The sequence below is a fragment of the Leptodactylus fuscus genome, chromosome 4, assembly GCF_031893055.1.
Source record: "Leptodactylus fuscus isolate aLepFus1 chromosome 4, aLepFus1.hap2, whole genome shotgun sequence".
Taxonomy (NCBI): domain Eukaryota; kingdom Metazoa; phylum Chordata; class Amphibia; order Anura; family Leptodactylidae; genus Leptodactylus; species Leptodactylus fuscus.
Genome location: NC_134268.1, coordinates 147,986,265 through 148,058,353, shown reverse-complemented (window position 1 = coordinate 148,058,353; position 72,089 = coordinate 147,986,265). Strand labels below are relative to the sequence as shown.

Sequence of the window (72,089 nt, the reverse complement as noted above, 5' to 3'; positions counted from 1 at the left end):
CAGCGCGATAGAGGCCGCGAGGCAGAAGGACGTTCCTGGCTGTCAGAAACGCCCTACTGACACTAAAGCGCTACGGTACCGGGACCGATAGCGCTTTACACCGGGCACAGATTGGGAAAGCCGACAGTGCGCTGAATTCAGCGCACTGTCAGCTTTCCAGCAGTATATAAAACTGCATGTGCCCGATCTGATGAAAGGTCCTCTTTAAGAGCGGCCGCTCTCCTGCATTAGGCAAAAAAAAGTTTTTAAAAATTGCCGCGGCTGCCATCCCCGGAGCGTTGCTGCCCGGGCGTTTCAGGTGCCTGAAGCTTGCTTCACTTACGGAGGAGCAAGATCTGAGAGGCAGAGAAGGAGGTATGGTACCAGTAATAAGCTTGAAGGGCGGGCCAGAGGGATGTGATACCACTCTGATAGTCTTGGAGACAGGGAGAGCTGGGCAGGCAGGGAGAGCTGGGCAATCCAAGCAGGATTTGTATTCAACAACCAGCCAATCGCCGTTAAGGTACATCGCTTGCCATAATTGTCTAGTTGTATACTGGGTACCACACTACAGTATATCACCAGTATCTTCACCTGTTCATACAGTATGACATCAGTACATACAGTACAGTATACACATTCCTACAGTCAAAACCCCATCATGGCTCAACCAGCAAGAAAAAAGAAATATGAAGCCAGTTTCAAACTTAAAGCCAGTTTTAAACATTAATATGGAACATAATAACTGCGCTGCTGCAAGACAATATGGAGTAACAAAAAACATGGTTTAAGACTGGAAAACAAATAAAAAAGCATTAAAGAGTATGCCAAGGGGTAAGTGGGCATTAAGAAGAGGCACCCCAAATTGGCCAGAACTCGAAAAACATGTAGCAGATATGGTCAATGATCATTGCCAAAACGGTTATGTAGTGACATGAAATAAAATACGTTTGTTGGCACTTCAGTGGGCCAAATCTAACCCAGATCATGGCAACAGATTTAAGGCCACTGTATCCTGGTGTACTAGATTCATGGCAAGGCATAGTATGGTACTGAGGGAAAAGACGAAAATTGCCCCAAAATTACCTGCAGGTCTTGATAGCAAAGTAAATAGTTTCCATCGCTATGTAATACAACAGCGCACTAAACATGGCTATCTGTTAAGAAGTATTGGAAATATGGATAAAACTCCAATGAATTTCGATATGGTTGGAAATAAAACTGTCCATCAAGAAGGAGAAAAAACAATTTTTAATAAAACAACAGGGCATGAGAAGCCAGTTTTACAGTGGTATTAGGGTGCACAGCTGATGGCACCAATCTTAGACCAATGATTTTTAAGTTCCCTGCTGGTGGTTTTGTACATGTGAATGAAAAAAGACTGGATGGATGAAGAAGGGGTAAAGCTATGGCTTGATAATGTATGGAGAAGGCGACCAGGTGGACTTATTCACAAATGTAGTCTACTGGTGTGGGATATGTTCAGGGCTCATTTGAGAGGGCATTCACATGGAGTAAAGTGGTAGTCAGTGATAACTTGTGGCAGAATCAGCGCTGATAAAAAGACTCCCATTGACTTCAATGTGTTCCACGCGGAAGACGGAACCCATTGAACTCAATGGGAGTCTTTTTCTTAGAGCTGATTCTGCCACGAGTTATTGTGGCAGAATAAGCGCAACTTTTCTCTGTGTGAATACCCCCTAACTCCCACCACCAAGCAAAGGCTAGCAAGATTAAACACACATGCAGCAGTTATTCCTTCAGGATTAACATTGTTGGTACAGCCACTGGATGTGTGCCTAAACAAGACATTTAAAGATCGCATTCGAGAACAGTGGAATGAATGGATGGTTAGCGGCGAAAAGTAGGAAACATGTATGCTCCACAGCCAGGGGTGAACCATGGCTTTCTGCCGCCTGAAGCGGACGTCAGAAAGCCGAGTGGAAGGGGGCAGGACGGGTGTAGCGGAGGGGGCGGGACCGAACGGGGGGCGTGCCTGAGCGGAGCGATCGTCTTTAGCAGGCAGAGATCAGGCACGGAGAGGACCAGCGACCTCCCCAATCCACTGCTCAGTGACTGGCTTAGGTCAGCAAAAATGTCGCCCTCCCCGGGGCCCTGGCATAGCGCCGCCTGAAGCGGTCGCTTCAGGTCGTCTGATGGGAGGTGCGGCACTGATCACAGCTGGATGCTTTGTGCAAGTTTGTCATAAAAGCCTGGAATGATATTGATGCAGAAACAGTAATCAAGTCTTTCAAGAAGTGTGCTATATCAAATTCATTAGATGGTGTGGATGACGACTACTTGTGGCAAGATGAAGAAGAAGCCGAAGCTGAGACCACACCATATGATACGGAATTTGATCCATACAATGACTGCCTTACAAATGTATCACAAGATGTCATTGATGTACTTATGATATCAGATATCAGACGAACAGGAGGATTTTGAAGGCTTTTAAAGGAAAACTGTCACACCGGCAAAACCTGTAAAAATATTGTAGCTTGCAGTTATGATGGGTGTTGCTAATTCGCCAGGGAATTGCCCGACACTTGCTCGCTCTCTATTGTTTATCTTCCTCCTATCATCATCAGTTCCAGTTTGGTTCACAGATTAGAAAACAAACAGTATGGCAGCTCCCATGGGTTTATTGTCTTATTCTTCCTTTCAGCTTTAGAGTGTATTAAGAAAAGATTAATCCACTTGTACTGTTTTATGTTTACATGTTTGATGACAAACAGCCTTATTTTTATAAGTGACAGTTTTCCTGCTAAGTACCTGCATATCATAAGCATTTGAATTATTATTATTATTATTATTATTATTATTAATAAAATAGTTTTAAAAAAAGCTTTAAAAATATATAATAAAAAAAATGAAATAAATAAAAGTTCTAAATCACCTCCTTTCCCTAGAATACATATAAAAGTAGAAAATCATATGTCAAACACATACACATTAGGTATCCCTGTGTCCGAAAATGCCCAGTCTACTAATAGTTTTCCTGTACGGTGAACGTCAAAATCAAAAGTGCCAAACCGCCAGTTTTTTTTCACCGTTTTGCCTATGATTTAAATAAAAGGTGATCTAAGCAATAGGCATTCCCCAAAATGGTTTAACTAAAAAGTACACCTGACCCCGCAAAAAAAACCCTCTATGCGTCCCTGTACAGCTGCAGGTTCACCTGTCAATGTGGCCTTGCAGCTGTTGCAAAACTACAACTCCCATATATTAAATATTTTACCATTTTTTGCTTCAAAATTTTTCCCCCCTATTTTCCTCTAAAATCTAGTTGCGTCTTATAGTCCAGTGCGTCTTATAGTCCGAAAAGTTTGCCTGGGGTTATAAATGACGCTCTATGAGTGTTGCTATTTGCTTGGAGACGGCATATATGGTCGTGTCTTGGGATTGGGTGTAGCTCCGTCATCAGTATGGGCGGTGATGATAGATTAGACATGCCCCAAAAGCAGCTCATTCATTTATATGGGGAGCGCACGTATGCCGGCTCCCATAGAAAGCAATGGGATCTGCTTTAAACGCCGCTGATCTGGAACGTTTACACATTCAGAATCAGCCAGCATATACTCCGTGTGAAGGGGCCCTGATTTGTGTTTTTCTAATACACACAAAGTTAAATTAAATTGAATTAACCACTTCAGTACCGGGCCAATTTATGGTCCATGATCAGACACATTTTTGGGTTTTTTTGTATGTGCGGTTTTGAGGGCTGTAACATTTTTCTCGTATGTCTCATTCAACTAATTTTTGTGTCTTTTTTCGGGGACACATAAAAATAAAGCCCTATGTTGTTTTTATTTTCGAATGTGTTTAAAAAATAATTATATCCGGGAAAATATAAACATAATAGGAGGGAAATTGTGTCTGGTTTTCACTTTTTTAAAATTTTATTTAATAACACAAAGTGCAACTGAAAAATTTTATAAAATAGTTTTTCCTCTCTGTTACGGTAATTTTTATTTTGTATGGTGTCATCGGGGGTGAGGCTATAACCTTTAATAACAGCGTTTTATTAGCGTATTATTTTATTTATTTTTTTAAATTATTTTATTTACTTTTTAAACTTTTTTATTATATTTTTATTTTATTTTTTCAGATTGTGTCCCCATAAGGTCATAAGAGACCTTTGGGGACATCTGATCACTTTTTTTTAGTTAGGGAGGCTGATTTCCCCTGCAACTGAGGCTGGTACATTTTGCCTCAGTTGCAGGAGGAATCCAGCCTCCTGCACACTGTTCTTTACACTTACAGAGCTGATCTGGGTCCTGTAGGACCCAGCAGCTCTTGTAAGACACAGAGCCCGGCAGATCACGTGACCGCCAGGTCAGAGGGCGGCCCCATCATGGCGGCGCCCATAGCCGTGTATACAGCGCTCATTATGCACTGTATACATAGTGATTGATAAGGCAGGGAAGGGAATAAACCTTCCCTGCCATCTCTCTGAGAGCTCTGGCTGAATTTACAGCCGGCTCCCAGCTTCAGCAGCTGCACGATTTTGTGCAGCTGTTGTGTTCTGACTGGACGTATCAGCACGTCCTGTCAGAACTAGGCAACCACTTCCCGGACGTTTATAGTCTATGGTCCATGTCTAAAACAAAAAAATGTGTAATTTCAATAATTTTCATGAGAGAAATACTTTGTATAATTGTCTGGGAAAATTCCAATTGAGAGGTGTATAATGCTTGTTGATGGTTATAGAAAGCAATTGATTTCAGCTATTTTTTCCAAAGGGTGTGCAACTAAATATTAAGTTGAGGGCAGCGGTAATTTTATCCGGCCCATTTGTGGAGTTTTGCCTTTTTTGGCTCCATTCCCATGGAGTATCGTGCATTCAGACACGTATACACGTGTCAGAGTGTGAGCGCTCAAAACAGATCCCATTCACTTCAATGTGTGCTGGCTCACGCACGCTACACATTGAAATCAATGGGTTAAAAAGCCTCCCATTGATTTCAATGTGTAGCGCCCGTCAGCCAGCACACATTGAAGTGAATGGGATCTGTTCTGAGCGCTCACACTCTCACACGTGTATACGTATCTGAATGCGCGCCACGTTACTCAGTGGGAACGGAGCCTTTCTCTGTTTTTTACATTGTTCCAATACACACATAGGAAATGAATGAAACATGTGTAATTGCAATAATTTTCTGGGAGAAATACTTAATTTTCTGGAAAAATTTAGGTGTTCCAACACTTACAGTAATGACTGTATAGGTATGCAGTTATAGGACTTAGGGATATGAATGCACATATTTAACTCTTATTTTTAGGTGGTGTGGTACATATACCTCTTGGTTTGTTTTCCACTATTAGCAACTAATATAAATTAATTCTCTTTTTTTTTTTTTTGTTTATAAAACATGTACTTTAAGTAAAAATTGCATGGAGGTTGCAAGTGTCAACAGAAAAAAATATATATATATATGTAAATGTAGCAAGTTACGGTTTATTTTTCCATTTCAAAACTGAAAATTGCCCTGGCAGCCAGAGGTGCAATATATATATATATATATATATATATATATATATATATATATATATATATATATATATATATATAAAGCCCTGGCAGTGAAAGGGTTACATGGCATATTTTGCATTTTGTAGCAGTTTTAGCTTCAGTAGGCTCCATTTTCAGTTGTCTCAAAGATGGTGGGTGGTGACTGATCTAATAAAAGGAGCACATAGGAAGTCAATCATTTCACTCTCACTCTCAAGCATCAACAGCATCATATACAGTAGGATATAATAGAGATCTACTGATTAGAGATGAGAGAACACTATTCAAAACAGCCGTTTCGAATCGCACGCTCTCATAGAAATGAATGGAAGCGGATGGCACGCAGACTTAGCCGGTGGCCGGCCGCTTAACCCCCGCTATGTCCATTCATTTCTATGGGAGCGTGCTATTCAAAACGGCTGTTTCGAATAGTGTTCTTCATCTCTACTACTCACCTTTATTTATGTGAATAAAGCCCTTGTAGTGAGATGCAAAGTTTATCTGTAGTTGTGTCTTTCTCTATTCTCTCTCACTTGACTTCTCAATCCTCCCCCTCCCCTCTCCATAACTACTATTGGGAGCTGTAGTTTGACACCCCTGCAAAGCTTCCCCATTTCAAACATAAATACAAAAAATAGAAATAAATATATTAGGTATCACAGTATTTATTACAGTGTATTAGTCTATGTCTTCCGCCGTGTGAATTCTCCATGCGGCTACCTGCGACAGGATGCCAATGTAGTGCATCGGCATCCCGTCGCAGCATCCCGTTCCTGATTAGGCCCGAATGAATAGGCCTAATCGGGAGCGAGTCTCGCTAGAATCCGTGAGAAGAAAGGGCCTTAAAGTGCAAATAAGGCATGGTGAACAGAATATAAAAAAAAATGCTGCAGTGAAACAAATTAATGTGTTTTTGGTCACCTAGCCCACCCCCTATAAAAAAAAGAAATAAAAAGTGATCAATAATTATCGGAGTCAAGGAAACAACTTAGCACGGTAAGCTACACTGTTTCCATAACACCTGAGGTATGGAGACAGCTATCTCAGTGTGCAATGCTGTTTCTGTATCTCCTATTTACTTCTATGGGGGTTATGGAAACAGTGTAGAACAGCTGTGTTCGACTGTTTCCGAAAATCCTGGCCTGGTAGTCAGCCCATCAAGTTCCGCATTCCCATTGTAGAGCTTATTCACATGTAATGCTCATTTTGCGAACAGCCGTTTTATACACAATGACAATGAATGTTTCTATTCTCAAGTCCATTTTCTGACTGACCATTTTTACGGACAAAAAAACCCAGATATGTTTATTTTTTGTCGATTTTGATAGCCTTGCGGTCCTCAAAGAAGTCAATGCATTCATGTGTAAGCGCATCTGAGTGACAGATGTTAAAAATGGTTCAGTCAGTTGGGTCAAACAAAAAGACTTATAAAATTCATCAACTTTTTTAAACGCCCATTAAAAGCAGATGCAAAACACACGGCTGTTAAAAGCGGACAATCACGGAACGGTTGCAAAACAGATGCGCAACCACTGTCAAAAACAGACCTATTCATTTTTCATGGCTGAGAATCAGACACAGTGGTGTGTACATAGTGTGACAGTTTAACCGCAAAAAATCCCAATCTTTTGGTGACAGCAAACATTGTATTTTTAGTTTTTATTCAGAATTGTTACTGAACCTATGCATAATGACACTACAAAATTAAAAATTGTATGATTTTTCAATATTGGAGTACAATTACACATAGGGTTGAGCGATCGTGTTCTTTTTAGGTGGGATCGAGATCGGTACTATTTCCCACAATGCTTTGCTTAGCCTTCACACTGAGTATATGCTCCGCTCATTCTGAGCAGAGTGTATACTCAGTGTGAAGGCTCCGCTGCGGTTCCATAGGAATGAATGGAAGCAGCCGACACACAGCCTTAACCCCCTGCGCGCCGGCTGCCTCCATTCATTCTAATGGGAGACTAAACTAACATCTCTAGTAGCTACTTACCTCCATAGATGGCTGGTCTGCAGTGCCTGGTGTTCTTCTTTGCCTCGCTGCCGCTCCCCCTGCTCTTCTCGCCTCGCTGCCGCCGCCTCCCAGGTTAGTGTTTAAAGAGCTAGGAAGGCAGGGCTTGTGGCTTAGGAGAGTGTGGGCGGGTACAGGGCGGGGAGACGTGACATCTCCCCTCCCAGTACCCGCTCACACTCTCCTAACCTGGGAGGCTGGGGGCAGCGAAGGGAGAAGAGCAGCGTGGAGCAGCAGCGAGGTGAAGAAGAACACCGAGCACCGGAGCAGCCATCTCTGCAGGTAAGTGGACTCCAGGGGGGACTAAGTAGCCAGAGGATTAACCACATGAGGACCGCCGTACGTAAATTTACGGCCTCATGTGCTGGTACCTAAAGACCGGACTATTGCCGAAATACGTCCGGCCTTTAGGTACCTTTCTGGCGGGGGGAGGGGTGCGGGGGGGACAGGGGTTAGGTGTTACTAACACCTAACCCCTTCCTCCATAACGTCCAGTCGGAACTCAGTCCGACTGGACGTGTTAACCCTTTCGATCGCGCCGTGAAACATCACGGCGCGATCGAAAGGGATCCGCCGATAATTTAAAGTGATCGGCACCCCCCGCGGCGAGATCGAGGGGTGCCGATGTCAGTAACAGGTAGTCTGGGGTCTGGCCAGTGACCCCAGACTACCGGAGCCCCCACATACCTGGTGATCCTGCCAGGCGGTGGAGGAAGTGAGCGATGTGTCTCACTTCCTCTGCAGCTTACAGGACACGAGCAGGCTCATGTCCTGCTCGTGTCCTGTCAGCTACTGTGTAGAATCAGTTGGTGCTTTCATCAAAGCATCAACTGATTCAAGTGTCCTAAAGGGCCACATGAAAAAGTAAAAAAAAAGTTAAAAAAAAAATAATAAAGTGTATGAAAAAAGTAATAAAGTTCTAAAGTCCAAAAATCCCTTTTTTTCTATACAAAATGAATTATATAAAAAAAAGCACTAAAAATTAAAAAAAGCAATGCATATTTGGTATCGCCGCGTCCGTAACAACCTGTACAATAAAACTGAAATAATATTTAATGTACACGGTGAACGTCGGAAAAAAAAAACGGAAAAAACTCGCCGGAAATAATGATTTTTTGCCATCTCATCCTACAAAATATGCTATAAAAAGTGATCAAAAAGTCATATTCACCCCACAACAGTGCCAATAAAAAGCGCACATTTTCCCGCAAAAAATAAGCCCTCAACCAACACTGTCAACCGAAAAATAAAAATGTTACGTCTCAGAAGATGGCGATGCAAAAAACATTGATTTATGTCCCCATATGTGTTTTTGTTCTGCAGACTTAGTATCGCATAAAAAAATAACATAAATGAGGTATCGCCGTAACCGTACCGACCCGCAGAATAAAGGACACATGTTACTTATGCTGTACGCTGCATGGCGAAAAATTTAAAATGTAAAACTCAATGCAGGATTGATTTTTTTTTTTTTTAATCCAGCAAGAAAGAGTTAATAAAATGTAATCAGTAAGTTGTAGGCACCCAAAGATGGTGTCATTACAAAATGCATCTCATCCCGCAAACAACAAGCCCTTATATGGCTGCATCACCAGAAAAATAAAGAAAATATAGCATCTAGCAATGTCAAGGCAAAACCCCCCAAAAATCGCCAAATTATTAGAACACAACTGGCTGCGGCAGATAGGGAATATATAAGCTGTGCGAGCGAATATCAGGGGACACCCCAGATTTACAGCTTATGAGCGAAAAAACACCAGAAGTGACCCCCAAAGTGACCCCCAGAGTGACTCCCCCAATCATAGGAGCTACTGGGACATAGTAGGGAATTTGGTGTCTGCAATGTTCTCCGCACAGCTTATACATTCCCTCTTCGCCATCCGCTGTGCAGTCACGTCTGGGATACTAATACTCACTACACCCCCTGAGAAATTCTTTGAGGGGTGCAGTTTTCAAAATGGGGTCACTCCTTTGGGGAATCCACTTTTCTGGTACCTTACAGGCTCTACAAACATGACATGGCGTCCAGATACCAAACATCAAAATCTGTACTCCAAAAGCCGCATCGCGCTCCATCGCTTCTGCGCCCTGCTGTGTGCCCAAACTGCAGTTTATGACACATGTATGACACTGGTGTACCCAGGATAACGGACGTAATGTCATATGTGGGTATAAACTGATATTAGGGCACAGCTGGACGCAAAAGGGAAGAAGGGTTATTGGGTTTTTGGAGCACAGACGGTTTGGTTTTTGGATGCCATGACACTTTTGTAGATCTGAAACGCCAGTAAAGTGGAATCCCCTGATATGTGACCTTATTTTGGAAACTACACCCCTGAAGGATTTCTCCAGGGGTACAGAGAGCATTTTTAACCCCCAAGTGTTGCTATAACTTATTATCCATAAATGAATACGAAGCTGATTGTGAGAGGTGAAAATGACAATTTTTCCAGGAATACGTCATTTCAGTGCGTAATATGTTGTGCCCGCCTTGTATCAAAGATGAACGCTCTAAAAGCTGTTGTGCCCGGGATACCCGCTTACCAGTTTTTGGAGTGTCTCTGCTGACATAAGTTGGGCACAACATATCGGGCACTAAAATGGCGAATCTCTGGAAATTTTTCATTTTTAACTTCTCATTATCAGCTGTGATTTCATTTCTGGAAACTAAATAAATGCAACACTCAAGGGTTAAAAACGCTCGTTACAACACTTCATAAATCCCATCAGTGGGCTAGTGTCCAAAATGGGGTGACATGTCTGCGGATTCCACTTTATTGGCAATTCAGGGGCTTTGCAAAAGTGGCATGGTGTCCTAAAACCAAACTGTGCTCCAAAAACCAAAATAGCGCTCCTTCCCTTCTGTGCCCGGCTGTGCCCAAACAGCCATTTATACCCACATATGGCATTAAGTCCGTTATCCGGGGTACACCAGTGTCATACATGTGGGCATACACCGCTATTTGGGTACACAGCAGGGCGCAGATGTGAAGGAGCGATATGTGCTTTTGGAGTGCAGATTTAGATTCTTTGTTTTTGGACACCACGTCACATTTGCAGAGGCCCTAAAATTGTCCCTACAAAATGGGGTCACTTCTTGGTGAATTCCAGTTTACTGTCACCTGTGTAGTTTCTAAAATGGGGTCACAATGGGGGGTTTCCATTGTATTGATACTTTAGGGGCTCAGCTAATGCGACATGACACCTGAGAACTATTCCAGCCACTTCTGCTTTCTAAAAGCCAAATAGCGCTCTTTCCATTCTGAGCCCCACCGTATACCCATACAGCAGATTATGGCCACATATGGGGTATTGCCGTGTTAAGAAGAAATTGTGTAACAAACTCTGGGGGGCTTTTAATTCTTCAGCTACTTGCAAAATTAAAAATATGGCGCTAAATGGACGATTAATTGGAAAAAAAAAGTAATTTTTCATTTTTACGTCCCATTGTTAATAAAATCTGTGAATCAGCTGTGAGGCCAAAATGCTCACCAAACCCCTAGATAAATTCTATGAGGGGTGTAGTTTCCAAAATGGGGTCACTTTTAGGGGGTTTCCACTTTATTGGTACACTAGGGGCTCTGCAAATTCGACATGGCACCTGAAAAATATTCCAGCAAAATCTGCCCTTCAAAAGCCAAATAGCGCTCTTTCCATTCTGAGCCCCACCATGTTCCCATACAGTAGATTATGACCACATATGGGGCATTTCTGTGTTCAGGAGAAATTGTGTAACGAACTTTAGGGAGCTTTTTTTCCTTTATCCTCTTGTGAAAATGAAAAATTTGGGGCTAAATTGACAGTTTGTTGGAAAAAAAGTAAATTTTCATTTTCATGTCCCAATGTTAATAAAATCTGTGAAACAGCTGTAGGGTCAAAATGCTCACTCTACCCTTTGATATGTTTTGTGGGGGGTGTAGTTTCCAAAATGGGGTCACTTTTAGGGGGTTTCCACTGTATTGGTTCTCTAGGGGCTCTGCAAATCAGACATGGCACCTAAAATTATTCCAGCAAAATCTGCCATCCAAAAGCCAAATAGCGCTCCTTCCATTCTGAGCCCCGCCATGTTCCCATACAGCAGAATATGGCCACATATGGGGTATTGCCGTGTTCAGGATAAATTGTTTAACAAACTTTGGGGGGCTTTTACTCCTTTAACCCCTTGTGAAAATGAAAACTTTGGGGATAAAGTGACATTTTAGTAATTTTTCTTTTACACATTCCAATGTTAGTAAAATCTGTGGAACAACTGTAGGGTCAAAATGCTGACTATACCCCTTGATGAATTCTGTGAGGGGTGTAGATTCTAAAATGGGGTCATTTTTGGGGGGTTTCCATTGTTTTGGTACGCTAAGGGCTCTGCAAATGTGACATGGTGCCTGAAAATTATTCCAGCAAAATATGCTGTTCAAACACCCAGTGTCACTCCTTCCCTTTCGTGCACTGCCGTGTGCCCAAAAATCAGTTTACACCCACATGTGGGGTATTTCTGTGCACGGGAGAAATTGTATAACAAAATGTGAGATGCATTTTCTCCTTTAACCCTTTGTGAATGTGTTAATTTTAGGTCTAAATGAATGTATTAGTGAAAAAAAATGAAATGTCTAAATTTGACCTCCATATTATTTTTATTCTTATGAAATGCTTAAAGGGTTAACAAACATCCCAAATGCTGTTTTGAATAATTTGAGGGGTGTAGTTTTGAAAATGGGGTGATTTATGGGGGTTTCTATTATATAGGCCTTTATAATTCCTTTCAGAACTGAAGTGTTCCCTAAAAAATTAGTTTGAGGAATTTTCTTGTAAATCTGGAAAATCGCTGTTACACTTGTAAGCCTTGTAACGTCCAAAATGAATTAAAAGACGATCAAAAGATGATGCCGATATAAAGCAGAGATATGGGAGATAATATTTATTCATGTATTTGGATGGTATGACTATCTGCCTGAAAAGCAGAGAATTTCACATTTTGAAAATTGCAATTTTTTCCAAATTTCCATCAAATTTGCTAGTTTTTTTATAAATAAATACAAAAATATTGATTAGTGTTTACCACTAACGTGAAGTATAATGTGTTACGAAAAAACAATTTCAAAATCACTTGTGTAAGTTAAAGCGTCTCAAAGTTATTGCCATTTAAAGTGACACATGTCAGTTTTGAAAAAAGAGGCCCGGTCCTTAATGTACTTCTGGGCCTGGTCCTTAACCGGTTAAAAAAAAATCCTCTGGCTACTTAGTGATTCACTACACAGCGTGGATTCTAACAATTAAAGTGTTCAGATTCTATGCTGTATAGTGAATAGGATTGCTTTTAAAATCCAATCTCCGATTAATAAAAAAAATCCCATTGACTTGCATTGGGATCGGAATTGGGATCGAGATCGGGTTAGAATGAAAAATGAGCGGAAATCGGATTTTAAAATCGATCCTGAAAAGTCAAGATCGGCTCAACCCTAATTACACATTTTTGATCATGAGATATAAAAATTCAATGGCAATGACTACATGACATCTGTGAATTATTTTAGGATTTTTTGTCATAGTTCATGGCCCTCCTTGCAGTGTACAATAACTTATACAATTCTGAGTTGCATTGTTAGTTGAATAAAAACTTTAAATTCTTGTTCTTCTAGTAGAAAATATGAATCCAATTTAGCCTGGAGATTGAAAAATCTTGGCAAAACTGACATCTTTCCATCTCATGTTGGTAGGCAATGTGATGTAATCCATGAATAGGCAACAGAGGCCTTTGTCCTATGCACTTTAGCTATTAATTTAGCTAGATGATCCATTTATACTACATAAAGCTTTAAGTGCAAAGTGGTGTCCAGAACTTCCAGTAGACACTCTTAGATATAGACAGATTTGTTCCTATAATATTCATATTTAACTAGAAAATATTATACAAAACCAATATAATAAAAAGCTTTTCCTTTCCGCAAAGGCTCTTTTTTTGACTTAAACCAATTTCCTTACTCACTTAGAGACCTTTAAACGAAATGAAATCTTAATGATGTGGATGCCATGCATAATTAATTGCACTTGTACTATCTTGCACACAAAATCTATCCTCATTAGATTAAAGAGGTTGTTTCCCCCAGGATGCCGCAGTTTATTGTAAACATTCTCAACCTCTTCCTAAGTTCTTACTGTGAATGTCCCTTTCCCAAACAATGTTGATTTCGTAAGACGAGAACCGAAGAAATAAAACTAACATGGAAGAAAGTGAAAACATTAATATTTTAATAGAGATGGTTTCTGACCAGCATAGAAATACTTAAAAGAACAATAAGCCTAGGGCTTTATGATATTTTTGTCCAAATGTATACAGGATAGACTAGGGAACAGCTCCTCCCCTTGTCAGTTTTCTTACAGACAAGCACAAGACAGTGAGTAGGAGAAGGCGTACGCAAAGAGAAGATTTAGGACATGTCATTAATATCAAATCAGCAGAGGTCCAACAGCCAGGACTCTTGCTTAGAGGTGTAACTAAAGTCTTGTGGGCCCCGCTGCAAACTTTTTTCTGGGGCCCCTTACCCCTTCCCTAGAGTAAATTCTTGATAGTGGTGGTTACGAGCACTGCAGCAATATCTCAGATACTTGAAAGGGATGTAGCTTTAGTACCCACAACAGTAGTTATCTAGAATACAGTGAGTGAGCTGCGCAGCACCCTGCATGTAAATAATACTGGGACAGTGGCACCCACACAGTATTATGTGCTCCACAATGGTCCCCACACAGTATTACGTGCTCCACAGTGGCACCCACACAGTATTACACGCTCCACAGTGGTGCCAACACAGTATTACACGCTCCACAGTGGCCCACACACAGTATTATGTGCTCTACAGTGGCCCCCAAACAGTTTTATACGCTCCACAGTGGCCCCCAAACAGTTTTATATACTCCACATTGGCCCCCACAGTATTATATGCTCACAGTGTCAAGGCCAGTTTTATACAAAGTACAGCCCTGGGCAAAATTAAAAATGGGACCCCAAATGTTGAAATATTGTACCTACTACATAGTTATGCACTGTTAATTCAATGCACTTTGCTGCACTTCCTACTGATATTTACAGAGTTGCTCCTAAGGTCTTTAAGGCTGAGTCCCATGTTGCGAAAACGCAGCATTTTGACTGCAGCGGCAAAAAAACGCTGCATTCTACAGTGGTGGGGATTCTGGCTAATCCCAACCACACATCATGGTAAAAAAATCTGCAGCAGAAAAGCAAAAATGTGAGCATATTTTAAAATGTCAATTATGCCTACGGAAACGCAGGCGTTTTCCGTATACGTATAATAGGTGCAGAGAGTCCACAGAAGAAAACTGAGATCACAATGAAACATGCTCTAGAAAAAACGAGATGCAGTTCCACCGCAGTTCTTTTCTGCAGTATGGGGCCTTAGCCTAACGTTTTTTTTTTTCATTTGTATGTAAATTTTTTTGCATAGCCAAACTAGTTGCTTGTACTCTTTAAAAATGAGTTGCACAAGCAACAAGGCCTATGTCTATCAATGTACATAATAAAATATTTATATATATGCAGAATTATCAAATAGTACCGATATCCCAGGACTAAATACTGTCACGTCACCCACTGACCACTATACCAGGACTAAATACTGTCACATAGTACATTATATAGTATGTGACGGAGGGTACTGCAGCATTACTTGAACCTTTGTTAGTGGCTACCAAGGGTTGGTGTTTCACAATGAGATTCAACAAGGCAGCTTGTAGAGAGAATATATTAGCGACCAGCCGACATGTCTGTACCTAGTCTTCTGTACAGATTGTAGATACTTTCACATAGGTTGTGTCTACTGCCGATATCCTATCTCAGGAAACCAGCAGAGGATTTTTCTGATCTATAACAAACAGTGCTCAGAATTACCTGCAGCATAAGCAGACATGAGGCTGCGAGACATTCTATACCTTGAGTCAGATTATATTGAGGGTTTGAAGTCACACAGTAGCTCAGTGGTTAGCACTGCAGCCTTGCAGTATTGGAGTCCTTGGTTCAAATCCTACCAAGGGCAGAAAAACCATCTGCAAGGAGTTTGTATGTTCTCCCTGTGTTTGTGTGGATTTCTATCCCATACTACAAAAAAGACATACTGGTAGGGAAAAATGTACATTGTGGGGCTCACAATCTACATTTTTTAAAAAAAAGATTATATTGAGGGATTTATTTACATCTCAACCACTTTGCTGCTACAGTACAATTTGGTAAATAAGCCACCAAGTCTCCCCTTCTTCCATCAGTTCTGTAAAGGATCACACCTTACTAAAACCGCTTGACACAATCGTTATCACCTTTCTTACCTTCCATTCACATGCCATGAGTGTCTGGTATCATATAGGATAATACAAAACGAGCTTTATAAATGTTATATATTTATTAACCCGAGTGGGTTGGTAATAGCCTCAAACATATACAGAAATATACGTCAGTGGATTACAAGCAAATACAGTTACAGTACAATACAATAAATAAAATAAAATGGGGACTAAAAGATAGAAAAGATGTAACATCAAACAAAGTGATGGCTTGATTCGCTGGGGCCTCACTCCTAGGCCACAGGGTGATTTTTTAAATCAGTCCAAACAATATATGTCCTTTACATGCTGTTCCAGAGTCATTGCCCTTATTGCTTGCAGAGTTGTTGCTGAGTGACCAAGAATCTAGATCTCCCAGTCAGCATATGGCCAGTGCCCGACTACATCTCCCTCCCAGGTATCCCCCATCCTCCTTCTCTCCTTGCAGAATCCGGAGAAAAAGGGATGTTTTCCTGTATTGGGTAAAGCTGTGTGTCTTTGGTTTAACTGAGCGTCATTAGCCCTCCCTCCGTGGACATCCGTCTAGGGGCCATAAACTGGCTGGGTAGAAAGGGCCATCTCCTATGGTATATACATAAAGCCACTGACGCAAATTGACCTCAAGGTAAACAAATCTTAAACACAATATTCCTAGAGATATGTGTAGGACTGATATGACCCATTAAAATCACCTTTCAAAGAAAGAAACATGGCTGAGGGTCTGTTCATTACACCTCCCCCATTTAGAGTGTGCGGGGAGGGAGGGGAGAAAGATCCTACGTTCCTCTTCCTCGCGCACCTCTGCAACCTTACCCCGCAAAGACAGGCCTTGGTACCAGAACCGCTTTCAGGCTCACTGATACCCTCCTCCCCTCCAGCCTGAGTGGAAGCACTTCTACAGCTCATGCTGTGTGCTGTACATACCTGTCTACGTCCTGCCGACTCTGGGTCCTCTTCCTGAGTGCGGGTATCCTTCAGATCCACACTTACAAGCCCAGGTCCTTGAGGTACTGGTTCAGAGACCCCATCCTGGTAGTCTCTCAGAGTCTCTTCCACGCCATCCGCTAGCTGAAAGAGTTGAGCCCTGCACACCTGGCTACTTCTGGCCTTCTCTGGGTAATCTTCCTGAGTGCTGGCAACTTGCAGATCCACACATACAACCTCAGGTCTTTGAGGTACCCTTTCAGAGACCCCATCTCGGCAGTCTCTCAGAGTTTCTCCTGCACTAGCCGCTAGCTGGGAGAGTTCTAGGGGGCTCCTCACCTCCCCCTTTGCTTACTTACATGAAGACACCTCTGGTTTTTGCACAAGTTTAACCGCCACCTGTCCTCCCTCCCAGACACTCCGTCCCCTCGACCCTATGCCCATTATATCATATACTCTTGTGGCTGATGGTGATACATCAGGCAAATGACAGATCATATTCCCCCAAACCATTCCCCAACAATACATTGAGATGTAATGCATTTGATACACCCCCTTCTTGGATCCTACCCCTGTACCCCAGGCAATATGAACCTTGGCCATGGGTACTCTTGGACTGGAACTTGACATGTGTGTCTCATACCTGCGGGACTCCTCTGGCTCCAGTGCAGGCAGGCTAGTCACGGCACTCGTAGTACCATCACTGGGTGGGGGGGGAACGACTCAGGGGTCGGAACGCCTTCCATCCCTTTTGCATTGTAGCTGCGGGTGACCACCGCAATACCAGCAGTCCATCCCTTCCCTGTTTTGGCGCTGAGTACTCTTTAAGCTACTTGATCCCCTGGCACATAGTCAACGGTTGGGTGCTGATCTGAGGTACTGGATGATGTGGACAGGTTTGGTCCCGTTATCTCAGAGGAGCTACCCAGTACATTTCCACAGCCAGCATTAGCCATTACAATGACAGTGCATTCAATAGTAATTGTTGATTCACAGCAAGCTACAGTGCTGTCTGCTGGAGGCACGGTCACACCAAGGGGGCTGGAGGTGCCCGCAGATGTGGGCATGTTTCCGGGCAAGGCAGCATTACCCTCTGTGGACACATCAGAGGGGGTTAGCATGCAGCTGACCTCCCACACTGCCTGTGTGACAGGCTTGAGCACTATATTAGAATCAACATCATTAACAGACAATTTATCACAGAAAGTTGGGGTTCCTCCCACCCCATATTGGGACACCAGGGATCCCAAATCCATTCCAAACAGTACATTAGCAGGTAAATCAGACATCAGCCCCACCTCTCACATTGCTTTTGCCGCACTCCAGTCCAGATGGACACAAGCCATGGGCACAGTTACGTGTTCTTGTCCAATACCCCTCAGGGTCAGAGTTGTTCCCTGGATAATCCTGTCCAGAGGGACCAAATCATGTTGCACCAGAGTAAAACCCATGCTAGTGTCCCGAAATCCCATGACCACCTTATCCCCCCACAGTGAGCAGTTGATGGTTGGCCTTGGATTCAGCCCCCACCCTTGCAACCCAATACACTGATGAGTCTGCTGCTGGGGCCTTCGAAGCAGGAGGGGGCTGAGAAAGAAACCCATACGGTCCTCACTCTCCCCGGCTGATTTCAAGATTTTAACTACTGCCTCAATCCCTTTATTATGTGGGATGCGAGAGTATAAACTCTCAACATCAATGGACATAAGCCTATAACTCTCATCCCAGTCAATATCTTTTATTAGATTTAAAAAATCTTTAGTATCTTTAGGTCTAAATGATAGGGTAGATATGAGTGTATTCCTCTAAACCCTTGTTTACACTAGTGCATTTTTTTTGTTTGTTTTTTAAATCCTTGTTTACACCTGTGCGTTTTTTGTTGCGTTTTTGCAGCATTTTTTTTTTTTTTTTTTATTCCCCCGTAAAGAATCTAAACAGCCTGTGCTATGATTGGTTAGGAGATATAATGTACTGTTTTCCTTCAGGTCCATAAAATAAAGGCCAGGACTAACTCAACTGGGTCATATTATAATATAGGTGTACTCTAGCGGGGGTTTTGAATTATAAATGCTCACAATGCATATATACTATTGAAAGATTAAGATTCTCAAGCTTGTTTCTTTCTTTTTCACTTTTTTTTGTAACTAATTCATTGTTTTAACCTTTTTTTAAAAATGAACTGTTTCTTTGTTAATAAAGAGTACTTTGTTTGAACAGATCACCTGAAGGTAAGGTGGTCAATACACCTGTATAAATCAGAGGTACAGAGGCAATGTGATAGCAAGCCTGATGAAATGCTTACTGCATGAAACGATCGTCGCTTGATCTGTTTGTTATACCATCTACTCTATCCCTATGCACTGGATGTTTTTAAAAAGATTAAATAAAGTCTTCTGCTTTTAAATGAAAAGTTCTCTTTAACTGCACGGTGGCTCAGTGGTTAGCACTGCAGCCTTGCAGCGCTGGGGTCCTGGGTTCGAATCCTGCCAACGACAACATCTGCAAGGAGTTTGTATGTTCTCCACGTGTTTGCGTTGGTTTTCCTCTGGGTACTCCGGTTTCCTCCCACACACCAAAGACATACTGATAGGGAATTTAGATTGTGAGTCCTATATGGGACAGTGACTGTCAATGTCTATAAAGCGCTGCGGAATATGATGGCGCTATATAGGCATAATAAATAAATAATAAACTGCAGCTGTTGTATTCTGCTATACTATGAGTGAGGGTGATTTATGTCTGCTGCACTGTGGTAGTATTTGTTTGCTGCTGAGATGCCACCATCAGAAAAGATAGACTGTCCCAATTTACAGTTACATAGTAGATATGGTTGGATGAAGACACAGGTCTATCAAGTCTAACCTATAACCTTACAGTGTTGATCCAGAGGAGGGCTAAAAAACCCATGACGCTTGTGCCAATTGCCCCAGGTAAAAAAAAAAACTGTCAGGGGAAAAATTTGGCTATCAATATAAAACCCTGGATCAACTTGTGCTTAACAAAATCTAGAACCCCTAACCCAGGGGTAGGGAACGTATGGCTCTCCAGCTGTTCCAAAACTACAACTCCCAGCATGCATACTGGCTCTGCTGTTCTGGGAACTCCCATGGAAGTGAATGGAGCATGCTGGGAGTTGTAGTTTCACAGCAGCTGGAGAGCCAAAGGTTCCCTAGCCCTGCCCTAACCTGTAATACTTTTCTGTTTGAGAAAGGCATCCTGGCCCTCTTTGAACTTGCTCAATGAGTCCACATCACCATTTCGTGGGGCAGAGATTTCCAGAGCCTTGCTGTTCTTATAGAAAAAAAAAATCCCTATATTGTAGGTGAAACTTTCTCTTCTCCAGACGTAGAGGATGTCCCCTTGGAGTAAAAAGATCATTAGAAAGTTCTTTGTTCTGTCCCTTCTTGTATTTGTAAATTGTTTTTAGATCTCCCTGTAGACATCTCTTTTTCTAAACTGAATAATCCCATGTTTAGGAATCTATCATTGTACTCCAATCACCCATTCCTCTAATAATATTGGTCATCCTACTATGCACCCTCTCTAGTTCAATTACATCCTTCTTGTGAGCCCAAAATTGCATGCAAAGCTTTGCAAAGCCCTGATTTAAATAACCATGAACATTTCTCCAATGAAGCCGAGGTCATTATACCTAGGCTTCACAGTGTATGTGCTCGATTTGCAGCGCACTAAGGGTCCACTCACAAGGAGGAAAATGGTAAGGAATTTGATGTGGAATTTCAGCGCTGAAACAAAAGCCTCCCATTGACTTGAAGTCAATGAGAGGCTGTATTTTGGCAAAATACACGTGTAAAAAATACACGTGTAAAAATAAGACTCCCGTTGACTTCAATGACATTTTTTGACACGGGTAAAAAAAACACATCAAAATACACATCAAAATACACGTGTAAAATATCATTGAAGTCAATGGGAGTCTTATTTTTACACGTGTATTTTGCCAAAATACACGCGGGTTTACACCGTGTGAAAGGGCCCTAACAGCGAATATAGGTGTACTTACCTTGTATTCATCTAAAAAAACACACGTGTCAGGACCAACAGAGATGAGCAATTATGCTCTTCTCAGTGAAGAGGAGAAGGAAGTTGATAATATGAACAGAAGTTCATCTTACACCTTCCCCTGGTGTCATTTGTAGTTATGCTACATTCACATGTAAGAATGTGGAAGCCTAAAGGACAATCTATGCTTTTTTTCCCTGTCTCTGAATCCTGTCAGCTCACGTGCTGACCCTCCCAAATTCCCAATCCTCCTAAGAAGTAGTGTGTTTAGATTTTGTCAGATCTGATAAGGATGAGAGCAACATGGCAGATAAGTATACACGACTAAATATAGGGCAAAAATTGGCAAAGCAATATAAATAGAACACTATGCTAAAAAAGCGCACTGCCACAGAAAATGTTTAGCAAAAAATATATAAAGCTTTATTTAAATACATTTTAAAACATATATGACAGAAATAATGAATGGGGTGATACAACCAAACAGAACAATGAAGGCCCAAGATGGAATACTAATGGTTAATGATGAATAAATGACACTTACATTACATATATATAAGGATATGTGAAACATCCATAGTTTCTAAAGTGCATATATAACATACATAGTTTTTTAAAGTGCAAATATTCTGTGAAATAACATGATACCAAGTAGTAAATTACCTATGGGTGGACCTTCATGTAGTGATCATCTTTTTTCCCCCTGACGAAGCCACGGTAGTGGCGAAACGCGCGTCGGGGCGCGTTCACTATATGAAGGTCCACCCATAGGTAATTTACTACTTGGTATCATGTTATTTCACAGAATATTTGCACTTTAAAAAACTATGTATGTTATATATGCACTTTAGAAACTATGGATGTTTCACATATCCTTATATATATGTAATGCAAGTGTCATTTATTCATCATCAACCATTAGTATTCCATCTTGGGCCTTCATTGTTCTGTTTGGTTGTATCACCCCATTCATTATTTCTGTCTTATATATGTTTTAAAATGTATTTAAATAAAGCTTTATATATTTTTTGCTAAACATTTTCTGTGGCAGTGCGCTTTTTTAGCATAGTGTTCTATTAAATGGCAGATGCAGATGGAGCCCCTAAATTACCGTATTTTTCGGACTATAAGACGCACTTTTTTTCCTCCCAATATGGGAGGAAAATGTGTGTGCGTCTTATAGTCCGAATGCAGCGTGCGCAGCGTTTGTGTCCCGTCTGTGCGAATCAAAAGGAGAGCAGCACGGTGCCTGCCTGGTCTGCCCCTCCTTCCCTGTCTGTGTCGCGTCATTGCAGGAGCGAGATATGAGAGGCAGGGAAGTAGGGGCGGGCCAGACAGGTGAAGGAGGCGTGGTTTCAAGCTTGCCAAGAAAACCACGCCTCCTTCTCCCGTCTGGCCCGCCCCTCCTTCACTGCCTCTCAGATCTGGCTCCTGCAATGAAGCCACACAGACAGGGAAGGAGGGGCGGGCCAGACGGGAGGAGGCGTGGTTTTCTCGGCAAGCTTGAAACCACGCCTCCTTCACCCATCTGGCCCGCCCCTACTTCCATGCCTGTGTGGCTTCATTGCAGGAGCAAGATCTGAGAGGCAGTGAAGGAGGGACGAGCCAGACGGGTGAAAGAGACGTGTTTTCAAGTTTGCTTAGAAAACCACACCTCCTTCACCCGTCTGGCCCGCCCCTTTTTCTCTTCTTGCATAGCTTCACTGCAGGGTGTCTCTTTCCATCCATGGATGCCAAACCTGTGCACAAAGTGCATAAAACAATTTTAACTAAAACATATATATACGTATATATATACATATATATATATATATATATATATATATATATACATATATATATATGTTCAAATCACCCCCATATCCCTAGAATACATATAAAACAAAAACATTACTGTTGAAACACATACACATTTGGTATCCCTGTGTCCGAAAACCCCCGGTTCTATTTACATTGGTGAAATATTATATTATTAGATTAAATATTTTACCAATTTTTTTCCCCTATTTTCCTCCTCTAAAACCTTAGTGCGTCTTATGGTCGAAAAATACGGTATATGTTCGACTGCATTCACCCGAGAATAAAAAAGACTGTTTTCAAGTTGTGCATGTAGAACTTTTTCTTCAATTACAAAAGTAAACAATCATAACAGAAGACAGTATCTGTCATGTTGTTTACATTAGAGTTTATGGAATGGACACAGGCAAACGCCGCCTCCATCTGCTCACACAGCTCGTCCATAGACGAGTATTATCAGGAGAGGGAGGGGGGAGTTCCTCCCCGCTCCACAGCACAGCGCGATAGGCGCTGCGAGGCAGAAGGACGTTCCTGGCTAATGGTCAGAAACGCCCTTCTGACCATAGAGCACTACGGTACCGGCACCGTAAGCTCTTTACACCGGGCACGGATCGGGAAAGCCGACAGTGCACTGAATTCAGCGCACTGTCAGCTTTCCAGCAGTATATAAAACTGCCTGTGCCCAAAAGTGGTGAAAGGTCCTCTTTAAATATCCATTAAACAAATGAAGAATTATAAATTCAAGAAACTTCAAAACTGCTGACACCAACAGACACTTAAACTATAACAGTGCCTCCTATAGGAAATGGAAACTGAATGTCCCCTTTAGTCAATTCAAATGAATAAAGAGAAATTGCACAGAGAAGAAAATTTCTAGGAATGATTAAAAATATTACACTCTATTATTATCCTTATTAAGAGAGAAAGGGTATTCCAAACCCTGATTAAAGGGGCCTTTCATAGAGCAGACAGGCTGGATCAGGAAGAATGCCTCTTTAAAACCAGGAATATTGCAGACAGTGGCAGAATCTACTTTATTACCACATAAAAGAAAATCATTCGGAAACATTGGTACATCTAGGACACACTGCTTATGTCCATTTTACCAGCCCAACCAATAATAACATTCTACCAAGACCCAACTGTTAACAACATCCTGGCACCAACACTGACAGGCAAAAAGGCTTCTACATTAGGGTTGAGCTGATCTTGAGATTTCATGATCATTTTTAAAATCCGATTTCCGATCATTTTCCATTCGAACCTGATCCCAATCCCAATTCCGATCCTAATCCAAGTCAATGGGATTTTTAAAATAAAGATTGGATTTTAAAAACGATCCTATTCACTACACAGCATGGACTCCAAAAATTGAACGCTTTCATTTTTAGACTCCACGCTGTGTAGTGATTAAAAAAACTCCTCTGGCTACTTAGTCCCCCCTGGTATCCACTTACCTGCACAGATCGCTGCCGCTCCACGTTCTTCTCGCTCCTCTTCTCTCTCATTTACAGGCCTTCAGAGCGCCGTGCGCGCCCCCGCCTCCCTAGGCTAGTGTTAGAGATGCTGGGAGTAGGCGGGGCTTGTTGTGGCTTAGGAGAGTGTGGGCAGGTACAGGGCGGGGAGACGTAAATGCATCACTCACGTCTCCCCTCCCAGTACCCGCCCACACTCTCCTAAGCCACAAGCCCCACCTTCTTCCTAGGTCTCTAACACTAACCTGAGAGGCAGGGGCGTGCACGGCACTCTGAAGGCCTGTAAATGAGAAGAGGAGCGAGAAGAACAGGGAGCGGCAGCGGATCTGTGCAGGTAAGTGGACTACTTTGTTTCTAGTGGACTATACTATTCTGTTTCCTCCCTGCTGTGCCGTATACTGGACTCTGCTACATCTGCATTACTGTACATTGACTTGTCTATCTACTCTTCTGTCCATCTACTCTATTGTACATTGACTTTATCTACTCTTATTTTGCAGATGTAGATCTCAGATGTAGCAGAGCTGAGTATATGGTAAAGTAGGGATGAAGCAGAAGAGTAGATAGACAAGTCAATGTACAGTAATGCAGATGTAGCAGAGTCCAGTATACGGCACAGCAGAGAGGACTGTACATTGTAGTAGTAGTAGCTAAATAGAGATGAGCAAGTACTATTTGAAACTGCTATTCGAATAGCACGCTCCCATAGGAATGAATGGACCCAGCCAGCGTGCAGGGGGTTAAGCGGCCGGACACCGGCACAGGCTGTGTGCTGGCTGCATCCATTCATTCCTATGGGAGTGTGCTATTCGAAACGGCAGTTTCGAATAGTACTCGCTCATCTCTAGACTAGCTAGCATTGTTAGCTTTTCCCACAATGCTTGGCCAGTAGCAAAGCATTTTGGGAAATAACCTCTGACCTCGATCCCGCCTAAAAAGATCGGGATGGGAATTCCGATCGCAAAATTTACTCAATCGCTGATCGGAATCCAGTCTTTTCCAATCCCGATTGCTCAACCTTATTCTACATCAATAGTTAAGAAAGAAATTCAGTGCAAATCACCCCTAAGTCAGTGCCTTGAGTTTTACCCCATATATTCCACTCCATGACCATGTCTGACTACTTATTTGATTTATACATATAGTAGTAATTGTATTCTACTTTATGTGGGACAATGTGTGATGCATCATTTTCATGTTTAAGGTATTTCCTAAACTTCCTAATGCTTCTCTCGGCCTGCATATCTTCCTATCCATTGCAGTAGTGACAACAGACATCATGCAGCACAACTACATACCTGACCTAACAAGTGAATATAGAAGTTCAGGTCCTTACACTGGAATGCTCTCTTTCCCACTGATAGAATGCCTGCAAGTGATTCTGGGGATTTCCCTTCAGTGAAATCTAAAGTAGGGAAACAGATGCCACCTAGTGGCAGGATACAAAACTGTGTTAGGTATTTTCATTGACTAAAGCTCCATGTTGGCATATGCTTTGGAAGTGTGCTAGCCATGTTTTTTCCTGCTAGCACAGTATTTTCTATGGCCCTGTAAACATATACATGTATTATTATTGACCCTTATATGGGCCATGCAGAAAATGATCTGAGGCACTCCGATGCAAGGATATTACACATAAGGTGAATTTCCCTGATTCGTTTTCAAGTCAAACAAGTTTGATATGAACCACAAGTGAAACTATTATACTCTGGGGTCTCTTCAGAAGATTAATTTATTTATGGATGTATCTACTACTATATCTACTATACATGTATATAGGTAAGCCATTACCCCTATGAAAGCAAAGAGGCCCCAAAGATTATAATGGGGTCTGTGTGTTTTCCGCATGGTGGCCACATGAGTCATGTGGAGAGCAAAGTAGTTCATGAAGTACTTTTCTCTCCGCATGTTCCATGCAGACACCGCGCAGACAACACACGGACCCCATTATAACCTTTGGGGTCTATGTGCTTTCATAAGTTCACCGCTTGTCAATGCGTTCGGTATTCTGTACGGGGGGGGTCCCCAAGCGGATTCCCTGAACGAAATACCGAATGCAGATGTGAACAAGGCCTCAGTAAGACTCCCCAAGCAGAATAAATGTGAACCAGGCCTGCCCTATTTATTTATCCTATGTACTATATACATATGTGATCCACTGTATACTCCTTTTCCCCTTTATTCATTTATTTTTATATTGTATATATTGTATATACCCATTTCATTTTTAGTATTTCATATAGTCATATGATCTTTCACAGTCATGTCCACATTAGGATTTTTCCAAATGAGCTTGTGGTGGTGCTGCTTCATGTACAGAGACAAAAATGTAGTGGCAACCTGGGGGTGAGGGGACACAAAACTGTGGGGGTGAGGACATAATACTGTGGGAGCCAACTGAGGGTGCATTTCAGTATGGGGGTAACTGGGGGGTTTGACATGGTAGGGGCAACCAAGAAGTGGGGAGACTATAGGAATTTTTAGTATTTCATATAGTCATATGATCTTTCACAGTCACGTCCACATTATGATTTTTCCAAATGAGCTTGTGGTGGTGCTGGTGGTTATGGAAAAATCATAATGTGGACATGACTGTGAAAGGAAAGTCATAGTAGTACAGTGGCTTGTAAAAGTATGCATACCCTTTGAACTTTTTCTCATTTTGTCACTTTAAAACCAAACTTAAATGTATTTTGTTAAGATTTTAAGTGATAGACCAACACAAAGTAGCAGATAATTGTGAAGTGGAAAGAAAATGATACATGGTTTTCAAAATTTTAATTAAATAAAAATCTGAAAGTGGGACATGCAAAAGTATTCAGCCTTTTGTACCCTGATAACCCTAAATAAAATCCATGGCAAATAATTGTCTTCAGAAGTCACTTATTGAGTTAATAGAGTTCAGCTGTGTGCAATTTAGTAGAAATACACCTGTTCTGTGAAGGCCTCAGTGGTTTGTTAGATAACAATAGTGAACAAACAGCATCATGAAGACCAAGGAACTCACCAGACAGGTCAGAGATAAAGTTGTAGAGAAGTTTAAAGCAGGGTTAGGTTATAAAACCATATCCCAAGCTTTGAGCATCCCAAGTAGCACTGTTCAATCCATCATCCAAAAAAATAGAAAAGTATTCTATACCTGCAAACCTACTAAGTCATGGCCATCCACGTAAACTGAAATCCACAGCTCATGTGGGTGAATCTGTGCACAGGACAACAATAAGTTGTGCACTGCACAAATCTGGCCATTTTGGAAGGGTGGCAAAAAGAAAACCATTGTTAAAAGACGTAAGAAGTACAGTTTGACACAAGCCATATAGAGGACATAGTAAACATGTGGAAGCAGGTGCCCTGGACAGATGAGACCAAAGTTGAACTTTTTGGCCTAAATGCAAAGCACTGTGTGTGGTGGAAAAATAACCCTGCTCATAACCCCTGAACACACCATCCCCATTGTGAAACATGGTGATGGCAGCATCATGCTGTGGGGAGGCTTTTCTTCAGCAGGGACAGGGGAACTGGTCAGAGTTTATTGGAAGATGGATGGAGATAAATACAAGGCAATCCTGGAAGAAAACCTGTTGGAGGCTGCAAAAGACTTGAGACTGGGAAGGAGATTCACCTTCCAATAAGTCAATGACCCTAAACATACAGCCAGAGCTACAGTGGAAGGGTTTAGATCAAAGAATATTCATGTGTTAGAATGGCTAAGTCAAAGTCCAGACCTAAATCCCATTGAGCATCTGTGGCAAGACATGAAATTTGCTGTTCCCAGACGCTCTCCATCCAATCTGGCTGAGCTTGAGCTATTTTGCAAAAAAGAATGGGCATAAATCTGTCTCTAGATGTGCAAAGCTGGTAGAGACATACCCCAAAAGACCTGCAGCTGTAATTGCAGCAAAAAGTGGCTGTGCTAGTTTTGATATAGGGGGGCTGAATACTTTTGCACATCACACTTTTATTTGATTAAAATTTTGAAAACCATGTATCATTATCCTTCCACTTTACAATTATCTGCTACTTTGTGTTAGTCTATCACATAAAATCTCAATAAAGTACATTTATTCCACTCTTTTGTTATCTAAGAAAAGTACAGTCTTTTAAAAATTAAGTATACCCTTATGGTAAGTTCACAGAGAGATTTTTGGTCAGGATTTTGAGGCCGTATCTGCTTCAAAATCCTGACCAAAAAGATGTCCGTTTCTTCCAGCTCCCGGAAAAAAAGAAGCAGCGAGATGCTTATTCTTCAGGCCACTTTCCCTCTCGATTTGGCCTGAAGACACTCCCTCCTCCAGACTTGGCCCATTCATTGGGCCTAATCCGGAGTGGAGTACACGGCTGGATGGCGGTGCAGTGCACTGTCTTTCAGCCGCGGCTGCCCGGTTTTTGGACCGTATGAACTTACCCTTATTGGTTCCATAAAAATTAAGAGTGTAAGTAGCAGTCAGGTGCTATCAAATACCCTTAATTAAAGGGGAGACGAGACAAAGAGATAAGAGACCATCTACAGAATTAAAATGAGAATGGAAGTCCGGTGGAGATGTGAAAAGAGCCTAAGATTTGCTAGTAAACAGCATTCCCTTGTAAGCTGCTTAAAATTTGCATGCAAGCTGCATAATAATAATAATAATAAAAAAAAAATTTAAATAAAATTCTAATACAAAGCAAAAATATATTTCAAGCCAAAATAAAAACAAATTAGGAAAAAAAAGTTTTTACAATAAAAGCACCCATAACCAATAGTGTACCTTTAAATCTTAAAAACTGCCCCAGCCCCAACATGAAATGTACATATATACATAAAAATATTTTTTTTTTTCAAAAAGTATGCTTTGCTGGTCACATTTTACTGATTTTTATTAAACTTTTGAGCATAGCCTTTACAGATAGCTGAGGGAAACTGTAGACACTAGTGAGAAAGCTTCGTAAACAATTTTAATAAATGCAAACAAGGCAAAAAAAAAACAAAACTTTGCATAAGCTGCAATGGCAAATTTTATAGAAATTTGATGGAAAAAATAGTTAATTAAATAATGTTTGCATTTTTGCTGGATGTTGAAAAGTTGTTGTTAAAGATGTTGAAAAGCATTAAAACTGGATTTCATAAAAGGTGAATACATCACACCATTTCCCAAAACAGAAAGATTCTGTTTGAAGAGTGAGTTTATGACTACACTTGCCAAATAAAAGACTTCAGCAGATCTCCTCTATCTTCTAGGGCAAGGGTCCTCAAACTTTTCAAACAGGGGGCCAGTTCACAGTCCCTCAGACCATTGGAAGGCCGGAATATAGTTTAAAAAAAAAAAAAAATGTAGGATTATATGCTCCACAGTAGCTCCCCCCCCCCCACAGTATTATATGCTCCACAGTACGCCTCCCCACACAAAATATTATATGCTCCTCGGTACAACTTCCCACACTGTATTATATGCTTTTCATTATACCCCACACACAGTATTATATGCCCCTCAGTACACTCCCCCATACTGTATTATATGCTCCTCATACGTACGTACGTCCCCTCACACAGTATTATATGCTCCTCAGTACTCCCCTCCCCCTCCACACACAGTATTATATGCTTTTTCTGCACACACACATTCTGCAGTCAGTGTATGCCGTGGTCGCGTGCACCGCTGCCGACACAGACAGCATTCACTTGTACGTGCATTTGCACATACAATTAAAAGCAGAAAAAAATCTTTCCGGGCGATGGCACAACGGCCACATGCAGAGGGCCGGATCAATGTCCTCGGCGGGCCGCATGTGGCTGTAGTTTGAGGATCCCTGCCCTAGGGACACCTTGATTAAAAAATACACAAGCCATATGCAGAAACACCTTCTCAGGACTGTCCAACACCTAACCACTTTATTCTCTTCTCAATCCAGTCTGCAGTTCAGAGTCAGATAGAACTAATGCTTTATTAGATAATTGATTTTCTTTTTTAATTTTAAACCAATTGCTTTGTATTATGTCAAACTATGAAATAGCTAAATCAGCCATTCCCGTTTATCAGCTTTAATTTTTTTTTCTTTTTAACGTTAAAGTGCCTAATGTCATTGGCCACTTGAAGAATGAGAGCTAATTTGGTTTTTATTACAAAAATGCCAAACTGACTAATGGCACAGCTGCAATCAAACAAAGTTAGGCGCGGTTAGCATCTGTGTTCGACAAATCCAGTATTTGAAATCTTCTAAAAACTGATTTTAAACTGTCTTGATTAAAAACCCATTGATTTCAATATGTTTTAAAAGTAATCTGTATCAGTTTGCACGTTTTCTGTCTGATTTCCGCTTTTTTTGTGCAGAGAGAAAAGTAGAACTTGCTGGACTTTGTCTCTGTACTAACAATAAGGATTCCAGACGAACAGCAAGCATGCAAGGTTGTTTCTTTTTTTTTTTTTTTTTTTTTTTGGAGCGGACAACCATTAATTTAAATCGGTCTCTAAAAAATTTTTTAAAACCCCCCCACAAAGATCTGATTCGGGTATCCGCTGTGTAACGGTTTAGAATTATTTTGTACAAAACAGTTTTTCTTTTAAAATGATTTGCAAGGTAACGGATACCAGACACAGATGTGAACCCAGCCTTAGGCATTTAGTGTTTTTTTTTACCTGGTGTAACTAGTTTTTTTGGGGGGTTTTAGTGCGTAAAAACAAAAAGGGTACTTTGTGCATTAAGGCTCAACTTTTTTTTTTTTTCTTATTTTCCATCTCCACCTTCCAAAATTCATAACTTTATCTGTCAATGAGGGCTTCTTCTTTACACAAGTAGTACTTTTAATTGAGTAATTTCATGGTACATAAAATGTGTCGATTAGCTTATAACATTTTTGTGGTGTCTGCATGAAAACAACGTACAATTCTTTAAGTACCGTATATACTCGAATCCCCCTCGGCTCATACTCGAGTCAAGCAAAAAAAATAATAATTTTTCTAATTTTTTTTTTATTTGGGGGGGGGGGGGGGAATCTATGACCAGCCACAATAATAATGTATAGAATCTCCCACTTGATATCTTTAGATCCCCTGTTCCATATAATGGTGCAAGATGCTTACCTACAAAAAGCTGTGCCTGTAAATCTAGGTGCAACTAAAATAACATCTTTTTTCAACACCTATGAAATTTTGTACCTTTACAAAGGTACATCCAATGATGATAAATCACCGGTCTCATTTGTAATCTCCAAAGAGAAATAGTAAAATTGCCACAGGGGCAACAAGAGTCTCTCTAAGGGTCCATTCACACGGAGGAAAATGGTAAAGAATATGATGTGGCATTTCAGTGTATATATATATATATATATATATATATATATATATATATATATATATATATATATATATATATATATATATATATATATATATATATGCCTCCTATTAACTTCAATGGGGTTTTTTTTGCTAGCAGAAAAAGGAACCCATTGAAGTCAATGGGAGGCTTTTTTTCAGCACTGAAACACCAAATTCCTCACCATTTTCCTCTGTGTGAATTGACCCTAAAACCGGGTTCACACGGGGTTTCTTGGGCTGGATTTTGACACAGAGGCCGCCTCAGAATCCGGTCCAAAAACCGGCTAGCCGCGACTGGATGCACCTATGAGGGACTGTTACCTTTGGGGGGGGAGATAATTGGGATACTATTACCAAAGCATATTAACAATATGTTAACACCAGCCTTATGGTTGCCTTCAACAAGCTATAAATGTAGTTACACCTAACTGGAATAGCTACATTTATACAGTTGCAAAATTACTCACAGCCCTTTGAAGAAAACCATAAGGCTCCGTTCCCACGGAGTGACGCACCGCACATTCAGACACGTATACACTTGTCAGAGTGTGAGCGCTCAAAACAGATCCCATTCACTTCAATGTGTGCCGGCTTACGGGCGCTACACATTGAAATCAATGGCAGGCTTTTTAACCTATTGATTTCAAAGTGTAGCGCGCGTGATCCGGCACACATTGAAGTGAATGGGATCTGTTTTGAGTGCTCACACTCTGACATGTGTATACGTGTCTGAATGCGCGGTGAGTTACTACGTGGGAACGGAGCCTAAGGCTGATATAGCCCTTGGTGAAAAAGTGTTTGAAACCCCAGCTTTAAGGCAAGGAAAAAAAACAAAACCCTAAACAGAGGTATAGTGCCTTGTTTTGTATCTATATGCATAAAACACGAAACAATTTGTTCATACAATTAGAGTTTATGAAACTGATAATTGTAGAAAAAAGTAATACTGAATTTCAAGATGCTATTACATATTCTTTGTTAACTATAAAACAGTCAAAATATTGCATTATAATCTGATTTATATTGTTCTCGAGCAGTACAGTATACCAAATAAAAAGTAGCGACGGCCTATTTTACATGTCTGGAAATCCACAGGGGACATGATAATATAACATTAAATGTACATACAGTATCTGCTGGAATAAGATGAATTTTTATGAAACTGATTTAAATGTCAAACGACTCATGAAACTTAAAATGTCATTTTCTACCTTCTGAGAGGCAATGATAATAAATGGGGGATTATACTGTCTAAATGCACTCAACAACAGCAGTTGTTAAAACATGGCTGTATACATATTTGGTAGAAAATTATTAATAAAAATTAAGCATATGAAAAGAGAAAACAAAAAAACTAACAAGCCAAATGTAAAGTGGAGGAAACATTACATTTAGTAGAAATTAACACCAAGTTGTAATGGCAGTTCACATTATACTTTTATTTGCCTAGCCCATGAGCTACTGTCACTTTAAAAGGGGTTGTCCCCCTGTTTCTCAATGCAAACCACCTGACAAACTCATTTTCATTGGCCAGATGCTGTAACCGTGGGCAGGCATGCAAAAACGGTGCAAACATGTTACACATGGGTCATGTGAAGTCCTCCACAATGCTCTCCGCTAGTCATAAAAGAGGAGAGGCCCAAACAGTTTAAATGTCTCTATGAAGGCCATGCGCTCCAATGGGGCACATGACCTATGGTTGCCGGGTTGGTACAACCTCTGTAAATGTCAATACGCTTAATTATACAACATATGTAAAATTACTGGTCTGTGCAAACTGAAGCCTGATCAAGTGTGCCCTGAAATTATATTGGAAGTGATCAAAAATTAGTGAAGGCATTAAAAGCCTAAAATAAACAAGTAAATCTGCACTTGCAAGGTTGTGTCATATTGTTGCATGCACCATCACTCAAAACTTTCAAATTGATCATCTTAGCTACTCATAATAGCCGTTATAAATAATTCCACTAATTAAATGAAAGAATGGAAGACATGATTATTTTCCTTAAGAAAAAAAGAAAAAAAAAAAAAAAAGGAAAAGATGATTGTGCTTAAAATACCAAGAATGGCGATTCATAATGGTTCAGGGACACAGATGTTTAGGATGAAAGAAAAACAGAAGTAGTTTTTGAGACGCACTATTGTTCATTTTCCCCTTTCCTGCGTTTACGTCTAGATGGCAGTTAGTAGAAGATTTAGTTAACAACTTGTGGTGGGCCCTCAGGTATGAGGGATGTGAAGAATGTAGTTATGAATGACCAAGCTGATGCCAAAAGTCCAGGGGGTGCAACTGCTGGGACTTCATCCCCTCTCTCTTCTGCTCCATCCTCTTGAATACCTTCATCCATACGACGCTCCTTTAGTTTGAAAAACCAAAAAAAGTTAGGACATATTTTAGATTAATGGAATCACTTATAAATGCAAAAAGTCGGCTTTCAAAAATTAATGTCTCACCATAAGGCTTACGCTGGGTTCACACCAGTGTTCGATCTCCATTCTGAGGTTTCCGTCTTCTGCATGCAGAAGACGGAAACCTGTCAGACCGGGTCCGGCCGTGAGTGCCAGTGAGTGTTTTATGCTCTCCGTGGCGAAACTGTTTTTTTAAAAACCAGACACAAAGTCCTGCATGTCCGGTTAAAAAAAAAAACAGTTTTGCGGCGGCGACCATAAAACGCTCACCAGCGCTCACGGCCACACACTTTTCAAACCCATTCAAATGAATGGGTTTGAAAAGTGACTGCAGGTTTCCGTCTCCTGCCCAGTTTCAGACAGGAAATGGAAGCCTGCAGAACAGAGACCAGGCGCTGGTGTGAACGAGCCCTTAAGAGTATTCTTCTCACAAGTCATTGGAAGCCTATACAAATACTCCTATACTTCCTAAGCGCATCACCATTTTTTTTTTTATTTATTAAAACCAGAAACATATCACTTTTGTTCTAACCTAATTTTCTTTCTAATTCCATTTTCTGTACAATATTTTGGGGGTTGCCACCTTGTCTGAGCTTTCCACTGCACAGCATTTAGTGACACGTATTGCAACAATCTCTAAGCTACAGACATCATAAGACTGAAGCTGACTCACTGACAGACATGCTCTGTGCAGAAACAGAGCAGATAAGCTGCGACACCATCTAGTGTTAGTTGTGGATGCAATACGGAGTCAGTGTTGTAATTAATAGCAGTTTTATATTTATTGTCTGTGATGTAAAGGAAATGGCTGCTGGAAAACAAGCCTTTTAAAAAACAAAACACACAACTTTACTCCCTTAGGGCTAGTTCACACGGGTTTCTTGGGACGGATTTTGATGCGGAATTGGGAGACGGTCATTTCCTTTTTCCAAGAGTGGTTTGTTCCTGCTTGCGGAAAAACCCTTTCTTCAGGTGGATTCCACAGCTGATTCAGGACTCTGCCTCGCAACACCTCCCTCCAGACTAGGTCCACTCATTTGGGCCCAATTCAGAGTGGAATGCTGTGACTGAATGCCGATGTACTGCACCAGCATCCAGTCACAGTCGCTTTTTGGACTGCAAACTGAGGCGGCCTCCACGTCAAATTCCAGTCCGAAAAACTCACGTGTGAACTAACGCTTAGAGGTGAAATGGAGCTACGGAAACTGCATAGTACATTAATGTACATAGTTTCTGTAACTTGCAGCTACAGAGACACTGAAGCTCCAGTTTGCCTTTATGGAAATTACAAAGGAATAGTAGAGCAACACTGATTGGCTAGTTCCATAAGTCCAGTGTGCCAAGATGGGAATATCCTTCAAGCACCAGTTCTTTTTGGACCTTCATGACAAAGGTTTTTTTTTTGTCTCATTATTTTTTAGCTGACAAAACTGTAGTTTTGTTTTTTTTATAGGAAAAAGTATTTATATAAGTACTGTTCTGCAGTACATATAATTAAAGTCAGGGGCGAAACACGTGTAGGGGCTCATGGTGGAGTTCCCATCCATTCCTTGGTATTGTATTTTGTTTTCATTGCATGGTAACGGTTATTGTATCTTTGTGTTCTGTGTATATTCACAGGCACATAAGTAGGATTTGGAGACTTGCTATTTGCGCCATAATTTGGAGTCCGATTGTTACCATCCACTCCAGTCTTTATTTTGTTTGTGCAGTGACACAATAGTGTGTAAAGTCTCTTTACATGTGTGGCATCATACTTAACAAAACTTTACTTGTAAACATTTGATATACATCTTATACTTTGCACTATTTAATTTTGTGACTATTATATACTCTAATAGTATGCTATCATGCAATGTTATGTGTAGTGGTTTTCTGCATACACGCATGTGTGTATATTGGAGACTCCATTTTCACAATTTGGAGTCTATTTTTACCTTCTCCAGTCTACTTGTCTGTGCAATGACACAATAGTGTGGAATCATACCTAATAAACTGTATTGTGGTATACTCTAATAATATGTTATTATGCTATATGTGTAGTGGTTTGATGCACACACACACACACATGTACATTGGGAACCTTTTGTCAACTGCGCCATTTCTTTGTGAGGCTATTTACTGTTATTTATAAGTATGGCGCTATAGTAAATATTTGAATAGCATTACATTCTGTGAGTTATATATTGTCATGCTGCGATTATGATATCTATATCTCTAATTTTGTGCCGGGTATTGGATGGGACCTCTATCATGAATGTGATTTTATCATTAGTTTTTAGTGCTTAAAGTTTGTTAATAAAATATTTATATATTTTTCAGTTCTGTTTTGTGTATGATTTCTTCCGTATATTCATATAGCTTGGCTATGTATATTTGTGGGATATACCCATTTTCTTTTAAATATATTTTTCTGGTGGATCTTTGTAGGTTAACAATATATTAGATAATGATTTAAAATTACTATTTATGTTTGTTCACTTTTTCCACTAGGCAACTAGAATCTGAAATTATTTGATCAGTTCTAAACTTTGGAATAAAATGGTCAGTATTGTATATTGGCAGTCTCATGTCTAATAGACTTTCATCCATATCAGGCATAGGAGCCTTTCACAGGGCCCCAGGCAGCCATGGTAACTTATCAGTGGTCCACAATTGCAAAAGCGAGCACAATTGGCCCTCTTTCATCAAACACCTTAGCTGCTATGGTCATTATGGACTGCAGTATCTAAGGGGTTAAAATGCTAGGACTATAATTATCTGCAACCTCGACAATTGGAGCAAACCAATGTAATACAGCCCCACTCATGCAGAGACCACCACAAAAAAAAAAAAAAAAAAAAAAAAAAAAAAAAAAAAAAATCACATTTCTTTGCTTTGAATATTAAAAGGTAAATCTCAAAAATTGGTATCGCGTGCCAGAATATGATAAATAAGGGAATATAGTATTAAACTTACCCAATTGGACGTATTAAAACTAAATCTTTATTATTTTGATTAAAAGATGTAGTAGTTAAAAATTCCACCCAAAATACACCCAAGTGATAACCCAAAAACAAAGGATAATGGGATGTCATATCTACGTAAATTATTGCGCATAAACCATGCCACTAACTATAGCCTTCTGTAATCTGCCTCCCAACAGGGTCAGATAGTATCAAAACAGTCTGGTCACTAAAAAGAGCCTTTAAATCTGGGCCACATTAATTATAAATCGTGGCATCCAGAACTAGATAGCCCACAGTTATGGAGGCAAGCTAGCAAGGCTACAGTTTAGCCATGATTGATGCTGTGTAAAATTAAAACACACACATCAATGAGCAGGAAAAGACTACAGTGTATAGCTATTGTACTACGTAATTTACGTAGATATAGGACGTCCCATTATCCTTTGTTTTTGTGTTATCACTTTGGTGTATTTTGGGTGGAGTAAAAACTCGTACATCATTTAATCGAAATAAAGATTTAGTTTTAATACGTCCAATTGGGCAAGTTTATTCCTCTATCCGCTTTGAATATTAACCCCCAAAAGAAAAGCAGCTACATACCATCTCCATAAGATCATTATTGTTTTCTCGATCATGATTGACATCTCCTGCTTCTTCTCTAGCCTGTGGTTGACCATCATCCTGTCTGAATGGAAACCAGCCAGCCTGGTGCCTGAAATACGAGGGTGTAAATTTCACACGGCACATAGAAAATAACTTTTTAAATAACTTTTTAATGTGATACAACACTATTTAAATCACTACATGGCAGCATACACATTAACTACACAAAGAAGAAAATCTTTCTTGCAGCTCCAGTTTGATGAAAATCAGCATTTTATTCTTAGTTAAAAAGGGCTTTAGAGGAATTTCTTCTCCTGCTTGGGCGCCACACTTTTAGATATTTGCCCCTACATACGTACGCCCCCCCCCCCCTTCTTGATTGACATGTTTCACTTTGTCTGCATTTAGGGTCAGTTAGTAAGCTCAGCATGGGGAATAAAAACACCCCTAAAGCCCTTTTCAGCTAATTTGCATAATCCTATCCTATCCTACTAATATTATAAATGTGAGTTTGGATGTATGTGTGTTTGAATGTTTGTTCCTCAATCACGGCCAAACGGATGAACAGATTTGACACATATCTAGATGGCCACCGGGAAGGAAACATAGGCTACTTCATATGCCGCAAAATGCCCCACAATCCCGAGCGCTAGCGGCGAACGTATACTCCGGCTACGCTGCAGGACCTGAGAGGACGTCATCTCAGGCCCTTCAGCCGGGAGCCGATAGGGTTGTGGCATTCTGTGGGGGGGCCGATGGACAATGTGCGAGCCAGGGAGAAAAAGGCGGCTGCTCGCAGCTCTGGAGCAACGCTGCCATGCCGCCTGGCTGTGCGAGGCCAATCGGGTGTAGACCGTCTGCGCTCCTGAGAAAATGGCGCATACTCCAAGCTCCCAAGCAACGCAGACACGCGGCCTGGGTCTGTGGGGCATGACAAGTGGATGGGGTGTGCCAGCTTGGCCAGTACCCTGGGGAGCTGGAGAAGCGCTTGAGGGGGGCCAAGGGAGCGTGCAAAAAGGGGGTGTCCGGGAGAGGAGTTTGGGGGGGGGGGGGGCGCCCAGGGCCACGGGGGAAGGGGCGCACGGGAGGAGGTGGGTGCGCAACAGAGCTTTGGGTGGCCCGGGGCCATGCCAGAGCGCACCCACAGGAAAGGAGTTTGGGGGCGGGCAGTGGTGGGGGCGCGGGCACAGGCGGATCGTCTCCAACAACGACATGCGGATGAAATCAGGGATAAATGCTATAATTAATAATAACAAACAACATATTCAGCTGCTGACAGACTCCCTTTAACAATTTATCCTGCCAGATAATCCCTCTACTAAATAAATATTTATTTAGGAAGACAAACATTATATATAGGGAGATGGGTCTATACTTACATGTACACAAGTATCATAGCTCCCATAACCATGACAAAGCGACTAAAGGAAGAATAGAAGTAGACGATACTGAGGAGTATAGCTGCTCTGGATACGGTGTACATCCAGTCAAGCCAATCACGGTTAATATCTTCTTCATTCATTACAGGGCCTCCTTGGGCATTCATTTGAACATTCTGATTTGCCTCAGGTGCAATATTTGGAGCTGCTCTTGGAGGATTTGGTGGAGGTCGGTCAGAGTTTATGGTAGGGGTGGCTGCTGGCTGTGCTACTGTATTACCAGTTGTACCTTGGCTGGAGGCAGCAGCTTGGCTGCTTGATCAAAGGAGAGAAAACGTGGGTTATGTCATAAAAAGAATATAAATAAAACAAAACCACACTTAAAAAGTAAATGATTATAGCAATTAACCCAAATAACCCACGACAGTGTACAAAACACGGCTGATATACAGAGCTGGGATTAAAGATAACACTAGTCATAGCAGTTTAACCCTTCAGATGCAAATGGTTAATAGCGACATATCTCCCCCTGCCAACCTAGAAGCAAATCTAAGGGAAGAATATCAAAGCTGAGTAGATGCCTCCATTCAACCATGCCTTTTTCTCATCCCCTTTTTTTGAACTTTATGGACATATGTATTTTTTTGTTTTTGGAAGTATACGGTCTAAGATGCAGCAGCTAAGAAAACTAGTAAGACTGAATTAAATCTCAAATATAGTCAACCTTTACAAAGCGTGGGATGCCTGCAAATGTAAACTCCCCCCACCCCCTTCCCTGAGGCTGAGCAGATGTTCCCTGTACACACAGCCAGGGTAGTCTATAAACTGTATAGGATGAGAATGTGACTCCCTCGTCATACACAGCCAGCTGTCTAGCAAAGTGACACTATTTCTAAGTACATGGTGTACTAACTACACAACAGCAGGAGGCATTCAAATAAAGCAGCGCTTAGTATGCCAATTTGTCTACAATATTATGCAAGGAAGAAAAGTAGGGTAACTAAATGCATTACCAACTTGCAGAACATTTCATATCCTATTAAATTCCCAATATAAAATGACAGCTTAGTTAGGCTACATTCACGTTTCTGATAGTAAAGACCATTGCTGTCATCCATCACAGCACAAAAGCTACAGAATTTAGTTGTGCTGAAACATCAGATGCAGATGTGGGCCCCTCCGAATGAATTCATTCCAGTCTAAAAAAATATGATGGAAACTTTCTTCCATCACGTTTATTGGACTTTTCATACTTAAAGAGGAACTTTCATGTCCTTGGGCATGCAGTATTGTATACCGCTAGAAAGTCGCTGAATTTCGCTCACTATCAGCTTTCTCGTTCTGTTCTCCTACTGAAGAGCTATCAGAGCCGTAACCGTAACTCTTCAGTGCCAGAAGGGCGTTTCTGACAGTCTGTGAGGAAAGCCCTTTCTGACAGTAGATGCTGAGTGGCGAGGAAGCCCCCACCACCTTCAGTACTAGTCTATGAACAAGGAGGAGGGGAGGCCCTTCCTCAACACTCAGCGTCTACTGTCAGGGCTTGTTCACACGGGGCAAGAGGGGGCAGATTTTGGCGCTGAACCCATGTCAGAACCCGCCCCCTTACAATAGAGGTATATGCAGACCGCTAGCTTTCTTTTTTTCGTGAGCAGTATGTTCCGACTTACGGAAAAAAGAAGCGAGCTGCCTTTTCTTCAGGTGGATTCTGCGCCTGATTCAGTCGTGGCGTCCGCCAGTCTAGACCCATTCATTTGGGCCTACTGCAGAGCGGGAAGCTGCGACAGGCACAATTTGGTCCCAATTTTGATGCGGCTTCCCGCATCAAAAATCAGGAACAAAATACGCCATCCCGTGCCCAGTGTGAACTAACTCTTAGAAGGGGCATTCCTCACAGACTGTCAGAAACGCCCTTCTGACACTGAAGAGTTACGACTCCGATAGCTCTTCAGCAGGAGCACATAACAGGAAAGCTGCTGAATTCAGCGCACTAGCGGTATACAATACCGCATGTGCCCAAGGACATGAAAGGTCCTCTAAGAAAAAAGTCTTGCATACAGGACTTCGCAATTATAAATGCAAATTCAATCTTACAGTTTAATGGAACTCCTTTACATACAACTATGACCTTATTATGCAAGCTAATATAACAAATAAAACAACAAGACATGAACTTACTACTGCATGTAGTACTGTCGTGCATATATCTGTTGCCAATACATCATCTGTAAAGGAGTGAAGACTGAATAAGCAGGAAATCCAGCTGGTGCTGCTTGTGGAGGGAGATTCCCTACAGATCTAAGGAAAACAATAATCTTAAGTAAAAATACAAATAAAATCAACTACACACATAGTAAAAAAATAAATACAAAACACAAGCATATCATAATATCAGACTTACGGTTGTCTGCTGTATGGAAAAGAGTGGTTTTGAATGGTATCTGTATATGTATGAGGATTATGGCGATGTCTCAAGTTTTCCTCATTTCTAGAGTTTGATGGTGTGGACGGTATATCCCGGCTTGTAGGTACCGAAAGAGATGATCCTGAGTGTTCTGAATTCTGAAATTAAAAAAAAGAAAACAAAAGACACCTAAAAGATTTATTTATTCCTAGATTAACATATAGTAATTTGGACAAAAAAAAAAGTTCACAAAAAGGACAGAATTCATCTTCAACAGATGAATAGCCAATTTTCATAGTGGGGAAAAAACCTCGAAGGACTAGTTCACACGTGAACAAAGGGGCGGATTTTGACAGTGGATTTCGCTTGAAAATTCGCCCTTTTACAATGGTGGTCTATGTAGATCACCGGGCTTTTTTTTCCGCTAGCGGCATGCTGCCGCTAGCGGAGAAAAGAAAGGACATGCCCTTTCTTCAGGCGGAAGCCGCGCGGCTTCCGCCCCCAGCAGCTCCCTCCTATGTCAGCTCATTCATTTCAGCTGACAGCGGAGGGGAAAGCCGCGACCGCGATGGTCGCGGCAGGCGGGTTTTGACAAGAGAGAGACGCGGCTCACCGCGTCTCTCTCCATGTCAAAACCCGTGCGGGCAGTTCACGTGTGAACTGACCCGAATAACTTTGTAAGATCATGGACTATTAAACTAGTAGCTGGAGCTTGTAATATTTTTTTACAAGTCATCCAGACACCTTTTAAATCCAACAGTTGAATCAAGCCATGGTTTTAAGTCCCCGGTCACAAAACGTCTTCACTTGGGAGTTTCCATCCACAGACTCCTTCTCTCCTGTAATATTTCAGGCCTTCCTATTGTTGGCTTTGTTGCATCAACACAGTGGAAGAGGTTGTCCAGGTAAACCTTTTATATTATAACTAGGGTAGGAGAGGTAGGGGGTAAGGAAGGGGGGGGGGGGGACAAAAACAAAAACACACTCACCTGTGCCTGGTGCTCCGGAGTCCTCCTTCTGCTGGGCTGTCTTCACACTGCGACCGATTTTGCCCTTCGCACCCCTCCTCTAGTGCCCTAATCCCTTCCACCAAGGTAACCTGGAACAACCTCTGGAACTTGGTCCACTCTTTACAGGCAGTATTGGGGATACGCAGGACCCATTTGGCCATGAACACCAAGGATTCCTCAGTGATACTGCAATGCAGTTGTTGACTTAAAAGCAGTTATAAGAAGGCTTTTCTGCAAGCAAAAGGGGTCAAATGACACGGGACTGTCTGTTGTGGACTACCAACCACTAACTTGCGTAAAAAGCTGAAGGTGCTTTCCAACAAACTACAGTCCTCAACTATGGCTAAAGACTAACTGAAAACCAGCCCCAACCCTTCAACCTTCTAGAAGCCTAGGAGCAGGACACACTTCTATCTAACCATTAGTATAGAAATGGATAGTTAATACTAACCAGAGCAAAGATCGGAAAGTGAAAAAAAAAAAAAAAGATTAAAACCATGCAAAATATAAAACATGGTGCATATTAGTACAGCAATTTACTATTAGCAGTGGCCCTTTTGAGGGACACTTCACAATCATCAGAATTACTCCATTATAGTGCAGGACCAGTAGGAACATCAGACTTTCAAACCTATCCAACATCTTACCGATCTACTGCTGGTGTTTTCAGCTGCAGTGCTCTCTCTGCTGGTGCTTGGTTTAGGGGAATTTGGTGGGGTCCTGGAGGCACATACTAAATGAACCATGTGATATTCATCTTGCTGAAAAAGAAATACCAACAGTGTAAGGGTGTGGTCACATGTTCTGGGGGGGGGGGGGGGTTACGCAGTTTTCAAAGACCAAACAGAGTACAAAAGGAGAAAACTGATGAGCCAGATTTTTTTTTTTTTTTTTTCAATCAACCCTTATTTTGGCCTAAAAAAAAAAAAAAAAAAAACTACTATCAAAAAAAATCTTAACACGTGATTACACCCCAAATCTGTATAACTATGCATGCCAGACATCTTAGACCACTTCAAGTTACTGACATTATATGAATAAGTAGTTTGGGATATTCCAAAAGTATTAGGTCTTACTCACACATCAGGGAAAAAAAAAAAAAAAAAAAAAAAAAAAAAGAAGCCACGTCACGGGAGTTTTTGCAACGTCCATCACACTGTCTACACAATAATGTCAAGAAGTCTATTAACATGTCTATTTGACAGACCATGTTTACTAACCATGCAAACTTACTATTGGACACAAAAAGAGCTGTGTGAATAGACGTTTCAAAATCGTCCCTCACCCTGCTATATTCAACAAGGCCTATTTACCCTATAGATTCCCTTACATCGCACTCTTCCTCATTTTGTATATGAATAAAACTGCATATTTGGTAACTGTAGAATCACCTCTACAAGGTACTATCTTTAGGTTAATAACCAATTTCCTGTTGACAGACTCCCTTTAACAAGGCAATCTTACATTTCATTCAAAAATACTTATAGGGATCCTATCATTAGAATCCCTTTTTTTCTCACCAACACGTAGGAATAGCCTTAAGAAAGACTATTCTTCTCTTACCTTTAGATGTCTTCACCCCGCCGTTCAGTAGATATTCAGTTTTCCGACGATATGCAAATGAGTTCCCTTGCAGCACTGGGGGCGTCCCCAATGCTGCAAGAGAACACTCAAGCGCCGCTTCCATCTTCTTCAGGAACCGGCCTCTATGTGTTGCCTTCTGGCCTGGCTTTCAATCTTCTAAGCTTGCAGAGACGACTGCACCTGCGCGCGGCCATTTTTTTGTGGCCGCTTACGCAAACTCTTATGTGAGGCCTGCTGGCAGAGCTGATTGCGCATGCATAGAAGACTGAAAGCAAGGCCGGAAGACGACGCATAGAGGTCGATTCCTGAAGAAGATGGAGGCAGCGCTTGAGTGTTCTCTTGCAGCATTGGGGACATCCCCAGTACTGTTTGAGCGCTGGGGCCCTCCCCCAGTGCTGCGAGGGAACCAATTTGCATAAAGACGGAAAACTGAATATCTACCGAACAGTGGCCTGGAGAAGACATCTAAAAGGTAAGAGAAGAATAGCCTTTCTTAAGGCTTTTCCTACGTGCTAGTTAGAAAAAAAAAAAAAAAAAGGGATTCTAATGATAGGATCCCTTTAAAGCATATCTCTAATCATCAAGCAACATAGTACAAGTGAATATAAGTTATAATATACATATAGAACACATTTTATAATATATCTTATTATAGAAATAGGTTCCCTTCTTCACTTACTAGGTTGATCCATTGTATAGTCTGTCTCTGTAGACACCTCACATACAAATGTACATTGTGAGCCCTATATGGAGCTCACAATCTACAAAAAAAAAAAAAAAAAAGAAAGTGAAGAAGCTATCTGCATTTCTTTTCCAGCAGCCTCCTCCTCTCAATAGATTTTTGTGTGAAAAAATAACACCCTGATAAATGGAGGAGGGTCATTCCATGTCAAGTGAACCAATGATTTTTCCCTCTATATTTTTTAATTCTTTTGAGATTTTGTTATTTGGTAATCGTGTGTCAGAGAATGCAAAATGTGAATAAAAAAACATTCTAGAAATTTTTCTGGATTTTTAATTGATTTTCAAAGTTCAGAAAAAGTGCGAATTTCTGTGTTGCCTGCCTTTACATTTCTCCTCATAACTTAGGCTAGAAAAAAGATAGAGAAACAAAATAAACGCCATTCTACTCAGAACTATACAGGCTTTCACCAAATATGTCTCAAGAGTATCTTTGTTAATATTTTACCCATGTGAACGCAAAATTTTAAAACGCATTTCTGAAAAAAACGTTTTATTTAAAAAATTCAAAAAAATGCACATGGGCCTGCTATGCCCTTAGCCACATCTGTACCAAAATTCAAGTTGGGATCGCGATGGGATAATATTTTAAACTATAACTATTACAGTGTCATTCCGAAAATCTTGAATTCAGATCTGTTCAGCCTGTGGTCTAAAAGTGTGGGGTCTATATGTGAGATATGTACAGAGAATGATCCACCTCACAAAATCTTAATGTTAACTAGTGTCAGACTAGCAGTATACAGGTCCTGTAATATGACACTAGAGTGGGACCAGCTCTCTCAGAGGTGTGTTTCTGGTAGGACACTTATTGTAGTTCACCTCAGATAACCACAAGAAGGGAGGTTCCAATCTTCATGTTTGATGCATGTCCCTTATTATTAAAGGTAGAGTACAGTAATTAATACAGAAGTCATGTTGTTATGTGCTCATATAACCAGACATTTTACAAGTCAACAAAAATCAGATATTAACTCAGGTGGAGCCTAACACCATGACAGGCCGTACATACTCTGACACAAAAGGAAATGGCCATTGCTAGTAAGCGCTTATGGACAAGATTACATTTCACTCACTAGAAAGGACAAATTGATGATAAAAGGCCAGTAGTTTAAAAATGTCCTATTAATTGTTTGATTAGTTCATATTTTATAGAATGAGGATTTATCTACTGGACTATTTTTCTTAATAAATTACATGTTTAGTGATGTAATAAAAAACAATTGTTACATGTAGAAATAGGTGTTACAAATATTGGTTCTTGTACTCGTTAACATAATTAGGATGAGACTATTTAGAAAATCGCACTTGAGGATATGAGCAGCTTTTTTCTTTGTTTGTTCAATGCATTCAGGTTGAAAATGCTGAACAAGCTAACATGATAAAGATGTATTTGTTCTGGCACTTACAGTATTTGTTTTTTATGGGGTTTTTTTTTATTGTTGCATATAAATGTTGAATTCAGCAAGTTGTAATTTGAAAAGAAAAAAGGAAGAAACTCACACAAACATAAAATCAGATGATTCAAGGCTTTAAAAAAAAAAAAAAAAAAAAAAATTGATCCCAATTTAGTCCCAAGTTGAAAACCTGTACAAATATAACCAAGAACACAAGTAACACAAATGCATTTTTACACAATTTTAAAACATACGTTTTTTTTCACAATTGCGCATCAAAATTTTTAATTTGATTTCTCCAAAACAAAATATAAAGAAACATCGTCTTGTGACATATCAAATGAAAGCCGGTACCGCTCTGAGAAACATGATGCCTCTCCCACCCATTTATCTTAATTCTAGCCCAAGATATGTTAAAAAATGTAAAGCCATACCAGGCCAAAATTCATACTTTTTCAAAACTTTAGAAGTCTATAAAAAATTAACTGATGAAGTAAAAAATTCAAAACTTTTTATTTGTAATTAACTTAAGTTGTACTTCATAAAAAAAAAAAAAAAATCGAAAGACGTCAGGTAAAAAAAATATTCCTATTTGGATCACTTGATATGGAATGACCCAGGAAATATGTTTCTTTATTAAGATATATTACAAACTTTATTTTATTCATTGGCAATATTTATTCATTAAAAGTTGATTTGTAATTTGAGGTGCACTTTAAGACACCCACCTGTCAAACCCTTCTTGGGCCATTTCACACTAACAAATTTGTGCAGACAAGCAAAGTCAGCTGCATTTTCCAACTTGGATGTGGCTTCGGGGAACTTACAGCATACTAAATTTATGATGCAAGCTTCAAAACTACTACAGCTCTACTGTCTTGCACTCATATGGTGCACTACGTTTCTAGCATAATGCCATCAATGGATATGGCGTTTATGCCACACAGAGAGCCTTTTTTTTTTTTTTTTTACTCTCCTGCTTTTGATGGAACCTCTTGTAACATACATTATTCACAGATACAATATTGTAGATAAGAGACTAGTGTGCTGGAAGGTAGAACAGTATTGACCAATGCCCTTACTTCCTGCACTATGCATGAGACAAAACACATGCACGTATGGCACGTATGGCACGTATGGGCTTTAAAGAGGATCTGTCACCTAGTACAAAATGCTAAATGTCAGATGTTTTTCGACTGTTACTGTGCGAAGAAATTTGTCATTTTTTCCTTAAATCTGTCCACCCATTCAAAGTAGCTCTTAATCTACAAGTGGGGGATAACCTTTTATTATTTTGGAGAAAAGAGTTTCCATCTACCAGGAGGGCATTTACATGTAACATTCCAGGGGCCATATCTTTTGTACAGGTTAACAAAGTTTAACCCTTTCACTGCCAAGGGTCTATGGAAATTTTGCACCTCCAGTAGCCATAGCAATTTTCACAGTTTTGAGACGGACAAATCAAACCTAAATTGCAACATTAAAAAATCATCCAACCCCCCTATACCTATATATTTTCTTAAATGAGATACCTGCAGCATTGTCAGAATGTCACCTAGTACTGTATACAAACAGGCACCTTCATGCAATTTTGATTTAAAGTGAATGTTTTATAAAAAATGCAAAAGTAAATATATATTAGTTGCTAAAAGCGGAAAACAAACAAGAAATTATATGCACCAAACCTCTTAAAAATAAGAGTTCAACATGTGCAGAGTTAATTCATATCACTATGGCCTACACCCGCATGCACGAGCCTTCAGAAAATCACCAGAACCGGAAGGAACAAAAATCTGCTTTGAAGCTGGAAATGTTACAAAAATATCATCCTATAAAATGTAGGGATTACACACCATGAAAATTAAGTGAACCCCTAAACCCTATATATTTTTTTTAACGCAGACAACCTGAAGTTTACAAATGTCTTAATGGGTCATCGATAGCCACATCCACCTTCATGCAACTTTGCTACAAACAATTTTTTGAAAAAATGCACTAAAATACATATTTGTACCTAAAACTCATGTTCAATCTCAGATTCATACACAAAATACATTTAACATAATAGCTTATGGTGTATACAATGTGCATATATACTATATGAGCCGCAAACATCAATTACAAGAGCTCAGACTCCCAAAAACACTAATACAGAAGACAAGCAGGATTTTGCTGTTATTCACTAATATGTTAAAAATCTATCCTGCACCTACCAAACTGTGACTGTGATACAGAAATCTAACTTTTTCCAGATTACACAGCATACCGTATATAAAAACACAACTTAATGTTTCATATATACAACCACCGTCATGCAACTTTGCAGCAAACAGAGATTGAAAGCAAAAATTGCACAAAAATTCTAATTTGTCACTAAAGTGCGGCTCAAGCAATCCTTTTCTGCAAACAAAATGTACTTTCCAAAAAACTGCAAGATGTGAGGAGTTCATACATACTACACATGTATACATTTACAGGGGCGGGTGTTAAAGAAATGCCAAAAGTCGCAGAAATGCACCAACCCATTTTGTGCATGCAAATTAAATAGGTCTTTACATAAAAATATTATTTTCCATCCCCCTATAAAATTTTTAGCAAGCTATACATTCATCTCTAGTGATAATCGTTATTACTATTATTTTAGCGTGTAACGGATATCGCTAGAGACGTATTTTACTCTAGAAAGCTCAAGTATGGACAGGACAGGGATTGGGTGAAATATAAACTTTATTCACGTCTTTGTGTATACGTTGTGTAAGTGTTTGGTGCAACTTTTTTTTTGGCGCTGCGACCTGGACAATGGTAAATGCCTGGGTCACAGCACCAATAAACTCTCTGGTTATGTTTAGAGGGTATTACATAAGAATACCCCACTAGTAAAGCTCAGGGGTAAATTACATTATACCTGTATGTGACAATCAGAGAGAGAAAGTATAATATGTGCTCTGATTGACAGGAGAAGAGTTATAGGGACAGAAGAGTCCCTGCCACCCCCCTCCTGGTGTCACATACAGGTTATGCACAGATAATGATCATTCATTATCACTGTGCACGCTGCTTCTCCCCCCTCCCCTTCTGCTACAGTTTATTAATGCTTCCGAGACAGGTGGGGGGGGGGGACACTTTAAAGCCCTATATCTCTGGGCTGAATTAAGATATCTTGATGCTTTAAAATTCATTTTAAAGAGGAGAATACCATCTTTAAAATATTACCAAACACTTGATGATTAAAGTTTTGGAGCGATTCACTGTTGAAATGCAGTCGGGAATTGAGATCTGCAGTTGGATCTCAATGCCAAATAGCGTTTTCAATAGTGAATTGCTCCAAAGCTATAAATTCTATCAAGAAGTCCTCATCTTTAAAATGAATTTTAAAGCATCAAGATATGTGCAGGCAGTCCAGACATATCGGCATTAGTAGGGAGGATGTATTAGCTACGTCCTCCGCTACTGAAGTGCCACCCTGGGAGGACATAGGGCTGATGTCCTCGGCAGAGAAAGGGTTATTTATAATATATAAAAAAAAAAAAAAAAAAAAAAAAAAAAAAAACACCACACAACCTAAGTAGATTTATGGAGACCCCACTAGCTTTCAATTTTTGAATACAGACTGAATGGATTTGCCATTAATTGGTGCGAGACTATGACAACAATATTCTAGCTGCCATGTTTTCAACGTTCTGACTTATGTGTAACTTGTAAGCAAACTACTCAAGAAAAACCAAGAAGTTACAGCAATATTCTGTATACTTACTTTCCTGAGAACATCTTTCAAACGCAAGTGATCAAGGAGGAGTTTGCCAGAATATACCAGTCTCTGATCCTTGGTTAGCTAAAAGAAAAAATAATAAGTTCAGACGGCATGTCGTATTGTACAGCAAGCAGGGCAGATTCTGTCAACAAATAACACATGGTATGAGTATTTGTAATTTCACGATTCACAACTATATTGCTGAAAGTATACAGAAATACAAATGTGTTATGCCCTTAGGCTGTAAAGCAGTAACTAGCTGCATGTTACTCCCTACCACTGCTCTGAAGCTGTGACCAGCAGGATACAAGCTGGAATGGACATCTGTATTCTGTGAATAAGTCACTAGAGTAGCACGTGGGAAGAATATGCAAATCTGTCTCCCAAGATGTAAACAGGGAGACAGTGCCTCTGTTATGCTGCCCTCTATGGGAAGCACCCTGAACATCATGCCCGAATTTCCCAGAAGTCTTTACTGCATAATGCAGGGTTATAACCAAATCAGTTTCTCAGCTACGAACGGCACTAAAGACTTCTGGGAAAGTCGGGCATGATGTTCAGGGTGCTTCCCATAGATGGCAGCATAACAGAGGCACTGTCTCCCTGTTTACATCTTGGGAGACAGATTTGCATATTCTTCCCATGTTCCCTTGCAGTGGAGCAACTATGGCTGTACAAGTCTCCACACACCTGAAAAGGTGGTCTCTTCTTAAGGAGTGACATCCCCATAATCTAGAGTAGCACGGTCATCCCTGGAGAAGTGTTCCTCCACAGACCATAGCATGCGGTAAATGCTACCTGCATTCTGCTGACTGCTTTTGTAGGAAATCTAATTTGTACAGAGCTCAGTGGACTTTATAAAAATGACTTACTTGTTAAAGCCTGCTATATTATTAATAATATTACATACATTCATTTGAGTAAAGGTGATCCTAAATGTACAACCCATATCAGGGAGGGGGATGAGCGTTTGATCAATGCTAGCCTTTGAGTTCCCAGTCATTCAAGTGCTAGTAGGGTGCAGGTGTGACACCTCTACGTTTTACTCACATTAACACATGCGTTTTAGAAACCATGTACGTTTTGTACTTGATCAATATTAGTCATTTTCCTTTGTGCAGCAAAAACGGCACATGAATTAGTGCAAATAATTGTAATAGGTTTATAAAGGGTGCTATTACATATAACCTATCACAGGCAAATCTACCAAAGTAGCTGCATCGGCTCTAGGGCCAAACAACTCAGGCTACCAATCAATAGACAACCCTGGCACACTGACCTGACTAAAAAACTGAGACGTGCCTCGCGGGTTGCAGAACGCTTCTGGAAGAAAAGCCACTCCCAGGAAGACTTCCTCAGTTACAAAGAGGCAGTCCTCACATTTAAATACGCACTCACCTCCGCAAAGCAGGTCTACTTCACCACACTCATATCTGCACTCTCTCGCAACCCCAAACAGCTATTCTCCACCTTCAACTCCCTCCTCCGTCCTCCCGCCCCCCCCCCCCCCCGACATCACTTATCTCAGCTGACAACTTTGCCTCTTACTTTAAAACTAAAATTGACACCATTAGAGACAGTCTCGCCCTACTCCCCCGACAACCCCTCTACCCAACTACTCACCATCCCTGACCTGTTTCTCCTCCATCAGTGATTAAAAACTCTCCTCCCTAATCTCCAAATCCCACCTCACCTCCTGCACGCTTGACCCGATCCAGTCACATCTCATCCCCAAACTCACTAAAGTCATTACTCCGGCCCCTAACTCATCTCTTCAACCTATCCCTAACCAATGGCTAATTCCCCTCAGCCTTCAAACATGCCACTGTCACTCCTATACTTAAACCGTCCCTCGACCCGTCCTCTCCTGCCAACTATCGTCCCATCTCACTGCTCCCGTACGCCTCAAAACTTCTAGAGCAACATGTCCACTCCGAACTCTTCTATCTTTCGTCCAACCTGCTCTTTGACAGACTTAAGTCAGGCTTCAGACCCAGTCACTCCACTGAAACTACCCTAACAAAAAAGTCACTAATGACCTGCTAACCGCCAAAGCCAAGCGCCATTACTCTGTCCTCCTCGACCTCTCCTCTGCCTTTGACACAGTTGACCACTCCCTCCTGTTAGAAATTCTCTCATCCCTTGGTATCTTAGACCTGGCCCATTCCTGGATCTCCTCATACTTCACCGACCGCACATTCAGCGTCTCCCACTCGCACACCACCTCCTCACCTCGCCCTCTCTCTGTAGGTGTCCCCCAGGGATCCGTCCTAGGACCCCTCCTGTTCTCCATTTACACCCTTGGCCTGGGCCAACTCATAGAATCTCATGGCTTTCAGTACCACTGCTATGCCGATGACACCCAAATCTACATCTCTGGACCAGACATTACCTCCCTGCTGGCCAGAGTTCCAGATTGTTTAGCGGCCGTAGCCTCCTGCCTCACCTCCCGCTTCCTCAAACTCAACATGGAGAAAACAGAGTTTATCATATTCAGCCCACCCTGTATGGCTCCTCCACCTGACGCATCTATCAAAGTTAATGGAACCCCACTTAACCCTGTCCCACAGGCCTGATTTCTTGGGGTTACCCTGGACTCCGACCTATCCTTCAAGCCACATATTCAAACCCTCAACACCTCCTGTCGCCTCCAGCTCAAGAACATCCACCAAATATGCCCCTTCCTCACCCAGGAAACTACCAAGATGCTCATCCAGGCCCTCAATCTCCTGCCTAGACTACTGCAACACCCTTCTCCATGGACTCCCAGCAAACACCCTCGCCCCCCTCCAGTCCACCTTAAACTACGCTGCTCGCTTAATCCACCTCACCCCCCAATCTTCATCGGCTGCTCTCCTCTGCCAGTCCCTCCACTGGCTACCTATAGCCCAGCAAATTGAGTTCAAGCTACTAATGCTAACATACAAAGCGATCCACAACCTGTCCTCTCCATATATCTCGGACCTAATCTCCCGTTACCTGCCCACACGTAACCTCAGATCCTCCAACGACCTCTTACTCCGTTCTGCTCTCATCCACTCCTCACACAACCGTCTCCAAGATTTCTCCCGTGCATCCCCCATACTCTGGAACTCCTTACCACGACACATAAGACCGACACCCCCCCCCCCCCCCCCCAATCACAGGATTCAAGAAGGCCCTGAAGACTCATCTACTCAGGAAGGCCTACAACCCCCAATAACACTATCACCTCACTGCCATCTGAACTGTCTCCCCCTCTCCTTCTGTATCTCCCCCCATAGATTGTAAGCCCTCGCGGGCAGGGCCCTCTACCCCACCGTGCCAGTCAGTCATTGTTAGTATTATATCTACCTGTATATTTTGTGCATTGTATGTAACCCCCAAATGTAAAGTACCATGGAATTAATGGTGCTATATAAATAAAAATAAATTCATATGTCAAAAAGTAACTTTTTCATGGGCAATTGCACACTCAAAGGTAATCAGATTTCACAGATGCCTCGCAGAGTCTATTGAGGGTTCAATAGACTAAACCATTTACATACCATATTCTACAGTCCTATGAAAAAGTTTGGGCACCCCTATTAATCTTAATCATTTTTAGTTCTAAATATTTTGGTGTTTGCAACAGCCACTTCAGTTTGACATATCTAATAACTGATGGATACAGTAATATTTCAGGATTGAAATGAGGTTTATTGTACTAACAGAAAATGTGCAATATGCATTAAACCAAAATTTGACCGGTGCAAAAGTATGGGCACCTCAACAGAAGAGTGACATTAATATTTAGTAGATCCTCCTTTTGCAAAGATAACAGCCTCTAGTCGCTTCCTGTAGCTTTTAATCAGATCCTGGATGAAGGTATTTTGGACCATTCCTCTTTACAAAACAATTCAAGTTCAGTTAAGTTTGATGGTCACCGAGCATGGACAGCCCGCTTCAAATCATCCCACAGGTCTGGGGGTGACTCCAAGTCCAGGCCTCCATTGGTTAATAAATTTGATTTCCATTGATTATTTTTGTGTTTTTTTTTTTCATCATCACATCCAACTTTGTACAGAACAAAGAATTCAATGAGAATATTTCATTCATTCAGATCTAGGATGTGTTATTTGAATGTTCCCTTTATTTCTTGACCAGTGCATATAACTGAAGCTGAAAGTCCACAGAGAAAACCTCTGCAAACTTTTTTGCAAAGGGCTGCAGGAAGAGAATTCAACTCACTGTCGGCTTTCCCGATCTCTGCCCCGGGTAAAGAGCTATCGGTCTCGGTACCGTAGCTCTTTACAGTCTGAAGGGCGTTCCTGACAGTCAGTCAGGTACGTCCTTCTCCACAGCAGCAGCACACTGTACAGCGTAATAGGCGCTGCTTTGCAGAAGAACATACCTGACTGTCAGGTCTATCACTTCTGACTGTAAAGAGCTACGGTACCAGCACAGATTGCTCTTTACCTGGGGCACAGATCAGGAAAGTCGACAGTGTGCTGAATTCAGCACACTGTCATCTTTCCAGCAGTATATACACTCACCGGCCACTTTATTAGGTACACCATGCTAGTAACGGGTTGGTCCTCCTTTTGCCTTCAGACCTGCTTCAATTCTTCGTGGCATAGATTCAACAAGGTGCTGGAAGCATTCCTCAGAGATTTTGGTCCATATTGACATGATGGCATCACACAGTTGCCGCAGATTTGTCGGCTGCACATCCATGATGCGAATCTCCCGTTCCACCACATCCCAAAGATGCTCTATTGGATTGAGATCTGGTGACTGTGGAGGCCATTGGAGTACAGTGAACTCATTGTCATGTTCAAGAAACCAGTCTGAGACGATTCCAGCTTTATGACATGGCATTGCATTATCCTGCTGAAAGTAGCCATCAGATGTTGGGTACATTGTGGTCATAAAGGGATGGACATGGTCAGCAACAATACTCAGGTAGGCTTTGGCGTTGCAACGATGCTCAATTGGTACCAAGGGGCCCAAAGAGTGCCAAGAAAATATTCCCCACACCATGACACCACCACCACCAGCCTGAACAGTTGATACAAGGCAGGATGGATCCATGCTTTCATGTTGTTGACGCCAAATTCTGACCCTACCATCCGAATGTCGCAGCAGAAATCGAGACTCATCAGCTCGAACCAGTCTGGCCATTCTCCTCTGACCTCTAGCATCAACAACGCATTTCCACCCACAGAACTGCCGCTCACTGGATGTTTTTTCTTTTTCGGACCATTCTCTGTAAACCCTAGAGATGGTTGTGCGTGAAAATCCCAGTAGATCAGCAGTTTCTGAAATACTCAGACCAGCCCTTCTGGCACCAACAACCATGCCACGTTCAAAGGCACTCAAATCACCTTTCTTCCCCATACTGATACTCTGTTTGAACTGCAGGAGATTGTCTTGACCATGTCTACATGCCTAAATGCACTGAGTTGCCGCCATGTGATTGGCTGATTAGAAATTAAGTGTTACCGAGCAGCTGGACAGGTGTACCTAATAAAGTGGCCGGTGAGTGTAGAACTGCCTGTGCCCAAATCTGTGAAAGGTCCTCTTTAAATGGTCGCATTGCAAAGTACAATTTGTCCTGCAAAAAAATAAATCATACAGTTCTGTGAACTGAAAAAAAAAAAAAAAAAAAAAAAAGTTATGGTTTCTCTAAATTAGTGAATGAAAATGGATCAAGATATGTCATTTTTTTTGCGACAATAGAGTAGTATGTAAAACTGTTGCATTTTTATTTAACCTTGATTCTATGTAAAATGATGGTCATCAGTTTTCATTACTGTGAGCATCACTTTTTTGTAACACTTTTGCTAGGTTCACACTAGCGTACGGCTTTCTGTTCTTCGGTTACCCCATAGACTATAATGGGGTCTGCAGGATTTCTGTCCGCTTTCCGCCCGAAAAATGCAGAGTTGCTTGCAAAACTTCTCTCTGCATTTTTCCAAATGGATTTGGGGATGGAAACCCCTAATGTAATTCAAACGCTCGCATGAACCTAGCCCTAAAGAGGTTGTCCAGTATAAATGGAAATCCCTACACTAATCTAAACACCCTCCTACATTGTAAATAACAATTGATCAAAGGTGACTGCACCATGGACATTTGCTGGTTATCTGGTGATGATCCGTTTCTGGAAACGGAACATCGGTACTACTCTCCCCCCCATCTACTCCATCATACTTGCCTATCTTCTTCCTTCTAGGTTTCTTTCTGTGGGATAGCTCTTCCTCCTTCTGTGATGTCTGCCCACACTATAGACCCAGCGCTGCTCTGTGCAGCCAATAATCCCCCTCTACTGCGCAGGCGTGGGAGCAGCATCAGAGACCTGCGCAGTAAAGGATCGTCAGCTAGATAGCAGCGCTGGTTCTATAGCAGTCAGAAAAGAAGGATGGGTGTCTCACAGGAAGACTGGAAGGAAGAAAGGCAAGTATTTAATGGGGGTAGGGGGTTGAGCTGAGCAAGTAGGGAAGGGCTAGTAGTTGTGTGCGAGATAGCTAGAAAGACAGGGAGGGAGAGAGAGGAGGGAGGCAGTGTGGAGAGAGGTAGCTAGTGTGGAAGTTACATAGCATGGAGCTAAATCAAGTAAACAAATGCAGAAGATACCAGGAGCTCCCACAGACACCGAGAAATCACTGCTAAACATATATGGCCCAACAACGTTTTACAGTCAGGGCAAAGTGGATAAGATTCTAGCGAATCCCATGGCCAAAACTGCTGTGCGGACATGCTGCGATTTCCAAAACCAGTGCAGTTTTGAAAATTGCAGCATGTCAATTATACGTACAGAAACGCCAGCGGTTTCCCCATAGGTATAATTGTAACAAAGTCCACAGAGAACTTCTGTCTAAAGCGCTGTGGGAAGAACCGTGATGTGTAGCCAACACGTTTTTCCAGCAGTGCTTTTTTTGCTGTGGGACATCCCGTGAGGCCTTAGCCTTAAGCGGTTGATCAAAAAGTGCTATATAACAACTATGCTTAGGATGTGCCACAGATTATGAATAATGGAAGGTGATGGGGGAAGACATAGATAACTGAAGCATGTCATAGTCTATAGTTTTATTATAGAGGTCCATGGTTTCCTTTGCTATGCACACTGTTCCTTCACTGTTTGCACGGTCCCTGTACCATGACATGAGGGTATGGAGAAACCCTGTACTGCAGCATCCTTGTGTGCATTATCCCTGTATTGTGCAACTCTGTCTCCATAATATCTCCTTAGTCTGCCGCACTACTGTGTGTATTCCCTCTGTGCATTAAGAAAACCAAAGTGATCTTGTGAAGTTTTCCACCGTCTGATCTTCCTGTTTGAGGTGCTCTTGGAGGGGTGGGGCACCATTACAAGTTTTTCTATAGAGCCCTATAATTAATTGTTATTCCCCTGAAATCTACATTACTTACCGGTTTGCTGGGATAAACCTTGGAAAGATGAGTTTTTAGTTTCTCCACTGTCCAGTCTAGGAAGCAGTTAATGGTTTGGTCGTCATATTTCTGATTGGGGGCTTTAATCACCAAAGTCACAGGGTTATCCATCATGGCTTGATCCATGCCAATGTACAACAAACTTTCCAGGCCTCTCTTTGAAAAAACCCCTGTACTTCAACACGTTAGTGACATTGTAAAATTACACTGTTTTGTCACATCACTGTAACTCCTCATATACTTCTCCAGTTATAGCAACAAAAGTGAAAATCTGTAGAACTTGCTGAGCAATGAAGCGGCACCTGAGCAATGTAATACTGCCCATTAAGAGACCTTTAAACGCTCCTACTGCTTGGAAACCTATAAAAAAAAAAAAAAAAAAAGGGAAGCATTTAATATTTCATCTGGAAAGGCAATGGCGAGAGAAATTCAACAGTATGGACAAGCCAATTGCTAAAATATATATATATATCATACAGAAAATGCAATGGAGGTTCCAACATGCTTCCCTATTGTATACAACCACAGTCTAGGGCCCCGTTCACACGGGGCACGGAATGGCGTATTTTGGGCCTGATTTTTATATGTAGATTGTAAGCCCCACATAGAGCTCACAATGTACATTTTTCCCTATCAGTATGTTGTTTTTTTTTTGAATATGGGATGGAAATCCATGCAAACACGGGGAGAACATACAAACTCCTTGCAGATGGTTTTATGCCCTTGGTGGGATTTGAACACCAGGACTCCAGTGCTGCAAGCCTGCAGTACTAACGACTATGCCACCGTGTGGCCCCCCTATTTTGGTCATGATTTTGACACGGGAAGCCGCATCAGAATAGGACCAAAATGTGCCTGCCACAACTTCTGACAGTTGCGGCTTCCTGCTCCGGAGTAGGCCTAGTCCAGAGGGTTCTGCCGCGAGGTGGACGCCGCAGTTAAATCAGCTGCAGAATCCACCTGAAGAAAGGGCAGCTCGCTTCTTTTTCCCGCTAGCGGGAGCAAACCACTAGGTGGGAAAAAAACAAAACAAAACACTAGCAGTCTGCATAGTTCTCTATTGTGAGGGGGCGGATTTTGAAGAGGATTCAGCACCAATATCCGCCACCTCTTGCCCCGTGTGAACGAGCCCTAAGGATACGAAGAACGGAAACCCTGTCCACTTAAAAAACACAGTTATAGACTATAATGGATCAGTTGGGTTTCTGACAATTTTATACTGATATCAGCAGAGGGCTTCTCTCTCTGCCGATTTAAGCGGAATCTCAGATGGATTCGCTCGAATGCTAGTGTGAACATAGAGTAAGTGTTTTATTGCTGAGGGTCATACCATTACCAGCACACACATGAGCAGGGGGCCCCGAGTCAGCTGTGTTAATGGATTGATAGTGCACATGGTCCATTCAATTCTACAGCACTGACAGAGGTATAAGTACACGCTCTGCCAGTCTCACAGAAGTGAATGGAGCGATGAACACTACTGATCGGTTTACATAGAGGACTTGAGCACTCTTATTACCAACACCCCAGTGATCATAGCGTTATGTTCCATCTTAAAGATAGGAGGCAAGAGCTGTTACTATAAAAAAAAATAAAAATAAAATCCATCAATGGCCAACAGGCCAACCCGCCAATTCCGACTTGTGCATTTTTCCACAGTCCGACAGCAACGATCAGTCAGAAGCAGTAAAGATCCTTTAATTCATTTAAAAAAAGCTAGTGACAGAATTTCTATGAAGAATGGAACAAAGTACGCATATAATGAATTACACAACATCAAAAATTGTACAAAATAATCATTTTATTCTGAAGCCAGGGTCCGCAACTTTATCTGACGCCACACAAAATTGGTTTGACTCCACAGTCCTGCCTGTTACTGGGGTCCACGTCATTTTCCTACCGATTTCACCTCATTACTATAGTCTGTGAGCAGCTCATTTATAGGTCTGAACTGTTGTGTCATAATATTACTGAAACTCAGCACCAGGGTCAGTGCGGCATGCCTGCCAGTTGTCAACAAGCTAAGAACAGATCACCATGACTTGGCTCTTAGCGCGGGGTACTCAGCAGCATCAAACTAGTCCGTGCAAATCTCTGCTTAGCAAATGAATAAATTGACAGGGCGCTTACACAAGAAGGTACGCAGCACAAGGGATGGGGTTGTACTGTCCTGTGTAAATGGAAGTGTGTGTATAACAACAATAGCCAGACCTATACTGTGCAGAAAGTAATGAGTACTAGAAAATACATACAAAAGAACCGCACCACCAGCCTATTGTATGGAACTAGCCTCGCCAGCATAGAACATGCCATATCACCGGACTATTGAAGAGCACGCTACCAAATACTGCCAAGTTATACCAGCAATGAGTGGCACACACATGCCCGGTGCCAACCACTAGGCAGCCGGTCCAGAAAACGTATTAGATCAGTGGAAGATATAGTAATAGAGTTTAACCATTTGCAGCATTTCTCAGCACTGTCTGCAATTTGAGTATATTCCCTTCTGTATGTGGGGAGTAGGTGAGAACCTCAGTGACACCATGTTGTATAGGACAGCTTGGTCTTTGCTGGCACTAGGGCACAGAGCTGTGCATAGCTATGGATGTGTCTGCCGTCGGGTGACTACAGGGACATTACCTGGAAGCTTCCCTTGCTGTTGTTGTCTCCTGACACCTTCTCCCCAGACACCTCCTCCTCCTGTTCCTTGTGTCAGCTGAGGGTCTCTGCCCCGGACACAGCTGCACAAATAGGGAGGGACGTCTAACGGAATTACGTCAGTAGACTCCACCCGGCCAGGCAGTACGGACAGAGGAAGAAATAGACAGCCCTCCTCTATAACCCGGCCGCCTCCAGGCAGCAGTGCGCAGCGTGTGATTGGCTGCCGGGCCGTTGTATCACAAAGTCTACGTGTGGCTGTGCTGCTGTACAGAAAGTGAGCACTAGAGGGCAGCAACGCACCGCTGTCTCATCTCTAAACACAGCCAGACTTTGGTGAAGACAAGGGATCGGATAGTTTCTCTGTGGAGTGTGACTATACAGGGCAGATAACATCCATTACAAGGATAAAGAGAAAACCTTTAAGGCCGGGCCCTTTGTAGTATAAACGCTGCAGTTTGGTCGCAGCTTTTTACAGTCCACAAAGAATCCTATCCACACATTGCAGAAAAATATGGATATCGTGTTTTTGAAAATTGCAGCATGTCAATTATACCTACAGAAATGCTGGCGGTTTCCCTATAGGTAATAGGGTCAGTGCACACAGAGTTTTTTGGCGCTGATTTTGACCCTGAATCCGCCTCAAAATCAATATCCAAAAAAAGCGCCTCCCAATAGAGTTCTATTCGGAGACTTTTTTTGGAGGCCGATTTTGAGGTGGATTCAGCTTCAAAGTCAGCGCCAAAAAACTGTGTGCACTGACCCTAACTGAAGCAGAGAAAGTTTATGTGAAAAGCACTGCAGGAAAAACCGCAATGTCTCTCCCCAAATTGATCTTTCATTCTGATGACCTATCCACGGGACCCCTAGACCCCCGACACAGCTATTATAGCAGCATCTAAGTGCCAGAAGCTATAGAAGTGGATGGAAAGTGCATGCAGACTGCTTATATTCAAGTAATAGGAGTGGAGCTGGTCCCCGCAAGCACCGCTATGCAATAAACAGGACTGCCACTCTGCCTCTATTACTTGAATAGGAGAGCTTGTGCGCATTTTGCACATTGCTATAACGTCCAGCGCCCAAATGCTGAGAAAACCTGTTGATCTGTGCAAAATGTCAGACTGAAGTGCCCAGGGTCCCCCGGTAAAATTCATTCTGGGGGCCCACTGTACATCTACATGCAAATAAGAGACTTTCGTAATTTCCTAAAATGTCATTTATATAAATGTATTTAGTAGCTTATTGCTGTTCTAGGGTCTTGTCAGTAGGCTGCTGCCTGGCTCTTGCTTGGAGCTAGAGCCCTCTTAGATCTGTGAGTCAAGAATATGTGACCACACCTCAGCAGGATACTTCAAAAAGATTGGTGACTGGAGCCCCTGCAGTGTGATTGAACAGATGGGGCCCACAGAGGAAGGACACTGGTTGGCCTGGCTTTGTACCTTGATGTCACCTGAGCCAAAAAGTGTGTTGTAACGTCTCTGTTCAAATCTCTGCACCACCATCCGCTGACACGCTGTGGTGCAGGAGGTGTGTTTAGTTTGATTCCTTGCTTAGAGTTTTTTTGTTGCTTTGAACACAGCTCTGTTACCACACCTCTAACTGAATTTCCACCACACCCATCTCCTGCACCATGTTTCCCTCTGTTCATCAAATAGTTAATCTTAGCCTTACCTGTGTGATTGACAGCCTGTCTACCAATTGAGTCTGGGGCAGGTCCTGGGCTTCCTATATACAGGTCATCAGCCCACAAAAGTTTGCTGGCTGTTTTTGACTCTTTCCTGTGACTTTGTCCTTGCTACCTTCCTACTTGCTCTTACTATTGTATTTCTGACTTCTGACCTTTGGCTTCTCTTGTCACTGCTCTTTTGGATTACGATTTTGTACTACTTTGTCTCTCTGGCCTTGACACTTGTTTGCTGACTCTTCTTCTGTGTTGTTTTGTCTTGTCTTGTTCTGTGTGACACTTATTTCATAGAAGGGTTGTCCACCCAGTTGCTCCTGTTATTAGGACAGTTGTGGCAATTAGGTAAGGACAGGGGCTGGGTCGAGTTTAGGGCTTACTGTCTTTCTTCTCCTTCTTCCATTGTTCCAGCAACACTAGGGAATTGTACAACAATCAATTCCATTACATGTGTCTACAGTATATAAAAATAAATTAGGTGATTTCTTAAATTATCTACCCAGTATTTTATATTGCTGCATATCCTAGTTAAGATGCTGTACAAAGAGTATCTGTATAAAGTATAATGAGTATACTGTGCTATGCCAGGCTGAGCTGTGGCTCTGGATAAGACATCAGTATGAAAAATCAATTTTGAGTCAGATAAACCCTTTAATGTCTTCCTGCCACGGCCATTTTTCTTCTTTGCTTTTTTTTTTGCACAAGAATGATAGGTTATCTATATTCTGTGGGTCAGTACAATAATAGCAATACCAAATTTACATTTTTCTTATATTTAATGCATTTACAAAAATGCAATACTTTGAAAAAAAAAACAAACAAACATTTTTTATACATATATTCTGACACTATGTGTAAAGTGTCTTTTTTTTGTGAGGCAAGTTGTACTTTTTACTGATACCATTTTGGGGATGAATATTTTTTCATTGCTTTTTATTAATTTTTGGGTGGAGGCAAAATGGTGTTAAACAGCAGTTTGGCCGTCTTGATTTTTAAATGTTTATGGCTCAGGGGTTTTAGGCTGAGTTCACACCAGCATTGGCTCTCCGTATGGGGTTTCCATTCCCCTCTCCGCTTGAAAAATGCTTGAAAAATTTCTCTCCACATTTTTCGTCATTTTCATCCGGAAACCACACAGACCCCATTATAGTCTATGGGTCCGCAGGTTTCTGCTGGTAACCGCTTTTTTAAGTGGATTAGGTTTCCACGAACGCAGATGTGAACCTAGTCTGAGGATGCAGGAATAAATAATGTGCTTATATTTGTTTTTGTTTATTTTTAACTCCAATTTTATATATTTATATTTTTGAACACTTTTTTCCTTTCATTTTTAGACCACTACGGAATTTAAACCCAGTATAACTATATTGCAATATATAGTAAAGTTCATTCACTGTATTGTAATGACAGGCTTGGGTGCCCTCAATAAGCTCCCAGCTATCATGGAAACTAATCGACGCTCCAGATGTTGTTCCAGGGGACAACGATCCTCTTCAATATGGTGTCACCTACGCATTGCCACTAATCAGATGCCTTGGTCACATACTCAAACTGTATGTTATCCCGCATCTGGTTTCCACACACATACCATTGCCTCTTTCCAGAGGCACTAGTATCATGATCTAGAGAGCTGTTCCTTGGGAACACTTGGACATTTACACCGATGGGTGTATGCTCCTACTAAAGGGTCATATAGACTTTCAGACCTACACTCGAGGGCCTCTGAACCTTTTTAACTCGGGTCAGTGACAGACTCAAAAAATTCTTCGAAGTCATAACCAAAAATCCTACTGCAAATTTGTTTATCGGCAGAAATTTCAACATCACGTTTGACCTAGAACTAGACATCACCTCAGAAGGAGGCCGCCTCAGGTTCCGATCCGAAAACCAGGTAGCCGCGACTGAAAGCCGGTGCACTGCACCGGCATTCAGCTGCGCACTCTGCTCCGGATTAGGCCCAATGAATGGGCCTAGTCCAGAGGAGGGAGTGTCTTCAGGCCGAATTGCGAGGTGACTCGGCCTGAAGAATGAACACCTCGTTTCTTTTTTCTGGGAGCAGGAAGAAACAGCTCCCGGAAAAAAGATTTGAGCAACCTGAGACCTGAAATCAATGGGAGCCGTCTTTTTGGTCAGGTTTTTGAGGCGGATACGACCTCAAAATCCTGACCAAAATACTCAGTGTGAACTTACCCTAAGATTAACTATTTGATGAACAGAGGAAAACAAGGTGCAGGAGATGCGGCACCTTACCGATTACAGCCTCAAAACCCTGACCAAAAAACTCTGTGTGAACTTACCCTAAGAGTTTGCTGCATTCCTGAGCTTGTCATTTCCACCTCTCCCTGTCTAGTGATTATAGTTATTATAACTCTGCAGTACCCCATCTTCTGAGCTGTTGAACACAATGTTGTTCCACATGTAATGTTCCGGTACTGCAATCCCTTTAATAGTCCTTGCAGACCGAGATGGTATGGACATTTGCATATAAGGTAAAGAGGTTCCTCCCCCATTCCTTCTATATTAAAAGTATTTCTATTTCACCAGAGCCAGCACTCAGGGAGGTCTATTAATGCACCATCTTGAGGATGTTTTGTGAACTACACCTGCCTATACTTTGCATTGTAATTTTCTGTCAAGGAGTGTCCAGTGTGATCAGGTGACCTTCAGAACCAATCAATCCCTTGATTGGCCTGGAGGAGGAGTTGAGGTAGCCTCTCTAGAGAGTGGGGGTTGGAAACCCTGTCTTCTTTGTCTTTTGTGTGGAGAGGACTACACATGTGAAGCTGAAAATGGCAGCCAAGCATCAGGGTACTTCAAACAGAGATGGCTTTTCCTCTGTCCTCAAGATCCTCCTCAGAGAGTATTTTCCTCTGAAGCTTCAAGCCTACAAGCACTAAAGTTTACGGACCTGCTTATCCATCTCATCTGGGACCTCTACACGTATCTCTCTATTCAAGTAAGTCTTTGGGACAAATCTATACTTAAGAAACCCATAGCTAGTCTGGCAGAATTTGAGGGTCTCCCGCTGTCGACAACTCTATTTCCTCTCCTACATACGTGTACCCAGTTTGTTGAGGACTAACCCCCTGGATACAGGCCATCTTTACAAGTATATACAAGTTTAACTACCCAAGCAACTGCTAATTAAACTATCCAAAGCATTCCTGCTCCAAGCTCCATCACCTGCTTAATTGGACACTACCTACAAAGATCGCTGTATTGTATGTGAAGAATTACTCCATATGTACATTTGTATTACCTTGTCCTGCTAGTAAAAGAGCAACGATTACCCCCGAGACCTGGTTGTCTGTTGTCATTGTCAGGTACCACGTGGGGGTGGGTAGTCAGGGACGTCAAAAAGGAGATTTTGTGCACATTTGGGACCCAGGGACCCGCTAAAAGCCAGCCACATCTGATATATTACCCGTGATACCAGCCCTGGCCCTCCTGAGTGTTACACACACTGTTTGGTACAGTACTGTATCTCATTGGGCAAATTAGTTGTGACATTTTTAGACTGTCATTTAGATCAGGCATTATCAACATAATTTATTAATGTGAGAGTATGGCAGACAAAAGTGATTTAACTCTTTTCCGCTTAACCCTTAACTTTCTATGAAGAGGACTAAAATATCAGCAGACATCTCAGTGTATATGTTTTTACTTATTATCTACGTACAGTGCTTACCACTAATTGCCAATTGCTACATGTTGGTGCTATATGCATATTCACTCTGCAGGAATTGTTAATGCAGCGCCCAAAATCTATGAATGTTTTTAATTACCGTATTTTTCGGACTATAAGACGCACCTAGGTTTTAGAGGAGGAAAATAGGGAAAAAAAAATTTGAAGCAAAAAAATGGTAAAATATTTAATATATGGGAGTTGTAGTTTTGCAACAGCTGCAAGGCCACATTGACAGGTGACCCTGCAGCTGTACGGGGACGCATAGTGTCTTTTCTACTGTTATATATATTCTAGGGAAAGGAGTGATTTAGAACTTTTATTTCATATTTTTATTATATATTTTTTAAGCTTTTTTTTTTTTTTTTTACTATTTTATTCCCCCCGGGGGCTTGAGCCTGGGGTCACTTGATTGCAAGTCCCATAGACAGCAATACAACTGTATTGCCGTCTATGGGACATTCTGTATATTAGTATTACGGCTGGTCATAGACCCAGCCGTAATACTAATACAGCAGTGACAGGCCTGGGGGCCTTCATTAGGCTCCCGGCTCTCACCCGAACAGGTCGGCTCCTGCGATATCGCCGCGCAGGAGCCGGCCTGCAACTTCACAGGTATGGGGCCGGTGGGGACCAGCCTCGGCGGAGAAGTCGCCGCCAATCCAGACTACGGATTCGGACCCGGCATCCACTGTACTAGAGAGGCGGATGCCGGCGAGGGATAGACGCCATCACAGGTGCCGGGGCCTGAGACATCGCTGCGCTCCTCTGCCCTGCATGAAGCCAGCGGCGGGGGGACGGAGGAGCGGAATAGCATCACTCCTCCCGCTGCTGGCTTCATGCAGGGCAGAGGAGTGCAGCGATGTCTCAGGCCCCGGCACCTGCATCTATCCCTTGCCGGCATCCGCCTCTCTATTACAGCGGATGCCGGGCGGCCACATTCGGACTATAAGACGCACCCTTCTTTTCCCCCCAAATTTGGGGGAAAAAAAGTGCGTCTTATAGTCCGAAAAATACAGTACATTTTTATTCTTCAAGTAAGCCCATGCTTTATAATTAGCAGAGAGAATGGAAATTGGTTAGCCTGAGACATAATTGTGTGATGTGGGTAAAAATGATGACTCATTGGTTAGCATTGCAGCCTTGCAGCCCTGGAGTTCTGGGTTCAAATCCTGCCAAGGACAACATCTGCAAGGAGTTTGTATGTTCTTTCCGTGTTTGTGTGGATTTCCTCCCATACTCCAAAGACATACTAATAAGGAAAAATGTAAATTGTTAACCCTATATGGGGCTCACAATCTACAGTACTTAAAAAAAAAAAAAAAAAAAAAGTGTCATGTGAGGCTCTGACAGAATGCTGGATTTGGGAAGGGCTGCTATAGGGCAGCATCTAAGCAACATGCAGACATAGTCAAGGTTGACTCAATCGCTATAAAGAGATGGATCAAGGACGGTTTCTTTTGTTGTGTGCACATATGATGGATACTGCACCCCAGTATAAAACATGGGGTGTATCGCCTTATGTAGCTTAGCTCTATTGGCTGTCACTGATTGGCTGTCATTTATATAGCAACGATATACATGAAGCATGTACTTTCTGCAGTGGAAAACAAACTACATGGTACCGGGACAGAGTTGAGTCAATATTAATTAAACAGAGTCTATACAGAACTGTGCAATGGAAAAGTGGATTTAGATACTTGTAATTTTAGAAGTATTAAGAAATATGACTATGTTTCAATATTGTTTCAATACTAATACAATACAATATCTCTTTGCAGAGAGTGTCAAAGTTACGCTAGGTTCACACCTGCGTTCATGTCTCCGTTCTATGGTTTCCGTTTTCTGCATGGCAGAAGACGGAAACCATAGACCGGGTCCGGCCGTGAGCGGCGGTGAGCGTTTTAGGCTCTCCGCCGTGAAACCGGATTTTTTTATCCGGACACAGAGTAGTGCATGTCCGACTCTGTGTCTGGATTATAAAACCCGGTTTCGCGGCGGAGAGCGCAAAGCACTCACTGCCGCTCACGGCCGGACAGCTTTCTCACCCATTCAAATGAATGGGTGAGAAAGTCTCCTGCAGGCTTCCGTCTCCTGCATCTGTTTTATGCAGGAAACGGAAACCTGCAATAAGGACAGATGAACGCAGATGTGAACGAGCCCTTACTGAGTCACTGTATAGACTGTCTCATTGTTAGAGATATAGCAGCTTAAATTTGTAACTCTCTTTCTAAACCAATCTAAACACACATTGCAATCACAAGGAGTATCGAAGAACTTTGTCAAATTGAACCTTTGCTTTACTCATGGCTTCTTTTTCACCTAATTTCTAAAAATTCTTTCAAGCATGCATATTTTCCTGAAACATTAGCTAGAGGAAAATAGATGGGCCATGACCTATCTTCAGACAGACTCTGCATTGCAAACTCCATAGAAATGAATGAGGCGTAAACAAAAAAATGCAATGTGGTTTCTGAGGTGGTATTTTTTAAGCAAAATTTCCAGGCTCATCCCCAAAAACACATAAAAGAGCAAAAAAAATTTTTAAAAAAGGAAAAAATGTGACCAAAAATTCATTGAGAGTGGGTTCACCTTCTTATACTATAAGACTTTCCAAGCTGACCTTCTTCCTCATTTGTGAAGAGTGTTCAGTAGTTTTGGACAGGGATGTATAGGGAACAACAGTGGAATTGTTTCTATGGGGCCACCGCCAGAACCCCAGCAGTTCGGCTATATCGAAATAGCTCAGGTAATAACAATGCCATACTGCTCACCGGTCATATGATGGTTACGGGTGCTAAAGAGTTTAATCAACCTTAGTGGGGTTAGGATAATCTCTGGGTCTCCTTGGCTTATGGGCCAGATGGAAGCTGCAATCTCAATACTGATGCCAGTGCTTATGGGCCCCCTAAGGCTCCTGTGCCCTGGTGCTACTGCATCCTGTGCACCCCCTCAAGTTACATCCCTACATACAATTATAGCACCGACAACTATGGTTATCAAGAATATGGTGGTTGAGCAGCGCAGCGCCCCGCATGTAAACAATACTGGGAACTGCGTGTTCTGGTAAACATCTGATCTGCGGGGTCCTAACAGTCTAAGAGATCAGTGGGTGTCTAATGCCCAGGGCCCTTGCTGATCAACTGTTTGAAGAGACCGTGGTGCTTTTGCGAGTGCCCTCACCCCTTCACAATTTACATCACACAGATCTATTTTACAGTGAACCATGCAATGCATTCTGTGACAATATCACATGTCTGTTATAAAATAGATGGGGTGTGATGTAAATAGTGTAATATGCTTCGCCGTAGCCCCAAAACAGTGTAATATGGTCCACAGTGGCCCCCACACAGTATAATATGCTCCACAATGGTCCTCACACAATTCTATATGCTCCACAGTGGCCCCCACACAGTATAATGTACTTCACAGTGGCCCCCACACTGTACAATGTGCTCAACAGTGGCCCTGACATAGTATAATGTGTTCAACAGTGGCCCCCACATAATATAATGTGCTCAACAGTGGCTCACGCATAGTATAATATTATTCACCCCACAGTGGCCCCAAACAGTATAAAATGCTTCCAGAAGCCCACCCATATGCCACTTTAGGTGAACCCCACTAAATTTTACATGGAGTTCAGCGTTCAGATAAGATTTAGTGTTATTATATTATTATTATTATAATACAATGGGGTCGCCTCAGACTATAATAATCGGAGGCCCATCCTGGGCATCCTAGCTCATTCCGGCTGTATCCTGCATTGTCTTCGGTCTTCTTCTGCGTTCGACTGAAGTCAGGCCCCTCTGATGTCACTACTGTAGCCTGTGATTGGGCCTCAGTGGTCATGGGGGGTGTGCTGACGTCATTACATTGGCACGCCCCACCTGATTGTTAGGGAGCAATCACAGGCCCCAACAGTGACGTCTGAGGCACATGACCTCATTCACAGCCTAGAAGAGCCCCAAAGGAAATGATGGGAGCTGTTGTAATCCCAAGAGAGGTGAGTTTCAGTATTTGTTATATTTAACCCTTTCCCGCCGCGGGCATTTTTTGATTTTCGTTTTTGACTACTACCCTTCCAAACACCATAAATTTTTTATTTTTCCACTCTCAGAGCCATAAGAGGTCTTAGTGTTTGCAGGACAAATTTTTCTTCATGATGCTACCATTAATTATTCTGTACAATGTACTGGGAAACTGGAAAAAAATTCAGAATGGGGTGGATTTGAAGAAAAAGCGATTTGTGTGACTTTCTTATGGGCCTCCTTTTTTACTGCATTCACTGTGCAGTCAAAATGACATGTCACCTGCATTCTCTGTTTTGGTACAATTTCAAGGATACAAAATTTATATGGTATTATTTACATTTTAACCCCTATACAAAAATCCAAATCTGTGCAAAAAATGTTTTTTTCTAAAGTTGCCATATTTTGACACTTATAACTTTTTTATACTTCCATGTACGGGAATGTATAGGGCCCCTTGCGACTGCGGTCGTTACTAGACTTCCACTACCTATTAAAAAAAAGCAGTGGGGGGTCTGGTAGGGCCCACTAAAGGCACGGGGGCCCACTGGGGGAATTCACCAGTTCCATGGTGGGCCAGTCTGAAACTGTTGTTCAACTCCTTCTTAGATGGCATCTCCATCCCACCGTTGATGCTGCATTCCTATCTGACTTTTGTCCCTCAGCATAATAAGGACCCGCAGGAATACTCTAGCTATAGACCTATAGCTCTGTTAAATGTGGATTTGAAACTGTTTACAAAGCTTCTAGCTAAGTGATTGAATGTGTGGCTTCCTTCTCTTGTTCATTAAGACCGGGTGGGCTTTATCCCTTGTCATTGGGGTAAAGATAACACCAGAAGGACTGTGGACTTGATTGAAGTAGCCAATCATCATTCAATTCCTGCCCTTCTTCTTAGTCTTGACGCAAAAAGGCTTTTGATTACATTGACTAGTTTGTTATGATGGCTTCCCCTGAAGCCTTTGGCATCTGGGACGCACTCCTCCCCCACAGCCTCAGTGAAACTTCCCCACTCTTCTTCTGGCTTCTTCTCAATTAGAAACAGTACTTGTCAGGGCTGCCCTCTCTCCCCCTTATCTTTGCACTGTATATTGAGCTGCTGGAAGCCCATATTCTCTTAAATCCAGACATTATAGGAATTAAAGGGGTATTCCCACGTCGCATACTCACCAGTCTTCACCGCTGTAAAATCTTCTTTCTTCCTGTTTTCTTGCATCATTTGGTGGGCGGGGTTTCACATGCAACCTGCCGTTTATCTCCACCCCCAAATTAATGTGTAGCTCCGCCCGCCACATAGCGTGATCCTATGGGGCGGCTGAAGGGCCTGTGATGTCATCACTATATGCACAATATTGGACTATGAAGTACAGACCGGAGCAACTCCATTCTGTGTTACATACAGAGACTGCCTGTCTCTGCCATAATGAACACAATTGAATTAGCTAGCCTGATAACTGGGAGAACAGAAGCCGAGTTCAGAAATGAAAGCAGCTCCTCTCCCCTATCTGAGTGCAGGACCTAGGTCACGTAGTGCAGACACAGGAATAGCTAGAAACACAGGCTCACTCCCTGCACTCAGCCCCTCCTCCCCCACCCTCCCTGAGAGCAGGCAGATACATCACTTGACTTTTGAGCAGATAAGTCAAGGGCTGTGTCAACAATGAATTGAATAAAGTAAGATAGTGGACAAACAAAGCAGTTTTGCTGAAGCAGTGTATTTAGGAAAAGTCTTACATCCACATTAACAAGCTGTATAGATAGGATCCTTGTGATGGGACAACCCCTTTAAGATCCGAATCAGGGATTTCCAATGCCAGGAACAGTTTGAGCCTCAGGTGTTGCTGGTTATCATCATCCTATCAGATGGTTCTGGGGCCTGTATAAGGAAGAGGGCTGGCTTCAGTTGTTGCCGGTTTTCGTTGTAACCAACTTGAATCCGTGGCTCAGGGAGGAGGATTGTTTATGGAAACTACAACTGACTAGGAAGTGGTGTGAGTGTTGCCTTGTATGTGACTCTGGTTTTCCCCTCCACACTTCTACTCTACCCTGTCCTTCAGTTCTGGTTGCCTGACACTGTCTTGACATTTGTAAGGTTGTTCAGGTTTCTGTTTGTTTTGCCCCAGTGCTGTGTAACCCTTTCCTTACCTTTCCACTGTCCCCCTCCTCATTCTCTTGTTGGAGCCGCTCAGGTCTTTTTTCTGGGAACCGTTTCTTCAGGTGCTCATTCTTCAGGCCGTTTCACCTCGCAATTCGGCCTGAAGACACACCCTCCTCTGAACTAGGCCCATTCATTGGGCCTATTCCAGAGTGGAGTGCACGGCTGGATACCGATGCAGTGCACTGGCTTTTAAACCCCCGCCTCAGGTTCTGGACCAAAAAACCCCATATGAACTTACCCTAAGGCCAATAAAATGAACACCCGCACGGGGGGACCCTCACCCGGGGGAGGTAGGTAGTAAGAGAGCAAATAAGACAAAGTTGAAACAACTAATAAGTTCAAGTGGAGAAAGGGAAGGGAACAAATTACATTAGACACAAGGGAAACACAAGGCAAGGCGGAAACAAGACAGACAGGATACAACAAGGAAAAGGAAGCGGGCTGCAGATGAGGGGAAGGAGAACAGGGCTCCGGGACGCCAGGACTGAGTAGCTGGTAGAACAGGGGCACAACCAAACAGGGAGGAAAACTCTGAGGATTCTTGGAACATGACCCACAGCCGCCAGGAGGCTTCGAACTTGGACGGCTCAGGAGAGTCTTCTCTGACCAGGCCCTCCATCCTCCTGATGAGAAGGAACTCTTGGAGCCACTCCAGCAAAGAAGGGATTGTAGAGCTATGCCAGTGCTGGGGAAAAAGATTTACTTTTTTTAAATATACTAAATACTATTGCTTTAATTGCTTTTGAATCAAATTTTTAATAGAGGCAAAACAGTGATAAAAATGCGGTTCAGCTTTTGATTTTTTTTTTTCCCGTTATGGCGTTCATCATATGGAAAAATATTTTTTTTAAGTTTCTAGACCGGGCAATTTTGTTGATGGCAGAAAAGCCTGG

At 41.8% G+C, this 72,089-nt stretch overlaps 1 protein-coding gene across 3 annotated transcripts; it reads right to left on the bottom strand.

Annotated features, from left to right (window-relative positions):
• Window positions 1-32,240: 32,240 nt before the first annotated feature.
• HERPUD2 (HERPUD family member 2) lies at window positions 32,241-60,032 on the bottom strand. Of its 3 annotated transcripts, none has more exons than XM_075271203.1 (9): window positions 59,624-60,032; window positions 56,963-57,343; window positions 49,574-49,651; window positions 42,745-42,858; window positions 41,085-41,245; window positions 40,862-40,981; window positions 38,687-39,001; window positions 37,305-37,416; window positions 32,241-33,704 (listed from the first exon to the last, which is right to left on the bottom strand). In XM_075271203.1, the coding sequence occupies exons 2-9, from the start codon at window positions 57,107-57,109 to the stop codon at window positions 33,543-33,545; spliced, it is 1,209 nt and encodes a 402-aa protein (XP_075127304.1). In that variant the 5' UTR covers window positions 57,110-57,343; window positions 59,624-60,032; the 3' UTR covers window positions 32,241-33,542. The 3 variants fall into 3 exon arrangements, with proteins under 3 accessions (XP_075127304.1, XP_075127305.1, XP_075127306.1); XM_075271204.1 differs by having other exon boundaries at window positions 38,687-38,998; window positions 59,624-60,029; XM_075271205.1 differs by lacking the exon at window positions 56,963-57,343 and having other exon boundaries at window positions 59,624-60,030.
• Between the last annotated feature and the right edge of the window lie 12,057 nt (window positions 60,033-72,089).

Excerpts from the sequence above, each read along its gene's own strand:
- HERPUD2 (XM_075271203.1), bottom strand. The coding sequence starts at position 57,109 with ATGGATCAAGCCATGATGGATAACCCTGTGACTTTGGTGATTAAAGCC. Across the intron at positions 49,652-56,962 it reads AGGTTTATCCCAGCAAACCG|CTAACCAAGGATCAGAGACT; the intron begins GTAAGTAATGTA and ends TTTTTCTTTTAG. Across the intron at positions 39,002-40,861 it reads CGACAGTACTACATGCAGTA|CAGCCAAGCTGCTGCCTCCA; the intron begins GTAAGTTCATGT and ends CCTTTGATCAAG.